The sequence below is a fragment of the Folsomia candida genome, unplaced genomic scaffold (assembly GCF_002217175.1).
Source record: "Folsomia candida strain VU population unplaced genomic scaffold, ASM221717v1 Fcan01_Sc055, whole genome shotgun sequence".
NCBI lineage: Eukaryota > Metazoa > Arthropoda > Collembola > Entomobryomorpha > Isotomidae > Folsomia > Folsomia candida.
In genome coordinates, this window is record NW_019091247.1 from 1 (window position 1) to 57,198 (window position 57,198).

Genomic DNA, 57,198 nt, shown 5'->3' on the forward strand with positions numbered 1-57,198 from the left:
CCCCCAAGAGAGATGGAATACACTCGATAGAGGAGTCTGTTCTTGATACGGACCATGGATAAATCTTATTATGATATAGTTGTGGTCTTAAGAAATTTTTACGCGTAAAATTTTGCCGTTGCCGAAGGAATTTTTTTACGTTGCTAAGGAATTTTTTTTATGTTGCTAAGGAAATTTTTTTACGTTGCTAAGGAAATTTTTTTTACGTTGGTAAGGAAATTTTTTAACATTGCTAAGGAAATTTTTTTATGTTGCTAAGGAAATTTTTTTACGTTGCTAAGGAAATTTTTTTATGTTGCGAAGGAATCATAATCATAATCATAATCATAATGGTAATTATAATGATAATGATAATCATAATCATAATGGTAATTATAATCATAATCATAATCATTATCATAATCATAAACATAATCATAATGGTAATCATAATCATAATCATAATGGTAATTATAATGGTAATTACAATCATAATCATGATCATAATCATAATGGTAATCATAATTATAATCATAATCATAATCATAATCATAATCATAATGGTAATCATAATCATAATCATAATCATAATCATAATGGTAATCATAATGGTAATCATAATCATAATCATAATCATAATCATAATCATAATGGTAATTATAGTCATAATCATAGTCATAATCACAATTCGTACCTGCTCCCTGATTGGTGGAGCAGGAAAATCAACAGCCAATCAGAATGCAGGAATGTCACGGAAAATTTCACGGGACGGACTTTTCGAAATTATAATATAGATAGGGTCCTTAAAAAATAGGGTCCTCTTGGACGAATTTTTTAAATTGTGCAAATTTTTGGAGATTTAGTAATGTTTTTTTAATTGTTAAGTGAATTTTTGCAAAATTATGACGATTTTTTGAAATTGTGCAGACTTTGGTATTATGAATTTAACATTTTTCTATGTAATGTACAAATAATTGGGTATTGTGCAAATTGAAGGTTTGAACAAAATTTAGAAACTTGGCTGAAAATCTCAAAATCTAAAACTTTGTTGCTTTGGATGAACTTTGGATGAAAAACGTTTATCAAAGAATTTCGTACCCGACTAGGTAAATGCGTACGTATGTTTGCATTGGGCGCCGAAGCCGTGGGGAAATTATGGACATCAAATAGCCGTGGACACATTGTACCCCCATGATTCCGCGGCGACTGCATGTTTGCACAAAAATATGTATCTCTGAATGGCGTTGTACATCGTGGTGACAAAATACCTAACCACCTCAAAAAACCTAATCACCATGTTCTTAACATCTCAAATTAATTTTCTTCGGAGTACTGAAAGCTGTGTCACCCAACGACAGACGTTATATTTTTCATGGGATACTAAATGTTTATTGCTATGTTTACAAAGTTTTGGCAAAGGCAAAGGCGAGTTAGTCGTCTATAAATCGGCGTTATTTTGATGATGCACGTTCCCAAATCGGCCTTTCACACAAACGTTTACCACTCCCCTCAGCGTGACATAATTTAAAGACATTCTCTATGATGAAAAATTTCTCTTGAATACCCCGTATTTACGTCAATGAGAACAATTATTATTCATGTGCACTTTGGAATTTATTTTGCATTTGTTTATTTGCTAAATATGTTTTCTCTCACTAAAAGTTCAATATTCCTAAAGAATTGACATACGTGTAGGTACATATATGTTTGCAAGTACATAGGAATTTCTTTTAATAGAGAAGAAAGTTACATATGTAATTCCTAATTTCCTAATTCCTAAGACCTAACACATTCGAAATATTGATTATTGCGTATCCCACTAGAATCTGACCTGGATATTGATTACTGTCACCAGTTATAATTGCTATCTACTTCCGTAACCGGGCAGACGTCCTGGACGACCGAAGCCACCTCCTTGTTGGCCGGACACACTAGGCTGTGCTCCACCATAGCTTCCACCATGGCCACCACTTAAACCGTTAAGCACACCAGAGCTTAAAGCGCTGTCGACGATATTTCCGACATTGGTATTCTGCCGTGGTGAGTTTCCGCTAAATCCGTACTGCTGCGTGATGATGAAGTAGCTGAGTAAGAATTTGTCCATTTGGTCGTGCCAAGGGTCCCTTAGCGGGTATGCACCTACCCGTCGCCATGATGACGACGGTTCTTGCGACGGTGTCCACGGTTCTGGAAACGGCAGCTGGAACTGCCGCTCTCCACGGCCCCCCGTCTTTGCCACTGTGCACATAAATGTTTTATAAAAGTTTGACAATTAGTTCTTTTTCCAGTATGCAATAATTATCAAAAGGTGGATGTAAATAATAGTTATGCTTCAAATCGTAAAAATATCCGATTTTCAATTCCTAACCACTAACTGTGCAGTGCCGCGACAAGTCAATGGAGGGCCTGGATTTTTGAAGAATTGTACGGCCTTTTTATAAAATTCAAAATTTAATACCAGTCCGGCCAAAATCAGGGTTTCGACTAGTAGAAACTCAAATTACCAGGAAGAAGTACATACATTTTGGCCATTGGCCTTGTTCAAAACTTAATAAAAATCGCTAAGTTAAAAAAATCTTAAGCAAAATCGATAAATGGCAAAGAAATCGAATTATATGTTATTAACTTGGGGCTATAGAGCAGAGATGTAAGTTGATTATCTCCTATTTCGGCCGGGCTAATTTTTGTTGTTGAAGCATCAAAATAAACGGACCAATATTTTTGCGGTTTCTAGAATGTGTGTTGTATTTTCGTCTGTGGCGGAATTATTAAGTTTATTATATACACTTTTCGGATTTTGACCCGATTTCAAAAATTAAGCACAAGTCTTGCTCAGAATTATCTACTCCCTTCTAGTTATTAAAATTCATTTCTAAAAACTTCTAAGAATTGAAATTTTCGTGCTATGTCTGCATCATTAATAAATTATTTTCGCAAAAAAACACTCTTAGGTGAGCCGATGTGGCGCGAATAAAAAAATAAAACAAGAAATTGATTAGTTCTTTAGCATTTCAAGGATTGGATGACATGTGGATAATTTACATGTACAATAATAATTGTGGTATTTACATTATTCACACTTCCCCACCGTGGGCCCAACATTACAAAATTATATATCAAATTAAAGTACTTATTCGATTCGATGAGTTTTGAGACGTGCGAATTGTTTGAACATTATTTTACGAATCTAATGTACATATTCAATGGAATGTGTAGAGATTTTTTGCATTCACTCTGTCATTCGCAGGTCGTAATGATCCAATTCCTCCCAATACATATAACTTGTCATTTCGGATAAACTTTAGTATTCGTGATATGCTACCAAATCCGCACTAAATGATCACTATTTTTAATAACCGTATTCCCGTAATTTTTAGGGTAAAGTAACCAGAAATTTGTCTAGCTTTATGGGCCCACGGTGAGGAAATGTGAATAATGTAAATACCACAATTATTATTGTACATGTAAATTATCCACATGTCATCCAATCCTTGACATGCTAAAGAACTAATCAATTTCTTGTTTTATTTTTTTATTCGCGCCACATCGGCTCACCTAAGAGTGTTTTTTTGCGAAAATAATTTATTTTGTAGTTTTTAAATGCTAATATTTTACATGAATATGTGTACCAAATTGAATTTATTTGATGAAAAGTTTGTGGGTAACTCCATAAGGTCGTTTCAATGTAAAATTTTCAAATTTCAATTAGGAAATAGTTGCAACCTCAATATCAAATTATTGCTCGATTTTGTGTTTAAAAAAATCAGTATTGTAGTAGAGTAACATTTATTTGTTACAAACTGATTTTTATACTAAAATTAAAAATCCTTGTTTGATAAGTATTGTTCAAAGCGGCCCTGCAAGTTGCCAAATTGTAACGTCTGACTGCATAAGTATGTATTTTGCAGATCTATACCAGTATGCCAAATTTCAGCTTCCTATTAATATTGTGTCGGTTAATTGTGATTTTTAGATCATAAATAAAATTCCGAAATGAATATTGAAACTCAAGGAATATTAATCAGAGGACTTAATTCGAGTTAAGTAAAAACCTACAAATTGATTATATCGATTTATCTAATTGAATTTGAGATCAAACCAAGTAAACCCCGAGTAAAAACCCATAACATAGTAAAACCCGTTGGGTTTTATTAATTTACGACCCAGTAAAACCCAGTAAAACCCTGGGTCGGAATACCTGAACGGACGACCCTCCTTTCAGTTAAAATTTCTTGCAGTTTTAGTTCTTAATTTTTCATTAGAAGCAGTCGGGGACTATTTCAGATTGCGGGTTGCAATTTTTTAATTTTTGTACATTATTATACCCCTGTCCGTGGAAAATCTGTTAAAATTGACATGTCTGACGTGTTTTCGAAATTCGGCCATAGTGCTTCTCACGGGTCGGGTTCTTGCAAATCCGAAACCCTAACCCGAACCCGGTACCACTGATCCGAAACCCGAGGGCAACCCGAACCCGAAGAACCCGTACCCGTTTGCAGGGACCCGAACCCGAACCCGAACTGGCGGTTCAAATCCGAAACCCGAACCCGAAAACCCGAAAATATTTTTAATTTTAAGGCATGGGCTGAATTTGTACTTAAAAATTATTTAAAAGCTTAAAAATCAACAATATTTATAATATTTCAAAAACTGCCCCAGAGTGGCTTTCCGAGACCTTTAGAAATTTGAAAGTCAGTCCGAAATTGGATAATTGTTTCCAGTTTGACGTTTCCAATATTATTACTTATGTAATTAGGTATAATTCAGGTAATTGCATAGCAAAATTAGGATAAAAATTCGATTTCTTTTATAGTTCGCACCATAACACTAATTGAATCAGACTCTTGTAAATCGTTTACCTTTTTGGAAACCATTGAAATTAAACGAATTTAAGACAACTAGAAACTGGAATTACTTACTTTAGTATTGCAACCGCTGAAGCACATGTAGTTCAACAATTTTTCTAATATCTTTTTGTGATATCGATCCAAAAAAGTTTGATTCGGGTTTCGGGTTCTTAATCCGTACCCGAACCCGACCCGAACCCGAAATTTTGACATGACATTTTTCGGACCCGATCCCGAACCCGAAAGTTTCGGGTTCTTAAATTTCGTATCCGAAGCAGAACCCGAACCCGAAACCCGAAGTAAGGACCCGAACCCGAAACCCGAAGTAAGGACCCGAACCCGTGAGAAACACTATTCGGCCATTAACGTGTTATGTGTTCAAAATTTGTTAAAATTGGCACGTTGAACATATTTAAGTCATATAAGACCTTTTACCTCGTTGGTGAAATAACTTATTCCATTGGATCGTTCTTTGGAAACACTGGCGATTTGAGTCCTAACAGGATGTTCTAATTTAATCAGGGCCTGTGACCTTGTGATCTACATGGCCCAGTTTTTAATCAGATCCACCCATTCACCTAAGGAACCTACGTCCAAAGTTTCAAGTCTATTTGTTTTTGCGTTCACGAATTATCGGACCAATAGGCAGAGGGACGGACACGAAGAAGTGTAAAAGGTAAATGAGGCGTTGCAGGTAAAAACGGGAATCAACTTCGTATTCAGCTTTAAAAATCTATTCAAATTGATACGCTAGAAGTGTTTTCTCATTTTGCCCCAAATCCACACCCCCATGGCGGGAAGTGGGTGTGGCTCTTAAGTTATATTGACCTATAGCTTAATATTCCCGCAAGCAGATTTCAAAAATATTTAGCCATTCTAAATTTAGGTTAGTGTAAGCATTTTATCTTTGGCCACACCCCCTGGCCACACCCCTTGAGATAAGTCACTTCTGAACGGATTGCCTGTCATACATTACCCATGCGAACAAAGTACTAAGAAGAAAAAGTTAATTTGAATATTGGTCACAACCCCGGTCGCGGCGAGGGGGTGTGGATATCAAATCACAATCACGTCCCTTAATGTAAGTGACTTACATCATAAACAATGGGTAAGAATCAAATAAAATACTGCAAAAAGTTACAAACTGAGGAGAATCGAACCCACGTCGCCTCGATCCACAAGCCCATCCCCATAACCCCTAGACCCCTGGTCTTGCACTTAGTGTGATATCTTTACACCTTGTATTTGTTTAGCACTCAATAATTATACAACATTTAAAATTACTATTTTAATCAGTCAATTAGCTTCTTACGCAAATAAGTGTAATATAAAAAAGCAAGATCTCAATATGAGCAATACAAAAAACTCCTATGTCTAATAAGAAAGTTTAAATTTTACGTTGACTTCAGCCCTCTGAAGTTTTCAAACTTCGATTTGTAATGGAAAAACCAAAAAATTTCAAATTTCGAAATTTTGTGACCTTGGGTTTCGGAATTCTCTAACTATTTTGCCTCTTTTTATTTTTCGCTCCGATGCATCGTTTCTGAGTGAGATTTATGGGACCTTTTCAGTGGTCAGTGGATTCGCATACTCAGGCTTCGCCGGGCCCCAATCGAGTATATTCATTTTTGCTTTTTGCGTGGGGCCCAGCTTTCCGGCTTTCGCCTCACCTAAGAAAAATGCAAAAAAACATTGAAAGCTAAAACTATTTTGAAACGACTAGAAAAGTTCGAGCCTCTTGAAAACTGCTGATTTTGGCTGAAATTTTATTTAAAATTCCCCCACAAGCGAAAACTCGCATTCTGGAAAACGCAAAAATGTAGTTCCGCTTATTTCTGAGCGTGAACAATTTAAAATTAGTCAGGTCAAAATCCGAGATAACTACCTCAGGCCGATCAATTTTTAATACTTTTTTTTCTGCTAGGAATTTGCTTCACTAAAAGAATACCGGCTTGAGTTTGACATTTTAAACATCTTCAAAAATTAACATTTCTAAAAATCGAAGTTCATACTTGATTTAGTATACATAAGTAACAAAATAGTAAAAACACGCTAAAATTAAGATATCAGGTTAAACTAGGCGGAATTCACCAAGATCCAAATTTGAGGTAGGAAAATATGGATTCTTCAAGGACTAAATACATTGGCCTAAACAGTGATGGGAAGCCTCGGGTTTTTGTGGCCTGAGGCCTCGGCCTTTTTAAACATTTTGACGTCGAGGTAAGTGAGGTCTGAGGCCTATATTTTGAAACTAGAGAAGCCGAAACCGGCCTAGCTAAGGCGTAAGATTTCGGATGTGAGGCCGTGTGAGGTCGTTGGCCTCACTTCTAAACGGAGAGGCTGATCGAACTTAGGCCCATAGCTTCCGAGGCCTATGCTTAAATTGTGAGGTCAAGACCTTCAGCTTTCAGGGAATGCGAGGTCTTAGGCCTCACTTTATTCTTCGAGAGGCATGTGAGGTTGCACATCACTTGGCCTTTTTTCCCACCTTCATCACTGTTTCCCTCCTTTTCTGGTAAAATGAGTTTTGAATGGAAAAACAAACCCTACGTAAAACGACTTAAATGTCTAAGAAAAAGTTTGAATTTGTAATAACTAGAGGGTTAGAATGGATTCAGATCAACTCACTATGCAATTGAAAGTAGCATAAATTAAGTAGCTTAACAATTTCATCAAAACTTAATGATTTCAACAGTTTTATCATAAAACCCCATTTTATCTAGCGTATGGTTAGGCCCAGTACGGCCCTTCGGGCCGTACGGCCTGGAAACCATTATCCAGTCAAATCCACCTTTGTCGCGGCACTGAAACTGTGCAAAATCCAGAATAAACTATGCTCGTTGTTAAGTTAACGTTACCCTGCATTTTGTAAAGTATATTTAGTATACTTAGAATTCAGAGTGAATTTACTTTGCAAATGAGATAACATTTATTTTTAAGAGTGTAGAGATTCAGACAAACGTCTGCTGTTTTTAAGGTCTAGCTAAGTATTGTGAGACCGGTTTTAGTACAATTTATAAGCACTCAACGAGCTTAATATGATTAAATCGGTCGATTGGTATTTGTTCTATAAACTCGTCAGCATTGACAATTAAACTTAATTACACACTTGTCAATTCGGATGGGTGCAGCCTTAATATAACGACATTTATTGAGGACATTATTATTATTACTATTACATACACTATAGAAACCCAATCTTTATAAAGTTCTTTGGCCAGCCGGCGCACAGGGCAATTGCCCTGTTTGCCAACCCTTAGGTAGCTTCGGGCCTGCTCCCAACGTATGCTCACAGATTTAGACCAAACCGGTGTCAATCAATCACAAATATAATTATTATGAAATATGCAAACGACGCTATCTGCCAATCCGCAGGTTTGGCAAAGATATTTGAATATAAAGGAGGAAAAAACACGGCTAGAAAAGGCTGGCAAATTTTGCTTTTCCAAATTTACTGTGCATTTTCCCCCCCTCGGGTGCACAAATTTAGTAAATTTTTGTCGGGCAGCGAAATGATGCTCAAGTCTAGTCCCAATCAGACCTGGCCAAATTAGTAATTGACAATTACAATTACAATTACAAATTACAAATTTGTAATTTGTAATTTGTAATTTCAATTACTTAATTCAAAAAATGTACATAATTGTAATTGTAATTTGTAATTGAACTAAATGTAATTGATAATTTGTAATTTGTAATTGCACATTTCAACATGGTGTAATTGTAATTCAATTACTTCTTCAATTACAATTACTAAATCACCATCTATCATGAGTTGAACAAATCAAAATTCAACGTTTTTCTTAAATTTGCCGTACTTTCATACGTGAACATTTCCCTGCCTTTCACTTTTTGAATTAAAATAAACATTCTTTCGCATTCGCAAATTTTTTATTTACATCAGAATTCATTATAGGGTGTATTTTCATGCATAAGGGCCTTATGCATGAAAATTAAGTGTGTAAATGCTACTAATTACGCAATTGAGTTATAAGACAAATTACTAATTAAAATTGAGATTTTTTAAAATGAACATTCATCATGCAATATTCAAATAATTTCAATACTTGTTCACTTTGAACAATGTACATACTGATAAATGGTCGTACTTGCAAAATTTGCTGTTGAAAATTATTTTTTCTAGGTGGAAATTTTGTTGTAAATGCATTTACCTTGTTTTGTTAATAGTAGACAAGTATTGAAATTATTTGACTATTAAATGATGAATATTCATTAAAAAATCTCAAATGTAATTGTAATTTGTAATGTAATTCAATTACGTAATTTGTAATTTGTAATTGTTATTGAAGCGAAATTTTTTTAGAGAAGTAATTGTAATTTGTAATTAGTAATTGAGTTTGCCTGAGTAATTGTAATTTGTAATTGTAATTGAAGAAATGTTGTGATTGTAATTGTAATTTGTAATTTGACTTCCAAGTAATTTGGCCAGCTCTGGTCCCAATCAATGGATTTAATCACATCAGCCTAGTTTACTATGTATTTGAGGTACCTTACAAACCAGTCTTAGAATAATCAGACCCTCACAAAAAAGTTTATGTTTGTCTGCACACGCTTAGAAATCCAATAATAAAATAATACCTAGCCGTATTCATATATGTATACATATGCGTGACTCATTTTAAATGGTATGTATGTAGTACCACTTAATAATAGCTTAAAGTTTAATCATTTCCGGGGAGATTCGTACGTACCGGTATAATTTTAATATCAAGCGGTAACAACTCTAATATCAAGAAATCAACGTCTGCCTTGCTATACCAGATTTCTAACGGTGTATCTCTACCTCTGTCAAGTACATACATTATGTCACATACGTATTTACATATTTGTTTGCTACGTATTCGCATACTTATGGCCTACAAATTGTGGGTCACCAAATTTTTGCTCGAATTTAATACGCCCATTAGCTTTTTTTCCTTCGGAAGAGTGAAATTTCCTCCCTGACGACGGTATCTGAGAGTAAATGTTTTGATTATCAAATTTTGTTTAGAAAATGTACATATTACCGTACAGAATGTTGGTACGGTAATACATACGCTTAAAATTATGTACAAAAAAATGAAAATTTTTTGTCCATGTAGATAATTATATAATTGAGTTTAAATTGTTTCAGATCGCTAAAACAATTTTAGCAGCAATATTTGGCATCGGTTTGTCTCATCCCACTCCCATGCTGCAAATGAGGATAAATGGGAACCAGCCATTTCTAAAATTTTTGAAAACTTGAGAAATATGCTAAATGTCCAATCAGTCATAAAATATGAAAATTCACGTAAAAACCCTATGCACAGATTTTATCTTTGGGAAAAAATTAATTAAACAAGCTACAGTCACGCCGCATTTTATAAGAACGCATTGTACTGTGCATATTTTAAGCTGTTAAAATTACCCTCCAGGCCGAAGGATTAGTATAGAATTGAATTTGCCATATTTTACGCCAATGTATGTATATTTCAAGACAGGATAGTAAATCTACATAAAATCGTTACACATTTTGACACACAGTGCTCCTCATGAAGAAGGCAATATTGCTGTGTCGCATAAAAAATACAAGATATAAAGGCCCTCATCACACACGCGACACAAATTTTGAAAATCCCAACTAAAATTTGTAACTATTTGATGGAGGTCTCGCCATATACATATGCTCTTTAAAGAGCATGAGATTGAAATATTAAGGTAGTGTTAATCGGTCATAAATTAAATTTGTATGCCATGCTCAACAGAAAATATCTCAAAATCCTAAGGTGAAAGAGATGCATGTTTGCATGCGTAGAGGAAACAACAATATGCCCCAAAATTAAAAAATTAAAGAATTAAATTCCCCTAATTTACGAAGCGTTTTCTTTCTCAGCCCCCTCTACAAGTACGCACTTAAAGAATGAACTTTTTTTATTTAGCAATCAAATATTTTAAATTTGCAATTATTTATTTTAAAAAAATGCAGTGAGCACACAACTTTTGATAATTTTAGTATACTTAATAAGTATTACTTATAAAACTGGCCCAACAAAGTGGTATGCAAGACGGGCCAAAGAATTGGGTGACCCTGATCTTCACGACATTATTAAAAAAAGTGCAACTCGATGTTTTTCCTACAACCTGAACACTATATTAATTCGGAAGATGACGGTAAATTAAAACTAATCCCGATCACCTACATATGTAAATAAAATACCTGTATGTACTGATACAGTACATATGTCTGCGCTAAAAATTTTATACGTACAAGTCAACTTTTTAGCAAATATGTATGTATAAAAGGAATGAGCAGCTACCAATATTTCATCACTCGTTAGTTACTCGTTAGCGAGAACGAAATCAAGTGCTACATATTTATCAAGGAATTATTATGCAGAGCAAAAAAGGAAATCTTGCCCTGGTGAGCACATATTTGCTATTTTTATGTAAATTGTTTCGCAGCGTTCAAATTAATCACACCTATTACAAAATAATAATAATTACAAATGGAATAATCAGGGTTCGGAAAAACCCAGGGTTTTAATCAAAAATTATAAAACCCATGGGTTTTAATGGGTTTTACCATGTTAATTGGGTTTTATTTGGGTTTTAATGGGTTTTAATGGGTTTTATTGGGTTTAAATGGGTTTTATTAGTTTTAAGTAATAACTTAACAAAAATAATTAGGAATTTGTATCTATTCGGACATTATTTTTGTTTTATAACACTTGAAATCTGTGATGCTAAAGGATGGAGTCAATTATTGTTCCGAATTTTCATATATTAGAATAGTAATGAAATAAACTGCTTTAGAATGAATTGAGATAACGTCTTCTAACGTATAGGAGATGTATTTAACTTTTAGAATGTAGTTTTAAGGTAAAACTCAATTAAAACCCAATAAAACCCAACCCATTAAAACCCAGGTCGGAATACCCTGGGAATAATGTCATAATTTTTCCCAGTTTACTTACTAAAAGGTGTATGTATTTACATACATATATATTTGTAATAAATTATCTGTTTGGGGGCGGTTAATAAATTGTTTAACGCTAAAGAGGGGGGGAGGGTCCTTAGATCAGATTTGATGGGGGGCTCAAGGTCCTGCATTACGTCACTCAAACGAACGTAGGTAGGCTAAAATCAGTAATTAAGTATTAAAAAATAATTTCTGGCATTAGAAAATTTTAGAAAATTAAACTCAGCCGTCTTGTCCAAATTTGTAATTTAAAAAACTCAGAAATTATAGCAAAAAACTCCGCAGGTTAGGATTACTGCATACATAACCCTACTGTGACACGCGAAGGGTCTGAAAAAAAGTCTATCTTTGCGTTACATAATTAATGAACTGCCCATGTGTAATTTGTCATGAAAATGGAAAACTCATTTAAACTTGATTTTTGAAAATTTTCAGCTGATTTTAGCCGCGGGATTCTTGTAAAATTGCACCTCAACTCATCTACACCTTGCCAGCAGGGGGCCGACAACGAGGTGCTAGTGGTACGTTGGGGTGGTTATAAGAAGACGGATATGTCTTTATTAAATAAATGAGTGGCCTCCTTGCTACTTAATTACTTAATATATTTCTAAGCTTTCCGACATATAAATAAATTTAGACTATTTGAATATTTCTGTCAGTATTTAAAAAAAAGAACGTAAATATCATGGATACGGTTTTTAAAAGTATTTTTGTGGGCCCTTTTAGTCCCAGTCTATGTCAAAAGCGAGCGGGACGAATCGGGCCCCTCGCCAACAGAATTGGCCCTTTATTATTTACGGCGGATGGTAAGTACAATTGTCGTCTAGTTACATAGATACTTAATATGCACAGTTAAAAAAAACTTGGAACAAGTGTTACCCTGGGGTGTGAATTAATTTGAGATTAATATCCGTGCTAAAACATTGTTCCAAAGTACCCTTATGTACTCATAATAAGTTCCACTTCCAGTTAATTAAATAATTATTTTAGTTCTCCATTGTCCACATCGATGGCGACACCTCCATTATTCCCATATTGGCAGAATCGCGCCGTTCCACCAGGTGAAAATTATAGATATCTTATAACCGATTAATAATTCCGCTGCATGTAGGTACATTCAATATTTGGTAAGGTCTCTTATACACTTAATAAAAAACGGTGGTAAAGTGAATACTGTCATTTCATCAAACATCAACCTTTTGAATTGGAAATTTTGTCGACTAAAGTATGTATGTAAACTGGTGAGGATTTTAGCTTGGAAATGTGTGGGTCAACAACTTTGCTCTATTTTTTATCGGTAGCCATTCAGGCAGGGTTTGTACATATCATTTAAAGGATTTCGAGTACGAAAACTTTTAATAGATAATAATTAATGTTACCCCCTTTGAGACAATGGCCATCTGAATTTTATGATAAGCACACTACACATAAATACTAAAAGATTTCGTACTAAATAATCTAGAGTAAGGGTAATTATAGACGTAATTAGTATGCATCGTTTACTTAAGGTGGCATAGCATGCTGGCTTTGAGGTTGAATTGTTGTGGCTCAACTTTCCCTACTTCCATATATGTATTCACTGGAAATAAAGTTGAGTAAAATTTCCACTAGCACAACTATTGCGTAAAACTTACCCTGACAAAGGTAAAATTTACTCAATGTTGAGCAAAAATCTTTCAAAGTTGGATAAATTTGAACTTTCATGGGGTAACTTTTCCACAATAGTTGTACTTCGCCCCTATAACTACTATGTGGCGTATTTGACCTTTACACCGAATACGACCATGTGGCGTAAGTTCCCTTGGCACCGGAATACGACGATGTGTCGTATTGACCCTTGACAACGGATACGACTATGTGGCGTATTTTCCGTTCACACCGGCCTACGACTATGTGTCGTATCCGGAAAAAAATTAGGTCATTGCCTCTCCAAGCAAAGCAAAGCAAGAGTTATGAGTCAACAACCCGCCCTTTAGGTGGGAAGATAAATTGTCTCTTAGGAAATAATATTAGAAATGGATGCAAAATAAATTTATAGCCAAGTGGCTATATCTAGCCAAGACGCCGAGTTGTGAAAACTGTTTTTTGCAAGGAAATTTCGACACCGATTTATTTCAACAACGCTTTACGATAAGATTAGAGAAATTGTTTTGCTCGCATGTAGCACAAATGGGCGTTTTGGGCGAGAAAACTAAAAGTTTGATGAATTGCATCATTGCATGGATTTAATTATATACCACAAATAATCTTGCCGGTAGGGTAAACTACGTCAAAATTAATGATTACGTACCGGGTGCCGCTGAAATATCTTTTGGGCGGGAAAATTAAAAATTGAGAGATTGCCAGGAATTAGTAGAATTTAATTTTCCCGCTTAAAATTGATTTCTATTCACCAGATGCGCCATAGTCTATGTTCGAGCAATTTCCTCTCACGGGATAATTATTCATTGTCATTGCTGTCTATTTAAAGTCATTGTAAGGATTTTTGGTTTTCCCGCCCAAAATCGGCTCCTAAGGCGCTTTATGCGCTATAATCAATATTTGCGAGTTTACGTACTATTATGCAAGTATTACTCTATGCTTGTTTAACTTTTCATGCAATTACAATCATTTTTAAAATTCGGCGTGTTGGCTATTTTCGGCTATAAACATTGGTGGTTCGCCACAACTCAAAAATGCAAACTACAACTCAAAATACCTTCTTGAAAGGTTATTCATACCAATTTCCACAAAAAAGTGTCCAGAATAATTCCGGTGGGAACACCATTTTTTAATTCATGGCCCAGGAATTAACGTCATGCAGTAGATAAAAATTTCAGGGTCAAGGGAGGTAAAAATTCCCGGTTACTAGGGGTGAAAGGTATGAAAAAACTCGTCTCCTAGGGTTGAAGTGGTTAATGGCGGTTTTACTCAAGATCGAGTAAATTTTAATCAAATTTATTTAAAGTGTTCAAATACCGATTTTTAAACCTATGTATTCATCGCCGCGGTTTTTTTAAATGATGTGCAGATTTTATTGATTGATAATCAATCGATCGATTGATATTGATCGATTGATAATCAATAAATTTATTGATCGATAAAATCGATAATTTTTAGGTTTCCACAATTATTCAGGAGGTTAGAACTTCGAATCTTATCTCCTATCAGAAAATATTTAAACTTACTGATTATGTTTATTCAATTTTATACTTATTTTCTCATGGAAGACAAAAATCGAAGTTCTAACCTCCTAACTTTGTAAATCTAAGAATTATCGATTTTTTTAACTACATTAAAATTTTCATATTGCAAAAAACGCACGGCGAGATGAACATTTTTCAAGAGTGCAACTGGAATATATTGATATGTACACAAAAAGGGAACGTTGCTAGTCACAATATAAAATCAAAACACACATGTTACGCCACGTAAATACAAAATTTGTCATGCATCTACATACTCTTCATATATTAAATATTTTTAAGAATGTATGTACCTAAAATTCGATTTGTGTGGGACTATCCTAGGTTTCTGCGAGCAGATGAATAATATTTGCAGAGAATCGAATGGACTTGTAATTACATGCAAGTTTGGACAATTTTTGACTCGGGCCGGATGCGTGAATCAATATCCCACTCCGAAATTCGAGAATGCCTGCAAGTCTTCGGGATGTACCTGACGATTTCCATCAGCTATCGCCGGTAAAAAAGATCATATTTTATTTTCTGCTGTTTTAGCTCAAAAACCTGCTCAGCGGGTCCGAACTATTCGATTTAGACAGTTTTTAAAATTTCCACGTCCCCCTCCGTCTAATGGTATGGGGGAAAGCACTACCTTTTTTGACAAAACTTGCCAACTTTCTCCCTCGATTGTGAAGCAACCAGTAGGCCCACGGCGGTCAAACTTCGCATGGACAATCCCCGGGGTATGCTTTTGGGTCATCCTGAAGCGCTAGGCCCTACCCGTACTCCTTGACCTCAAAATGACATGAGGTCAAGTTACAAAGTTGGCTCATCCATCACCATTTTTTAAATAGCTCGCATTTCAACAATAACCGATAGATTTTCTTCATATTTGATAAAAACTGATCAGACTGACTTGTACTATCAGATTCGTTAAGGATTTTTAAATTTTTCCAAGGTCAACAAGTTTTTCGCGCAAACGAAAAAGGTCACCAGGCAAAGTCTCATATAACCCCATAAGTGGGGTATCGTTGGAAAGGTCTTGGTGGGAGGATTCAGAATATATATACTTTATGAGGTCTGGGATCACCCCCAGATTTTATAGCGAGCGAGGAATTTTATTGAGTTTTCCTCAATCCACTGCTGTGTTAGCTCTCAATCTGCTCCTGTGTAAACGTCTGCATGCACGGAAAACCAAAACTCAATGATACTCATCGGTCTCTATAAAATCTGGGGGTGGTCCCAGACCCCATAAAGTATATATATTCTGAATCCTCCCACCAAGACCTTTCCAACGATACCCCACTTGTGGGGTTATGTGAGACTTTGCCTGGTGACCTTTTTCGTTTGTGCGAAAAACTTGTTGACCTTGGAAAAATTTAAAAATCCTTAACGAATCTGATAGTACAAGTCAGTCTGATCAGTTTTTATCAAATATGAAGACAATCTATCGGGGATTGTTGAAATGCGAGCTATTTAAAAAATGGTGATGGATGAGCCAACTTTGTAACTTGACCTCATGTCATTTTGAGGTCAAGGAGTACGGGTAGGGCCTAGCGCTTCAGGATGACCCAAAAGCATACCCCGGGGATTGTCCATGCGAAGTTTGACCGCCGTGGGCCTACTGGTTGCTTCACAATCGAGGGAGAAAGTTGGCAAGTTTTGTCAAAAAAGGTAGTGCTTTCCCCCATACCATTAGACGGAGGAGGACGTGGAAATTTTAAAAACTGTCTTAATCGAATAGTTCGGACCTGCTGAGCAGGTTTTTGAGCTAAAACAGCAGAAAATAAAATATGACCTTTTTTACCGGCGATAGCTGATGGAAATCGTCACCTATTCTAAAAGTGGGGAAACTCTAAACTGCTTTTGCAGGGCCTGAAAGTGCTCTTACGTTTTTTATGTACAAACTTGTGTGTTAAACTTGTGTGTTAAATGAGTAAAAAATAAACCAGACTTCGTAAAAAAAATCTTCATCAAACTTTACACATATTGCATAAGCCCCTGTTTAAGGTACTCGAAACCGAAAAAAACCTTCTGACTTATAGCTTAGTACTCACGATGGACTTTACGCGCGGAAAACGACTTTTGCAGAAATTCTGCTCAATTTAAGCCCGAGTGGTACTCAGGTCTTCGCGTGAAACTTGTGCGGAATTTTCCGCGCGAACAGTTTACGCTCAATGTAAGCTCAAAGTTTCCTTTAAATCGAGGCAATTCTTTCACGTGAAATGTGAGCGGAAAGTGACTCGCGGCCCTCTGAGTTCAAAATAAGAGGGCGGAGCAACCTCAAAATCTCAGTTTCAACTCAATGGCAAGGCGGTTAATTTAAAATGGGGCAAAATGAAACCTGTTTTTCAGCTCAAATGACCTGAGTACCTATTGTGAAAATTGAGCGAAATATACGTGGAATAGTGGTATTTTCTGCCCGCTTACGAATTTCTCTCCAGCGAAAAATTTAACAGAATTTAAGCACGATGAAATTCCGCGTGAACATTCGTCCTGAGTACTAGGCTTATGTCGAGGACGTAACTGGCATTTGTTCACTTGGCAAAATTATGAATTGGTGTGTCATCCTTATTTCCGCTGAAAAGCTGGTCATTTTGTAGGGCATATACGAGGAAGCTTTGGCATGATGAATCGCAACCTTCTATACATAAATAGGTGGAACATGAATGTTCACTGATGGCTTTAAAACTTTGTTCATATACTAGCCTGAGTTGGAAGTGACCTTTTTTTTGAATTCGGAGCAACGATATGACCCCACGACCGGAGATTGTCCCCACTACCACGTGCTTGTACAAAAAGTTGTCCTTGTGACCTGCCCAATCTTCCCAACTATTTTGGCCTCTCTTTGTATAACAAACTGTTACATTGAGGTGAGGTTTTATACATAAATCATCCCTTCATCCAAACCTGCAATAAAGTTTGACTTTTGACCTACTATATATTTTTTACGATTTTTTTAAAATTCCTTTCCCCATTTGATTTACGTTGAGGATCCCTTTTGATGGGGATTTCCAAGCCTTTGATCGTGCAGAACGTCCATTTTCAATACAATGAGCATTGTTTACTATTGTTGTTTGCCTTATGATGATTTTTTTCAGCAAAAAAAATTCTGATTCAGTGGGAGGAGTATTTAAGTCCGGAAACCGTGAAAACGGGGTTTTCTACTCAAGTGGAAGTTTCTTTGGCATGGCTACTCTGACAAATCTGAAAATTTTACACACTATTCTCATGTATGTTAGCAAACAATTTATACAACAATATTGTTCGAATTTGTTCCCAAACTCTTGGAACGGTGGTAATAAAAATGCATACTCGTTTGTTACCGAACGGTTTGTAAACATAGATTTTCCAGTAGCAGTAAAAGTGTTTACCAAAATTCATTACAAGGAAGTTAGAATATTAGTTAGTATATTTTTATTTGTATTTTTATATACAAATTCATATTGCACTTGCCTCCAAAACTACTGTATTCTTAATTTACAAAATTCTGAGCACTACAAGAGTACGAGCAAATTGACATATAAATAGCAAAAGAAATTGACTTGATTTATCCGAGATTATAGAACCGCATAACAAATACATACTCTAAATTCTCAGTAATAGGCCCTTGGCTTATGCCACGTACATAATTGCGGCAGATAAACACATAATAAAGGAAATCGCTTATCGCTTCAAACTGGTCGGTCAAACCTTTTTGCTAATAATTAAAATCAATTAAATTAAATTTTAACATGTTTATGATGGAATACAAAATGTTCACCGATGTTTCATGTGACGTTCACAGGTTTTTGGAGCAATTGGAAAGTGGTTTGGTGGCCCAGTTTGATGCGACCAATTTCCTTTTGTATGCTATCTGCCGCAATTACGTGACGTTATTCGGCTATATATTTTGCAACCGTTTAAGCTTGTGGGACTGTTATGTCGGTACGTCCGGAATCACGACAGAGTCAGAACAGTTGAACAGAGTTCTTTCAAATTGACTCGGGCCGTGCAAAGTCTTTACTACGAGGGTTTTTATCTGTTACTCAGAGGATGTCCAGAAACAAGGACAAATTATACGATCAGTTATTTTAATAGACCTTATCGACATACTGAAAAATGACGAAAATTGAAAAACGATTGACGCATTAAAAACCTTATCATTTTGTATATAAAGCAGTTTAAACGTTTAGTTTGTACAATACTAGTTTGAGAAATTTTTCTGATAATAGCCTTAACTAACTCTCTTAAAATGGGGTTCTTTTCGAGTTTTGTTGTAGTGACATTAGTCACCATACAGGCAGCAATACCGTCGGGTAATATACTTTCAACCAAAAAAACATAAAATTATAACTTATTTGTACTAAAATCCAATTTTCTAATTTAAAAAAATAGATGCCGTGGAATGTGGGGACGCGACCTGGACGCAATTTGAAGACAGCAAATGTCTGCAACTAGTCGATGAATTATTAACCCGAGAAAATGCAGCGATAACATGCGCTAATCTCGCCGTTGGATCTTACAACATTCCACAAATCGTGTCCATCAAATCCCCAACTGAACAGGAATTCATTACAAACTGGATATTTAACGAGAGCGACATTTTCGACAGCGTATGGCTCAACGGAGATCGCTACAATGAGACGACCTTCGTCTGGAGGGATGGAGACCACATGTCCATGACCAATTGGGATGTGGGATACCCAACAAACGACTCTGCAAATGGTTGCATGCAAATAAGTCCCAAAGCTCAGAGAGTAATTACCGCAACGGATGATGGACTTTGGAGAGATGTTCCTTGCACGAAACGCAATGTAGTGGTTTGCGAAAAGAAGCCGATGTTAACCGTCCCAGAATTGCAAGATATTGTCTTCAACTTGCGAGATAATCCGGGTAATATGTTACAGTTATGTAGCTGGTCAAAAATTTATTTTTCATTCAAAATTCATTTCCGATTTATGACTGAAGATTTTCATTTACATTCAGTCATACTCTTTTCAATTCATTGCATTTCACTTCAACGGGCTTCGCATCTCATTGAGCATGGAGTGAAAAATGAAATGAGTAAAAAATCTGGTCGTTCACATCATTCAACTGGAATGACAGAATCCTTCTATCATTTTTACTCAAATAAATGATAAGTAATTCATTTTCATTCACTAATCATTCCAATGAATGAAGGTGAACAGGTATGCTTACAGTTTTATTGAACTTGTGACGAAACTTTCCCTATGCATAGTTCCAATTGGATTTTTATACTTTTATATTTTTATATTTTTATTGGTAGTTGAACGTGTTCAACTACCGGACCGCCCTTCACCTCAGGAGCTGTGGCCAAACTTGATTTGGAGAAATGTTACCGGGGAATTTGCAGGACTCTTTTTCCGAGCGGAAGGAGGAACTTCTGATAGTTTTGGCACCGTTCAAGAACAAAGTGATAACCATTTGGTCCAAGTAGAATTATCCTATCACCCGGGTAATGGGTTTAATCCCCCTGATGTAATTACTGTTCCAGCCAGTGGCTACTCGGATTATGTAGAAGCAGGTGCAATTGCTCCTACTTGGACTTCTCGTGAGGCTTTGCGATTTCGAAACTCTGGAGCGGAAAGTCGACCAAGAAATACCGCCGTCAGGATTTGGGAACGAGCTTAATAAAATAATCCTAAGCGCGTACTCTATTACATATAATTAACGATGACACGCACAAGAATGAATGATAAATATTAATAAACAAGGTCCAAGTGGTGTCTATTATTCTGTGTGTTGCTAACATTATTTACTGGCAACATTAAAAATTACTTAGATCACTTTGCTCCCTTCAATCGGTCGAATATAATTTCATTAGAATAGAATACGAATATATCCAAATGATAAATTTTCAACAATTGTAAATTTCAGAAATTCCTAATGATACCCTTACCTTGTATGAAAATATGTGGACTTAATCTGAAAAGATGGACCCAATTTTGTTCAAAGTTAGAAACAGAGCTATGTATGTATTTGTGTTGGAATTATTTGTGCTAGTCACCTCATTTCCATATTTTGATGCATTCACGAGAGACATATTTATATATAGTCTATTCAGAATTGAAAGCCATATCGCCGAAAATAGGCGTAGTGAGATTTATGCAAATAAGGTGCGAATACATGGTACTATAGTGTTATGTACCATACGGTAGAATTGCATAGTACATACTTCCATCGGTAACAATCGTATCACAACTATGTATGTATGTAGATCTATATTTCAGGATAATAGTCAAAGGGGTATTCATATTAATCAACTGGTTCATTTTTTTTTGCTTTTTTCCCATTTTTTCATTCATTTTCATAAATATTTATTTACATAGGTATGTATATCGTACATAAATTTCTAACAAAAATATTAAATATGACACGTTCAGCTTGTTCAAACTTCGATCATAAAATTTGCACAATATTTGGATTTTATTATTTCCATACAAAATTTTAGCTCAGGTAACACCCTTGTAAATTTCTGAATTACAAATAATCAGTTATGAACGTTTGTTTTCTGGACACGAGTTCTGGCTTGGGTAGAGTTACTAACATATACCATTAATTTTCTAACAGTTACGTTTTCACGTGCTCAAGTTAAACTCCAATAAAACCGAATAAGTTTCTGCCCAAAAAAGCAGAGTTTGTTCCAAAAAAATTAAAAACATGACAACTAATTCAAACATTCATTATTCACCTCCTCATTTGCATCTTCATCTGGAGCTGGTACTCCGAAAACGACCCTGTGCTCGTGCATATTTCTTCTGCACTCGATCATGGTCACTGTTGTATCCTCCGCAGATAAAGTTGGATGCATCATAACCTCCGGTAAATGTTTTAAAAACCCAAATTCCATACCGTGAGGATCCCAGGCCAAAACTGTAACAAAAAATGACCGTGTTATTTGTGAAGGTATGGAGGTCAAGATTTTTCAAAAAGTTTAAGGTCCCAATGCATGCAGGTTTTGAATTTAAATTTGTTTCAGTTTTCCTTTCTTCTAAATGCAGATTCAAATTTTGATAATTTTGAAACCTGTTCACCTCAGTGCGTTTTTTTGCTAAACGAGGGTTTAATTACATCAAAAATTTTTAGACTTAAAAAGTTAGGATCTTAGAGTTTCGAATTTTATCTTCCATAAGAAACTAAATATAAAATAGATCAAAAATAATGAGTAAATATTACATACTTTCTCATTGAATAAATAAATCAAAATTCTAGCCTCCTAGCATTGTGACTCTAAAAATTCTTGATTTTTTGATGCAATAAATCCTTAATTTTGAAAACATCCAACATTATGAACAGTTTAAAAAACTTAATTTAAATATATATGGAAGAAGGGAAGTTGAGATACAATACTTCAAACTATGTAAGAGCCCGCAAGCATACATGAAGCATTTTTATGGGATTTTATGAAATTTTAGTATTTTCTAAAAAGTAAACTTACGACAAATATCCGACTTGTCCCCGCATTTGTGCAAATTTGTAATCCAAGTCCATATTGTAGATGAGGAAGTTGTAGCGCATTTTCCGCAAGGTGAAGTACAAGTTTAGTCGCTCTCCGAGTTTGTGTAACATCACGCCGCGGGTATTTGGATGATTGAGCGGGAGTGTTTGAAAATCTGGGGCGTCTTTCACTTCCTGGACTTGGTTGATAAGGATTTGACGAACGATGTCTACGTCCGTTAGCCTGGAATTTAGTACAAAAGGGTAAAACTTATACAGTTTATCATGCGGAAAATTTACATATCTTCGCACTCATAATACAAAATTTTAGGTGTGGTCAATTATTAGCTCACCCTGCGTAGCACGGGAGCTATAGAATTCCTCTTGTCCGTCTGTCTGTCCGTCTGTCCGTCTGTCCGTTTGTTAACGAGTTTTCTGCATCAATTGATGCTATTTAAAAACCCCCTTGGCCATTATTAATAAGTTAGGCGCACCATTGGTATTGAACAAACCGAATCGAATTTTTTAATAAATTAATAGCACCGTTGATATCTAACAATCGGTAACACAAAATGATGCGAAATAATTGGGAGAGGGGATGCAAAACGCACCAATAGTGCAAAATATCCGGGATAAATGGTCACACAATTTATGTAAATATATCATACTAGGAAACTGGAATCGCGAATAAAATGTGGACCCCATTTAGTTACAGGTTTTTGAACCCACCCCGCTTTGGGTTCATACTCGGAACAAAAAGGGCACCTTTAATGCATTAAATGTGCCCTTTGGTAAAAAATATGGTACCATTAAATCAAATTTGCCACGCTTTTTGCAGTTTCCCAACTATCCAAAACTGCCAGATTCTGAAAAACTGATTATTAATTTTATCCGAATAGGTTATCAGTTTTCTAGTTGGTTTTAGAAATTTTCCTAACCGATTTATGGGATTCCCAAAAACTTGTGTTCGACCTGTTTCACTCCAAGTTTAGAAAATTTTGTTAATATATTCTTGTAAAATTTGAAGTTTAAGAAGTAAGGATTGAGTTGAAAAAAATCAGTACATACAATTATTTTTAACATGAAAACCAAGATGCGGTAAATTTATGTATGTAACTCCGCAACAATTTTTATAAACACCGATAACCGGTTGTCAAGTATAATAAAACCCGTTTTTTACCATACCTACATATTCCTGGGTAAAATATTAAACCGGTTTTCTAGAAAATCGGAAACCTTTCTCAACTGCGGAATTCCAAATATACATAAGTTTCTTGGAATAGGGCTGTATTTTTAGCACGGTGTGGGCATACACATACTTAATTGTGACTCACTTTTCATATATTTACTCTTTTTAGACAGACTTGTGTCACTTACATATAAAGCAAATTCATATTTTCATGGGCAGGTTTAAATTTGGTTAAAACCAAATATGGAGAGCGATAATATTTTCATTGATATGTCTTTTATGTAAGAAAGACGCGACTTATGCACATGACACCTAATTCTTGCAACAAGGTTGATGTATAAATATCTGACACCATCACCCGTCGAGCTGACACCATCACCCGTCGCGTTGGAGCCAGGGGTGGCCTCCACAACTGTTTTGAGGGTATCCAGTGGGTGGATGCACCTCCACCTTCACCTCAACAACAACAACAACGCGACGATTGGGGAGAAATTCTCGCCCGCCTCAAGACCACCACGCCCACTTTGCGAAGAGTCCCCCGCGGCGCAAGAAGGTCTGTGGCGCAGTGCCTCGCCACAATTCTGCAGCAAGTGACGGAATCGGACGACGAAGAAAGCTGGGGAAAGTTGCTCCTCTTTCCCTATGCAACACTCCCAGTCCCACAGAAGTCAGATCGCATCAAGAACTTGACAACCTGGGTCAAGGATCATACTACGGGGTGGGTGGGTGGCTTCTCAATCCCTCGGCCCCTCCCACCACGCCCACCCTCTAAAAAACCCCCACTCGACATGACGGCGAAAAAGGTGGAGGCCAAGCTGGCAGATGGTGACATTCGGGGAGCAATCCGCCTCGCATGCTCCGACGACACCATTGCTCCGTCCGACGACCACACCCTTTCTGCCCTTCTCACAAAACACCCAGCCCACCCACAACCAGTCAACTTTCCTCCACCACTTGAGGCTCCTGCCATTGCCCCGGTTTTGGATGAAGAGCTGCTCCGGGCTATTTCCTCTTTTCCGCCAGGGTCCGCGGGGGGACTGGACGGGATGAGACCCCAGATCTTGAAGGATCTCCTGGGGTGCAGTCAAGGAGAGGGGGGCGACCAACTCGCCGAAGCAATGCGGACCTTCCTCTACAAGGTCCTTTCCGGGGGAGTCCCGCCAACTTTTTGCCCGCTTTTTTACGGAGCCTCCCTCACGGCGTTAAAAAAGAAGTCGGGCGGGATCCGTCCCATCGCCGTGGGGAATGCGTGGCGGCGCTTGGCCGCGAAGATCGTCGTGGGGAGAATTACTCCCCAATTAATCAAACATTTTTTCCCCCACCAATTGGGGGTGGGGATCAAGGGAGGAGCGGAAATCGGCGCCCACGCCGCCAGAATCTACTACGGCCACACCCACACTTCCCCCAAAGCGTTCCTGAAAATTGACTTCAGGAACGCCTTCAACGAAATACGGCGGGACACGCTACTCCACGCCGTCCGCGACCTCTTCCCCTCAATCTTCCCATTTGTAGCGCAATGCTACGAAAACCCATCGTCGCTTTTTTATGGGACAATTCCCATCCCCTCCCTCCTTGGGTGCCATCAGGGCGACCCCTTAGGCCCCGCCCTCTTCTCCCTCGTAATCCACCCCATCGTCGAAGCAATGGAAATGGAGTTAAACTTATGGTACCTCGACGATGGGGCCATCGGGGACACACCGGAGAAGGTCCTGACGGCCCTGGCAACCATTGCTAGGATGAGTGGTGAGGTGGGCCTGCATCTCAACCACGACAAGTGTGAAGTGGGGATCCTGGGGGCGGAGCGAGACACCGCCATCGACATTCTCCTCCAATTCCAACAAGTTGCCCCCGGAATCCAGCTGATGTCCCCTGAATCCGCGATGCTGCTGGGCGCCCCCCTAACCAACGAAGCTTTGGGAGTGGTCTTGGCCACGAAGACGCAGCAATTGACCACCTTCTCCCATCGACTCCTCAACCTTTCGGCTCATTCGGCCTTCTTCCTCCTGCGGGCGTCGATTTCCATCCCTCGTCTGATTTACTTTCTCCGCTGCGCCCCATCTTGGAGAAAGCTGGACGCCTCGTCCACTACGACGCCACGCTAAAGGACGCCCTGGAAGGGTTCCTCAACTGTACCCTCTCGGAGGCTGCATGGATACAGTCCTCCCTCCCCGTGAAGGAAGGCGGCCTGGGGGTCGGGCACGCTGTGGATGTGGCGATACCGTGCTTTTTAGCGTCGGTCCACAGCGTCCTGCCCCACGTAGAACGTCTCCTTCCGGACCACCTCCATGGCACCGACATCGCCATGGCAGAGGGGGTGCAGCGGTGGACCGACCTGGGCCTCACCGACCTCCCACCTGAGACCGTGAGGGGGATCCAGGCAGCTTGGGAACGCCCCATATTGGACAACACTTTGTCCAAACTCGCCGATTTGGCAGTTATCCCGGAGGATACTGCCCGCCTACGCTCCCTCCGTGACAAATTTGCGGGGGTGTGGCTCAACGCCCTCCCCTCTCCACAACTGGGCACTCTTCTCCCAAATGAGACCTTTCGTGTCGCCATCGCACTCCGCTGCGATATCTGCGAGCCCCACAAGTGCCCGTGCGGGGCGCAGGTCACCTCCCGAGGCTACCACGGCCTCTCCTGCCGCCGAAGTAGGGGTCGTTGGTCCCGCCATGAGGCCGCCAACGACGTCATCGCCAGAGCCCTCCGGTCTGCCGAAGTACCCTGCATCAGGGAGCCCGCGGGGTGCTCCACCACGGACGGCAAGCGCCCCGACGGGTTGACCCTTGTCCCTTGGTCTCGGGGGAGGTCCCTTGTCTGGGACTTCACCTGCGCGGACACATTCGCCCCCAGCTACCTCCACGACACCGTGCGCCATCAGGGCGCTGCCGCCAGCAAGGCAGAGGACCGGAAGAGGAAGAGGTACGCTTTCCTCATGGACCGATACATCTTTGTCCCCGTTGCCATGGAGACCACAGGAGTATGGGGGCAGGAAGGACTTGCCTTCATCCTCCAAGTTGGTCAGCGGATCGCCGCCACAACTGGGCAGGCCAACGCCGTGAACTTTTTGCGCCAGCGGGTTTCCCTCGCCGCGCAACGTGGGAACGTTGCTTCGATTCTGGGTACTCTTCCTCCAGGAAAGGAACTGGAGGAAGTGTACTATTTGTAGTCCGCTCTCTCTCTCCCATTCTTACGGACTTTTTCTGCGATTTTCTGCGTTTTTTTATTTACTTATTTTTTATTTACTTATTTTTTATTTACTTATTTGTGCGACTGCTGAGTAGTCAGATTTTTCGATACTTTTTGTGATACATATTTTTTTTACACATACTCTGCGATACACCTTATACTAAGATTTAATAAAGAAAACTTAATATTTGCTCGATTTTTCTCCAATATATAAATATTCGTATAATAATTCCATGAGATTTTTATTCGAAAACCTTCGAAATTATTGTTTCACGCCAATTTCTGTGCTTGCCAGTATTTTCGAATTATGATTAAAATCTCTTAAAGGAGTTACCCTATGTAAGTACCCTAATACAAATTATTATTTACAATATCTCAAACTTGGACAATTATACCTTACATAATGTAATACATATGTATATATATTATAATTGTCCAAGAATTACACTATAGTGTAATTCTTCCTCTTAATAATATTAAAGTCATATTCTATCGCTTACTGATTCGAACATTGCAGTTGCACAATGTATCAGTATCTATCAGCATTTGTATCTAAATATGTACATTATTATGTGCGAAGATTTCCAAAATCCTCATCATTTCAATTTTACCATTTCTATTTGAGGCACTTTAAATTAAAATGGTAAAATTATTATTATCTACTTATTAAGTATTGTCTACTTATTGTTGATTTAAAATGACACAACAATTGGCTAACACTTATGAAACGTTGGATAAATTTTAGTCAATTGCTCAGCCTCTTTTTTACCTCAACTTTGAGTACATTTTGCACATTTTTTTAATTTAGGGTGGGGTTGTCAATTGAACAAGTTCAAGATACACATAGATCTTTTAAAGTCCAGGATTGGATTGTTTTCGAGAGGGTCACAAGAGAGGGGCAAAATTTCGACGTAACAATCATCTTGGTCATAACATCCCAATTTTTCTTGACTCAACCCTTGGCTTTCTTTTCTGTCTAATACTTTATTTCATTTGCTTATGCTTACAAAATCAAGGTATATTTACATCATCACATTAGTTACTTACAACCACAAGCATAATTATAATTTAAAAAGTCAGATTTGTGCAAATCAAGTTTTATATTATATCCCCTCAAACACCGGATATCTTGACGGTCGGCTTTCTCGTTGTGGGGGGAGGAACGACTGGTCGATCATCGATTTGTAGAATTTCTTCCACTTGCAACACCTCCTAAGTTAAATTGGTACAAAAATATTCAACATGATGTGTCATTTTAAAAAGCGATGGGATTGTGCATAAAGGGAAGTGGTAAATTTGTCACGTTTGGATATATGTACTTGTCGAAATTCTAAGTTCTTAAAAAAATAATTAAATAAGTAAATTGAATTAAATCATTCATAATTCTTATAATTTTGAGGGCGCTGACAATTATTTGACAATTACATATATAAATTTTCTTGATTTTTGTACCGTCCTTTAACCATAACACTCAAATCTATTTATGTATGTATGCATTACCTCTCTTGTATTGAGCCCAGAAATTTCTTGGACATCCATCACGGTAGATTTTCTAGTTGTGGGACGTGGCACGACGGGTCGTTTATCGCCAATCTGTCCATTAGTCTCCTAAAAAAAATTACAATAAAGATCCTTAAATAATTTACTCTATTCTGCATATTACAATTTATTTATTTTCTCTCAAATGTTAACCAACCTGTGTTAAAACACAGACCAGAAACAGTCCGAAGAGGAATACGGCCTTCATAATTGTCGAATTTATGAAAATCTCTTTGTCTTGCACGTATGTATGTATGAATTTACGTGATCTCAAATGCGAATGACACTCATGAACGATATCATGATGTATTATATACGCTACGTGAAACGTTTCGTGTTGTTATCAGAATTAAATTAATAAATGCGACTCAATTAGTGTAATCTGTCATGATCATAATGTAATTAAGTGACCTGGCATAAAGGATGTGGTCCATTTGCCGAATACAGACGCGAACAACAAATACGTTACACAATTGCCATGGATGAATGAACAACGTAAATAAACCTTTAAATTTGCAGAATGATTTATGCCCTGCCCCATCGTTTGTATGATCGAGACCAGGTACATGAATCCCATCTCAATTGCGTCAGCAAAAATATGTATGTACTTTCCACTTCCACGCTGGAGCTTACTGCACACTTGAGATTTGAGATTGATTGACCTACCGGCTAATTCTGCCCTTCTTGTGTTTACATACATATACAGATGGATACAATAAATTGATTAACGTTTTTAATCATTACTTAAATCATGGTGAAACTGGGAGTTGATCTTTTTATTGCTAAATGTGTTAATGAGAACTTGATAGAATCCAATTAACCTCCTTGCTCCCAGTTATTTTTCGGGAATATTCCGTTGCGTACCAATTACACACATTTGTGTAACGATTTTTTATCACTTGACTACCAATCTACTTTTCGAAATATTACTTTGCCTACCAATTACACATATTTGTGTAGCACAATTATTTCTATTGGCTACCAATTACACACGAGATCGTTTTCCATTGCGTACCAATTATAATTACCACAAATGTGTGTAATTATATCGGGGCTATAATTCAATAGCTCTCATGCTACGCAGGGTGAGCTAATAAAATTAGTTTTACCGGAAAATGTGGCAGACCCCATTAAAGTTCCGAAACGACTAATCACTACAGTTCGATCCACGTGTCGGGAGGGTATCTACTATACATACATACATTAAGTATGCAAATGGTATAAACATGCAGGTTTACCTTGCATGTGTTCGTTATTAGCTCACCCTGCGTAGCATGAGAGCTATTGAATTCCTCTTGTCCGTCTGTCTGTCTGTGTGTTAACGACTTTTTTGCATCAATTGATGCTAATTAATAATCCCCTTTACCATTATGGAATAAATTAGGCGCACCATTGGTATCGAACAATCCGTAGCGCAAATGGTGCGAATTAATTGTGCAAATGGATCGAGAAAGGACTACAATTTTGGAATAGGTAGCACCGTTCGTATTGAACAGTTGGTTATCCAAGCTGATGCGAAACAATTGGATCATCAACTTATACTCACTAGAATGGATCAGGTCCATTTTTTTAATAAATTAATAGCACCGTTGGTATCTAACAATCGGTAACACAAAATGATGCGAAACAATTGGGTTAATTCATGCAAAACGCACCAATGGTACAGAATAGCCGGGAGAAATTAATATATAATTTTGACACAAATTTTTTGAAATTTTATTTGACTCACCACGGTTAATCTCCAACAGTGGTACAGAATACTTTGCCATCTTCCTCGTTTTTCTGCACCATTGATGCATAATTACATAATAATTATTTATCTATTTTATGCTTGGTTTTTATGTACCACTGGTGCATAATTGCTTAAAAATTATTGATCTATTTTGCTGAACTACTATAATTTTGCACCCAAGGTGCAAAGGTGCCAGGTAATTATACATTACAGGGTGAGCTACTTATAACGTTACTACGGTTTATTAACCATAATTCGTTTCTGGCATTAGGTTAATATAAAAGATTACACATGATATACTTACATCCTCATCCTACATATGTAAGCTATGCGAATACCACATACATACATTATTTTCATGATTATGAATTATATGTTCTGGCACCTATGCAATTCTATTTGCATAATGCACTAAATATTACTAATGTTTCGAGAAAGTGTGGATCTTCTAAGGACTAAAGGAAAGTAAAGTCTAGACTTTTTTAAATCAAGATGTGTCACCACCACAGAAATAAGGTTAACTACTCCAGAACGTGATAACATATTCCCTTAAATCTCTTTTAGAATATCGAAAATTAGCTGTATCGTGCGTTGGTGCGTACGCACGAATTATTTAATAAATATGCAAATCACTTGAGAGATCCATTTCATTTGACACATCGGAAAATGGTCAGTTCTCGAGAAAGGAGTCCGAGGTGCAGCGCTGTTATTACAATGTCAATAAATACGTATGTTAATAAATTAAGTAGCCGATAGCTTTTCGCTATATATTTCCAGCTACATGACAACATTTTGATACGCTACCGGTTACCGGCAAGTAATACATCTCTCCGAAAACGAATTTCTGAAACATACACCCCACCGGCTATTGTTAAGCCGCATCCCAACAGACTTAAAATCCCCACGAAATTCTTCAAGCTCAACTTTCTCGGCGCTTTAGCTACGTCTCTCGATCCAAAAAAGGCCAATCTTAACCTCAATCTCTCATACTTTTCCGCCATATCCTCAAAACTATCCTCCTCATCCTGGTCTAGCTCCTCTTTGACGAACACCTTGGCCAAAATAACTTGCAACGAGTGCTGCAATAAAACCCGTTCAATCAGTTCTTGCTGCTTCTTGAAATGGTCGAATATCCCAGTTTGCCCCAAATCCCTAAGTGTCTTCAAAATCTCACGAAACTTTGGCGCATGATACCCCACCGCCCAAAACTCCTCGACAACCCGACTAACCCGCCCCACGGCGAAGATGTTGATCCCGTAACGTTTTTCCATAATTCCAAAAGCAGGTTCGATCAGAGCCGCGTCGTCAAGGTAATTGTATTTCCCTATCAAAATATCCAGAGCGGCAGGTTCAATCTTTTCCTTTCGATACTTTTTCTCCAGTTTCTTAAAGGTTTCCCGCTCTTCAAATGAAATAGAATGATCCGCGGCCAGAATGGCTCGAACATTTGAACTTTGTCCAGGCCTACCACTACGTCCCACGCCTGCAATTGTTTTGTTACAGGCTACCAGGTCTTGAAAGTTTTCAATATTTTGCACAGATCCTGGCTTACTTAGAGAGTTAGTAAGGTTGGATCGGTAAGTTGCAGTGATGAGGAGACAATATGACAGCCAGATAGCGTAAATATGGCGAATCTCCCGCCTAGGCTCGCCTGCTTGTTCAAGAAAGGCACGAAGTAGAAAGATGAGCATGTCAAAGACTGATTGAGACTGAATTTTTCGACGATTCTGACAGATTTTGGACTCTACTTGGTCATGAAGCAAGATTAAAGTTCCGATAACACAGCCAAGCAAGAGCGAGGCGACAAGAACACTCCAACCTACTGGGGAAACTAGAGAAACAAAGTAACCCACAAATAACTCTTTCTTAACGGTGGCAAATTTGATCTGAAACTGTTCTCTGGCGTGAATCAATTCGGCTATTCCTGCCTTTTCGTTTTGCTGGGTTAAGGAGGACACCCCAAACTCGATATGTCGCAAGGATCGTTCAAGTGGAAAACGTCGAGTATAACATGCATCCGCGGATAGGTTTACGTTTTCAAGGATAGTTTTGATAACCATTCGATGCCGATTTTTGACCTGTCTGGCTCTCACGTAGTTGTTACTGGATAATTTGTAGTAGTCGAGAACGATTCCTTGTGAAGACCGAAAGTATGCGTCTAACTTAAAGAAGAATGGGATTCGACGATATGTCGCAAAAATCTCGTGCGTAAAGAGAAGACACGAGTCTTCATTAGTCTGCTTCACGACCAGCTGGTCGTTCTTGCCTGGTTCCAGTTCCACTAACCAAGATAGCGACATTAATTTGGAAACCTGTCTAAAAAATGCAAGACGCAATTGTGGTGTGTACCCGAAGAAGATGGACAAAGTGGATGATCCAGCTTTTGTTGTGAGTTCACCTTTGCTAGGATTTTTATATTTTGATGCAACTATGACGATGGCACACAGGTTGGAGTTAATGTTGGTTAAGGGTGTAAAGAAGGTTATCCCATGTAGAAGTTGGGAGTTTGGTGTGTACGTTTTCAAGCCAGGATATAAACTTATCCCGCTTTCGGAATTGGATAAAATTCCACAAACGATGGATACTAGTAAGGTATATTTTTCAGCCATGTTTAATCTTGTAAAATGCAGACTAAAGAGCATCCACTAAGGTTTTTGACTGACGCAATAAAATGCTCAGAACTTTTTGCACAGTTAATGTAATTTCAAAAAAGTTGCATATGTTTACTACCAAATGGTTTGGATTGCCATACGGTTCAAATTTTAATGATTCAATACCGCTGTCTGCTACAGATTGCATTTTCTTCTTCCGATTTCGAGTCAAATTCCTCCCATAGACTGCACCTACTTTCAAGCTTATTTTCTTCCATCTGTTCTTAAATTTTGGTAAGGTGTCTGGCGTTTCTGAAAGCTTAGAATATTTGGACTTAGTCAGCGTTCAGAATTTCTCAATTGGTCGCAGTTGAGGAAAATTTGGCGGGTTTCTATTTTTTTGGCACAAATTCAATTTTTTTCAGATGTCGGTACTGAGTGACCTTTTTGGCGTCATGGGACCTTGCGAGGTCAGGCCAAAACAAAACTTGATTTTTTTATGATCTTTGGTAATAAACGATTCCAATCCCCCTTTAATTCATGATTTAAGATTAACCTCCTTGTTTACAGTACCCTCCAAAATGACGGGATCAGAAACATGACCAGTCTCGATATGCATTACCAAATTCTTCATTTTTTTGGGAATTGGTCTTTCTTGTGGACTTTCTCTTCATATTTTACTTCACAGGGGTTGGAACTATGGAAAAAATGCCTTCCTGGAAGATTTGAAGTGTCAGCTGTGACGTGGGGCTCATCATCCATGATGACCACTTTTCCCCGAATCTTCTTCAACAATTTCTTCCAGCACGCATGAATCTTTTCCTGTTGTGTTGGTTTGTAATTTGGTGCTGGTTTTTTTGCCCTTGCTATAATCCCTAGTTTATGGACTTTGATTTTGCACAGATAGCTTTTTGAAATCTCGACCTTACTTGCGGCGCCAGCCGTTGTCGTTGATGGATGATTTTTGAAGATTTTTTTTATCCGATTTTTGACTTTTGTCGCGCTAGCTTTGCAGGTCGACCAGTGGGGACTTTGAATTTGAGTTCATTGGATTCCTCGTACTTTTTTATGTAAGAGTTGACATTTGAATGAGGAATACCTTCTTGCTTGAAAAAGTGCCAAACGATTTTAGAATCATAGGTTGTTCGATCTTTGTGAAACACAATCACTCTTTTTTTCAACTCTTGCCTTTCAACTCAAGTTTTTCTAGTCTTAGCCATGACTCAATAATTGGTGACATATATCAATGGAAAGCTTATAACTTGGTCTATTCAAAAATATTTTTTTCGAAATTTCATTTCGCTGTGTTCCCGCCTAGCGCGCCTTTTACGGGGCAGTCAAAAACCTTAGTGGATGCTCTTTAAATCAAATACTTATATTTTCCGTCTGTACTTCTGATTTGTGGAATTTACATATGATCATAATGTAGGAAATGCTTTCAGAGTGTTATAAAAATGGAGTATACATATGTATGTAAGTCTGAGCAGTCTAAACCAAATACAGACTTAAATGTCATTTTTAGTAATATTTGGATACATATATGCTTTAACAAGGCTTTTATTTAAGGCAATTTCACGTAATTTATTTACTTAAACATTTACTAACTTAACGTAATTTTCGTTCAAGCACATTACGCAGAAATTTAAACTACGTCGCTAGCAAAGTTTATGTAATTACGTAGTTAGTGATGATTACTTTTTAAGGGGTGAAGTTGATTATATATGAACTTATGCTTTAGCTAAACCATTTACAACATATTCAGCATATTATGAACGTAAATATGTACATATGTATGTACTGTACATAATGTACATGAGATGGGTTAAAATAATCACATGCTTCCTTCCTGGAGCAAAATTTCAGTTAAACAAGCGCATTATGTACATGTGTTTATGTAAGTATGAATTGCAAATATTATCAAGTGTATATGTAGTAAGATAGTGTCCGCTTTTAAGGTTCCTACATAAGCATAATGAGGAGCCAAAAACTACTCTTGTGTCAACTTCACCAGTTGAACAGTATCAAACGATGGTTATGAGATGTCCGCTGCTAATTCTTGGTAATTGCAATGTCCCTTTTACGCTTTAAAATACAATAAGTATGTCAGCAAGAATGATAACAAGTTTTATTAAATTATTTTAACATATATTTTTATCATAATGTGCATAACTTCAATTAAGGAAGTAACAATTCTACTCTTATGTACGTAATAACTAATCTTGAATTACATAATTAGCTTATACAAATCTACAGAAGTGTGCACAATTAGCTAACTGAATTCAATACTAGTATGAACATATGTATGATTGAAGTCTCCCAGCCGGACAAGAGCTGGATAAAAATTCTTAAAAAACAGCTATTTTAAAACTTTTAATATGGGCGAGACGACGACCATGGATTAAGTTTTTTTTAATTTTCTATAAGGATAATTATGTAAATATGTATGCATGTATGACGCTAGGTATCTTGTTTTTCCAGAGTGAAGATATAATTATAGCACCAATTAATTTTTTCTCTGCTAATACTTCAAGCAATTCTTACAAATTTCAAACAATTCGCCAGAATAATGACCTTAAAATGTAATTGTGTGATCCCAATTTTTAGCGTATTTATATAATGCATTACATAAGAATGAGATAATTATTTCATATCGGAATGAAATAAATAATAATTATATAATTACCTAAAATTTACGCGAATAAAGAATGTTGATCAAATTGTAATGATAAGTAATATGTTTTTATCACCTTATCTACACAAATTTAACACATGCATAACCCGAAGCCATACAGTGGTCAAACCTGCCATTCATTTGACAGAATGAGGCTGATTGATCACGAATTCCACTTATGCACAATAATGCTCTGTTTAATTTATCACGGCTAATCTTACTTGACAACTAAAAATAAACTGATCCGATCCAGTTTTTGCATAATTCACACCTCCATCGCAACAGTTGGCCCAGTCAATTCCACAATTTTGCCAAGCCCACAGGTCTATTTAAATTTGCAAAAGCTTTACAAGAATGAAACAATTTTTTGTGATCGCTGCCTTAATTACGGTCACGGCGGCGGGGTCGCCATGGATTCCTGAACCGCAAGAGCAGCAGGACTGGATGCCTTGGCTGTGGTTGGATCGACATCAAGAATTCGTTAACAATAGTCAGCTCCATGGGGCTAATTTGACCGTAATTTTCTTCGGAGACTCGATCACAGAGGCGTGGGACTATACCGGGAGGGCCGTTTGGGATGCGAGGTATTGGTCGAATAAGAGCTACATATAAAATAAATATGAAGAACAATTAATAATTAAGGACGTAATTACTAATTGTGTTTATGTACAATTTATGAGGTTTAATTACTGATTAAATAAGATATGCCCCCTTGGGTGCGGCAAACTATGGGATTGGGGCCGACCGAGTGGAGCACGTCCTCTGGAGAATTATTAATGGAGAGGTCGACAATGTATCGCCGAAACTTTGCGTCGTTAAAATTGGTGAGTTTTCTTAACTTGTTTTTATTTGGATTTAGTCAATTTAGTGCTGTTTTAAATAGATATGTTGGAATAAAGTTGTGATACTATTGTTTAAATTCATTTTTGTTAGATCGGTTCGATACATTTTACGATTTGCAACTTATGAGTTTTACTTATATACAAATTGTTTTTGTACGTAACATGCAATTTTTCTTGCATTTTTCTTCACTTTTGGTTCAATTTTTGAAACTATTATTTATGTAGTTATGGTTTCCATTGTAATGCATTAAACTGATTACAGGTAACGGAGGGGATTTTTAACAAAATATATAATTTCAAAATACACGTGATCATACATACCTGTTCAAAAAATACTTCTGTATTATCTTAAAAAATTACAAAAAAATATTTATTCTTTATTAATTCGTTTTGATAATTATTTATGCCTTCATTCATTCAATGAATGAAAGTGAAACATGTATGCACGTGACATGTAATATCTCAAAGTAGTTTTAACTCTCAAAAATGTTTGCATGAATATTATAATTTGTGTATGTTTGCAGGTCCAATGTATGTACATATTTATTAGTATTTATAAAATTACATATTTAATTATCTACATAATTACAAAATTTTATCTCAGGGACGAACAACATTTGGGGCAATACGGAGTTCGACATCGCCCGAGGCGTTGCCGCTATCGTGAACGAGCTGAGAAGTCGCCTCCCCACGACGAAGATCCTTCTCCTCGGCGTCCTCCCACGCCACAACGTGCAAACAATGGTCCTAGTCGATAAGGTTAACGAGTACATCTCCATCCTCGATAATGGCGGCATGGTTCGATTTTTCAACATGCGGGACACGTATTATGTCGGTGATGGCGTCTTCAACAACAATTTGTTCGACCCTGATATGATTCATTTGTCCGGAGAGGGGTACTCCGCCTGGAATATGTCGATGGATGCGCTTTTCACAGAAATGTGGAATTCTAAGTGAAAAGACAAAAAGTTGAGCAACATCTTCAAATTAAAACATCTAATTATGGTTTAAAATTTGTATTCGGTGTAAAAAAAAAGCTAGAATAAATTTGATTTAAAACATTTGTCGTAATTATTTCTTGATTAATTTATCTGACAATTGACAAAACTTAGCCCTTTCTTTTTTTCACAGCAAACTTGTTAGAATTTGGGTCTCAAATAAATTAGCAGACTAAATTATTGATTAAAAATTCCACTCACCGATTTCAGCAGACTGTGGAGTGCACACAAATCTGCAAGCAAAAAATGTGTGATATTTACATGCATAAAAATTATTATCAATCTTACACTGTTAAAAATCTGGTAGAGTTGTGTGGTAATAATTTTCTAGCAGATTGGTAGTAGTTTGTTTCTAAGTGGTAAGATTTTCATTGCAGTAGCATCCGTGGGGCCCTCAATTACAGGTATTAGATCCACACATACTCGCGAAAGTTTCAAGATTTCACAAAAATTTTGCAGGATTGTTGTTAAAAATTCACATAAATATGCATTTTATTAATTCTTTGTAGAATTTTTATTAGATCATACTGTATTTTATCATTAAAATGAAGCATGCATTTTTATTTTATGAATACATACATGACATTAAATTAATTATAATGCAACTATATGATCAAAAACACCACATTTGACAAATGGAATTTTTCTGTATGTACTTTCGTCGTGATCAACATGTCAATACCAATCCACGAAGTCCACCTTAAGTTCGTTTTCCCGAATAAAGTCCAACATCCGAGACAATGCGGCAACTTGGAACTGAAATAAACAACCACCTACATACATATTTATAACGATGCAAGACAGATATCTACAGATATTACAAATTTCACTAACCTCAAAGCCAAGAAACGACAAATTGGGCTGCCAGATTTTAAACGCTGTCTCATATTTTTTACACCGCGGATCGTTCGACCGCAACGAGGATGACTATCATCTAACCACTTGGATGTGTTTCAGTGACCCTAATTACGCATAAAATGGGACACACTGTTACAAAGCTGTGTCTATTGTCATTATGTATGTACATGGTAACCCATATGCATACATTATGTATCTGTCTTATGCATAACTTACTCGACATGACCAAATGGAACAAGATATTCTGCATAAAGTATATGCATAAACTTTCTTGAATAAAAACCTGTCAATTCTTGCCCTAATTCAGGCATAATTATGCAAGCAAATTATGCATAAAAATACATGAAATTTTCACCCAGGCATGTATTGATTTTTCGATATTAAATTTGCTTCCATTTGGTAATATCTGTAAAATTATAGTTTCACGCTTCCGACGACATTGATCCTTAAGGTTATGTAGTAAATTATGAAATTGCGTGAATGAACTCACCTTTTGGAAAATGGTATCCGTCCTCGTCACCCTTGCGACCACACCCCATGCCGTCCATCAACTCGGAAAAACTGCACTTCGTGCAGATCAGGATCGTCAGGTAGGACAAAGTGTCCACACATTGGCGCAAATTTTTAAAAAACTCTTTCATCTTGTCGTCTCGCTCCTTTGGTTCACAAATTTTTACCGTTAAACGTTCCAAATTGGGGAAGGTTTGCCAAATTTTGAACGAAATGAGGTCCGATGTGGGGCAATCTATATCAACTACTTCCAACCGAAGTTCCTCCACGCTGGACAAGGGAAATTTCGGGGATAAATTCATCAAGAAATTGGTTAAACATCCGCTAAATTGGTAATCCCCTTCCTCTAATTTTAAATCGACCCGCTTTAAAGAAGGTAGGTCAACCTGGGTCAAGTTTGTGAATCCGAGGTCAAACTGGTTCACAGTGGGGAGACATAAACTAGCGAGCTTCTTCATGGTGGGAAATTTGAAATGTGCAGGGTCGATCTGTAGAAATCGATTTTTTTAAATTAATCTCGACAAGATCTTGATAATATCCCGGTAATATTATCAGGAGGCGGATATCTATTTCTGAAAGTTCTGAAATATGTATTTGAGGTTTAGCAAATATTTAGGAAAAAGAATTACAAAATTTGTATTTTGAATTTAATGCTCTGGACTGGATTTCTTGTGATTAAATTTCATTAGTCTCGCATTACTGAAAATATGTATATATATTGACTCGAAATATTCATAAAACACGTATTTTTCAAAAAATATTTATATGGTTTTTTTTAAAGAATATGAAATAATTATTTTGCAAATGTTTGTGATCTATGTATGTATGAGTTAGTGAACGCAACCATAGAGCTTGACAGTCGGTAGTCATCAGATGAAAAAAATTAAAAATAAATACATACATATCCGCCCCCTGCTTATTATTACATATCATTGACCTACCGTAACCTTTGGTGGGTTCCGGCACACTTTTAACACACCGGCTTGGAAATATTGTAACGTTTCGGAAACCTGGGTGAGCATGTCGAGGATTTTTTGAATGGTGAAGTTGTCACAAAATTCGCTGAAATGTTTAAACAAAATTGCAGCTAGAATTTTTTACATTGTTAAAAATCAGGTATTGTCAGAAGCAGGTGTTAATTTTTCTGTATTTAAATTGGTATACCGCTTGGTATTAAAATTATACCGGTCCGTAAAAATTTGACACCGATATGGCAAGCCTTTAATACCGAGCTGCTACTACACGGTATTAGTTTTCAATACTATTTACATTGTTAGAGTCATTCATATGTACATATGTACTTGCATGAATACCGCTTGGTAATATTTTAATACTGGATTTTTAACAGTGTACAAAATATTTTTCTTAACTTTCGAACTTACAAAGGTTACCCGAGCGGTTTTATTTTATAAGGGTGAAATTCCCACGTGAAATATTTCAGCTTCTGGCAAGATGACAAATCCGGGAAAAAATTGGATTCATCAGTTATCTCCAAGTTTTCCAAATTTACTGCTTGTTTCAAAATTTGGGTCGCGATTGCCTGAAAATTCGTCGAGGTGTTCAATCGATTTAAATTCTGAAGACTTAATCCCTTCAAATTTGGCATGTCACATTTCACTGGTGACTCGATAATTTCGATAGACAGTGGATCGTCAGGCCTCTCGTAGACCTTAATTTTCAGAAATTTCCAATTTTGAAATGGCACATTCTCAAGGAGTCGAACCATCGCAGTATAACAACTTTGGGGCATGTAGAGACAAATTTCCTGAATGTGATCTTGATATCTTGAAACGAAAGACGTGAAATCCAGGATGAATGTAGGATCGCGCAAGTAAACTGTACACTCTTAGAAAAATCAATACCAGATCAATACCAGGCGGTATTCATATGTGACTGAGACCAGGTAAACGTGGTATAAAATCAGTACCAGTCAGTATTGATGTTTTACCAACTCGGTATTACAAGTTAATACTCTCCACGTACAAGCTCGTGGTATTGATTTTTCGAAATATTTTAATACCGATTCGTGACTGCGTGATTATACCAGCACGACGGTATTAAAATTTTACACAGACCAATACCCAGTTTCTAAGAGTGTAGGGGAATATGGGCTCAGTGAAATGGCGCGAAAGAGGGCAACGTTACAGGAAGGATTTGAATTTCCCGCGAGAACAGAGTTGTAGTAGGGCACGTAGGAGAATACCGTTTTATTCTGGAAGATCATGGTTACCACGTTTTCCCAGATTTTGGACACCTTTCGAGCCTCCTTCAACTCACGGATGGTCATGTGCGAGAAGATTCCGCGAAGAATCTATGCATATTGAGGGCAAATTACTGGTTTATATATTAAATAAAGAAATTGATTTGATGGACAAGAAAAATTTATAGCGCGTGATTGCTTAATGCTGATAAATTTTTAGGATCAGTCATAAAACAATTTCCGAATCATGTACAGTACGAATCGCAATCTGAGGAATTTGTTTCCAAATTTTAACATGAATAATAGGGAAACTTATATTTTATAGCTACTAAATATATGTATCAACTTACCAATAAATTTGCCATAGCGGTAGAAATGGAGATTGAATTAGTTGCCTTAATTGAAGACATGGCTGCTCGGAATACTTGTGTAATTATAAAGTAGAGATTAATTAGCACTCACTCGTTACCGAAAAAACTAATATTCAAGCTTCCTTTTAATACGAAGTGAGATGGAGCCTGTATTCAACACGTTAAATTACATTAGGGACTGCACGAAAAGTATGGGATCGTTTTGAGGGACATCTTATTCTTCTGGTGTTAATTATAACAGGGGGCAAATAGGTCAAACGGGGTCAAAATTCTCCGGAAATCGGTCATATGATTTATGTACGGCCCCACACCTAAATTCTTCAACAGCTTTTTCTATATGTAATCTTTTTCTATAATAACGATGCTCTTTTTGAAGTAAACCTTTCTAAAATGTTCCTCGTTACTTACTGCCCACTTTTGGACCCTTCCGAGGTGATTGGGTTAGTTACAAAAGATCTTTCTACGGATCAAGTTTAAATGGTTTGAATTTTGACCCTTCTTTCAAGTATATGAAAACTTCACAACCTGTGGGCTTGTGTGTACAGTGAGTCGAAATTCCAGGTGGGAAAATGCCGAAATGCTTATTTATGCAATAATGCTAGATAAATGCTTATTTTCAAAATACATATATATACATACATATTTGAGTGAATCAGAATATGTCATATGCATATGATACAGTGATACACTGGAATTTTCTGTGCTAGTCACCCATACCTGTGCAGCTTCACTCAATTTCCGTAAATTGAAGCTTCATTCACGATGAGAGAGTGAAGGAGAGTGAAGGTGAGTGAGGGAGCCCCAAATGAGAAATGAGTGGAATGAAGGGTGAAGGAAGGCTTCATCTCATTCATCTCCCTCACTCCTTCTCCTCCGGGGAAGAAGGGTGAAGGAATATGGGGTAGATAATTATTTTACATACTCAAATAAGCGTCGCAAATAAACATAGTATCGTCTCATATTACCCCAAGCAATTTCTACCGTGCCGCAGTCCAATCTCACGTTGCCGCAACCCAGTCTCACGATGCCCCAACCCAGTCTCACATTGCCCCAGCCCAGTCTCACATTGCCCCAGTCGAATCTCACATTGCCCCAGTTCAGTCTCACGTTACCCCACTAGATGGCGCAAAAATATTTTAACTAGGGTTGCCGCGGGTAATAATATGTAGATACTTATCGACAATCTTGCAAGTACTTGTGGGTCACGAAATTTTTACTCGAATTTAATAAGTTCAGTAACTTTTTTCCTTCGCAGAGGTGAAGACGGACGCTTGGAGTAATAACAAATCGACGCGTTCCGAGAATAAAATTTTGTTTAAGATATACAATGCAGCCGAGATTTTTGGTACGTTGATACGCTTACGATTATGTAAAAATCTAAATATTTTTTTGTCCATGTACAGGGTGATTTAAATGTCAGGTTATAATGGAAAATTTTGCAATGAAAAAAATTCGAAAATCTCCACTAGTTACGGAAATTTTACCTCTGAAATTCAATATTTTAAGAATTTGTCATCATGCAGTGTTCCATAACTTTTGTGTTAAATTAATAAAAATCTCAAAAAGTTCCTCTTTGACTTCCTCCATGTGCACACGTATCTCTCTCTCGCTCTGCATCTGGCTGGATCCTCTTCCATCTGGGTCGCGGGTGTGCCAGGGCAAGTGAAGTGTGTCCAAAGGCCTTAACGCCACGTGAGCCTCGTCCACTCACTCCCCCACCTGCGTGCCTGGTGACACCCCCTGCCACACCCGTCCCAGCAACGACAAGCTGGCCATCAGGCGAAGAAGGATTTCGCCGGACTCTGTGCACTGGAGGATGTACGTCTTGGAGGGACTCCCCAGGTAGGTTTTTTTGTTTGGCATATCGGGGTGGTGACCGTGGGGAGTGGTTGTTTGAAGAGTGGGGGATGGGGTCGTGCATGACGGAGGGCGGCATGGTCGGGTCTACGGGGGTCCCATGACCTGATTATGTTGTGATGGGAGAAGGGGCAAGTGGGGGTGTCGTCGGCCCCGGCTACGGCTTCCATGGGGGACGTGGGCAAGATCCTGCGGTCCGTGGACAGCCCCCGCCCAACAACCTTCATTGTCTACTTCCGCATGCAGACGCCACTCTCATTTGGATATCACCACCACCCCACGGAATCCGCCTATGTATCCCTGCCATTCATTTTCCTACCTGGTGTCCAGCAGTAATGGGCCGAATGGTGTATTGGGCCATATTCCCAATACATGTAGAGGTTTTCCGAGACCATCTCCGGTTTTCCCTCTACACCCTTACTGCTTCATACATTTTATCATTTGATTATGAGCTTGTCATGTATTTGCCATAGTGTGTAGTTAGCCTGTATTGGGATGCCGGGTGCTACTTGTGGATAATGCCCACAACTAAATACATACTATACCAGATTAGTTGATTTGTGTATTATAGGATGAAATTATGTATGTATAAATGTCATTTTGTATGAAATGAATGTCTAAGATGATTGTAAAGGCAATGGCCATATCAATCTTGAAATAAATACATACCTACCTACTACCTAATAAAAATCTCAAATCCGTAACCAATGGAAATTTACGAATTTTCCCCATTGAAAAATTTTGAATTGTAACTTGTAACCTGACATTTAAACCACCCTGTAAATATGTAGATAATTATGTTTAATTGGGTATAAATTACTACAGGTTGCTAGCATAATTATAGTAGTAATATTTAGGGTTGCCGCGGGTAGCGAAAATGCTACCCGTTACCCGACCCGCTACCCGCAGCACAACTACCCGTACCCGCACGGGTACCCGTGCGGGTACCCGTTGCCCGCTACCCGTTATGAGAATTGGGTTAAAAACTAACCAAGCATGAGAATAAGTTTGATTTGATCAATTATTTTTTCATTTGGGTTGATATATTTTGAGATAATACTATGCAAGTAAGGCATGCTTTTTGGTGTACAATTGGATCGTTTTTCAAGCTATGTATGTGGGTATTCTTAGAGATTTATGATTCATCAAAAAATTAAACCAAAAAATAGGAATTACATCGAACTAATTTTCCCATTGAATGAACAGTTTAAAGGAAACTATGGCGGGGGCAGAGTTCAAAGTCGACCATGGACTTCGGAAAAACCACGACAGCAGGAAACCAGGAAAAAGATACAGAACATTTACTTAAAAATTAAACTTTACCGCCAATATTATTCGTCGAAGGGGCCATTCAAAGGAAAGATACATAAGTATCACGCGATTCCTAATTTTTGGCGTGACTTTTTGATATATGCTCGCTGGGTAATCTTGGTTTAGCTTTAAAAAGGTTCAATTTTTGTTTCTATTTTTTCAAATTTTGATTTAAATGAAGTTTTCATTCAAAAAAATTGTCTACAAATAAATTTTTTGTCTTCAATCGGATTAAGATTTTTTATCTTCAAAGCACAAATTAAAATCTCGGCAGTCTTACATAAATAAATACACACAAATACAAGTAAAATTATTACTGATATTTTGAGCGGGCAAACCATGCTTGAGAAACAATATGTAATTGCTCCGCATTTTCTGGACGTGAAAAATATTTGAGGCCGGCATAGGCCTCTGTGCCTTCCGTAAAGACACGCACGTTATAAACGTTTTTTGCTGGCAAATGAAAAATTTTGAAATGGAAAAATAATAAATTGACGCTTTTGTTGGTAAATGGACTAACTAGCTGCTAACTTTCTTTGTGAACTGATTTATGTTGAAAATTAAATAAAAACTGAACTACCCGTTACCCGTGCGGGTAGTTCTCGCTACCCGCAGATAACGGGTACCCGCAAGAATCGTGCGGGTATGCGGGTAACGGGTACCCGACCCGTTACCCGCGGCAACCCTAGTAATATTTGAGGTCGAGCTGTCGCATCCGTTTCCGACACGACCGATGACGATACATGGGAACAAGTTATTTCCACAATTTGGGAAAAGTTGGGATCTTGGAAAATATGTGAAGCCATCAATCCGATTGGGGGACCGGAACCTAGAACGGCGAGAATTGATAATGCCGGACGTCCAGGCTATCATAAAATATGGCAATTCTCGTAATAATTTGATAGATTTGATGTTTTGGAAAGCATTTGTTTATGCATATACAGATCCTTCCGGTGGACGTACTTACAATGAGGAGGTGTGAGGTGGTTATCCCCGATATCCACTGGACTAATTTTAAATTGTTCACTTTCAAAAATAAGTGGACCCGTATTTTTTCGTTTTCCTGAATGGTGAATGGGCATGTTTACGCCCTTGGCGGAATTTTCAAAAAAAATTTCAGCCAAAATTCGGATTTTTAAAAACGCTGTAACTTTTCGGATTTTAACCCGATTTAAAAAAATAAACCCAATTTGTGTTCAGAATTGCATCCCTGAAAACATAAAAATTCATTTTAAAAAATTTTTAAAATTTGATATTTTCATGCAATTTCTGAATTTTTATAAACCCAAAAAACGATAATTTTTTTAAAATTAAAAAATTTTTTTTAATGAATTTTTATATTTTCAGGGATGTAATTCTGAACAAAAAATGGGTTTATTTTTTGAAATCGGGTTAAAATTCGAAAAGTTACAGCGTTTTTAAAAATCCGAATTTTAACTGAATTTTTTTTGAAGGGCGTAAACATGCCCATTCAGGAAAACGAAAAAATACGGGTCCACTTATTTTTGAGCATGAACAATTTAAAATTAGTCCGGTGGATATCGGCGATAACCACCTCACACCTCCTCATTGTCGTAAAATATGTATCTTACGAAGAAAAAAGATGGGGTTAAGCTTGGTAAAAATCGTAACCTTAGTAACGCAATTTTCCATGACAGAATGTTACCACGTTTGCAAAATCTAGTAACCGTCATAGCTTATTTTAAGACCAAGCAGAGTACTAGGGATTATATATATAAATAATTTTTAGGAAGGGATAGTGAATACCCTTAATGCTTACCATAAAAAGCGTCTTTTTTTAAGTCTTTTCTTAAAATGATTTTGCCGGAGGAAATATTTCCCACAAGGCGCCATCTAGCAAGAAATCCTGATAAAGTTCAAAACCTTGTTCCCAAAATATTTTTGGTTCTTTCTTGTTCTCTATTTTGTCGTGTGTATATGTATGTATTATTACAATCCTTAATCGCTAAAAACTTACTACACTTTACAGTGAAAACGAGGAAACGTACCGGGAAGCAGTTTGGTCGGTGTCGAAGGGATCCTTGGCATGACGAAGTGGACCAATTCTTACTCAACTACTTCATCACCACACAGAAGTACGGCGTTTCGGGAGGTGGCTGGAACGCACCTCGAGCCGGCGTTGGTTATACCCTATCTCCAGCTCTAGGTCCTAATCTTGATCTAGCGCAGACGCTTTTGGGGACTGTTCAGGGTTTGGTAGGGGGGATCCCAGCGACATTTGACCCTAGTCAAATAACCTCTGGGTTATCCTAGGCTAAGATCGGTAAGGCCTGTGGAATTTCTAAAGGTCCGGCTGGTGTGTTAGATAACACGCCGGCCTAAAATTTCGACCTAATAGATCGAAATTTTATACATTAATTTTATGTTATATATTTACACTGTTAGAAATTTTTGTTATTTTTAGTTTAATTAGATTTGTTATTATTTGGAATTGCATACTTTTCTTATATGTTTAATGAAGTATAGAATAGTAAGAAATCTAGTGGATATGTACCATAAAAAATGTTTACATACATACCTGTTCGCATTCATTCATTTGACTGATTATGATACTAAATAAAAATGAAATTCCTGTCATTTGAATGAAAATTACTGCAGGATTTCGGGTGAATGAAAGGATTTTTCACTCTTTCCAGTTTTCATCGTATGCTTAATATGTACATGAGGCGAAGTAAGAAATGAGGTCCAATGAAGGGAAATGATATGAATTTGATGGAAAATGACTAAATGTGATTGAAAATCTGATATCAAAAATAGAGATAACGGACTTTTTTGCATGAAAACTAAATTTTTGAACAGATATGTATGTATGTGCACATTACTGAACCCACATTTTGTAACAACATCAGTTAAATAAGTAAATATATGTACAAGGAAATATAATTGTGTAATAATTTGGTTACAGAAATTTAATACCAGACATGTCACATTCGCATAACGATTTTTCATTACGAGTTGTTCGCAAATTAATTTTGAACTTAAAATTTGTTCAAACTTTATTTTTTGCATAGATTCTAACCATTCCTACATGTAATTAACACATTTATTGTTTAAGAAAGATATAACTGAAAAAAAACCCACTGTAGCAGAAATACTGAATCGTGTCACCATATTTACATGTATGTACGCATGGTGAATCTCAAATTTCTCAAATTTTCACAAATCACAAATGTTCGCATACTTCGCCAATGCAAAAAAAAACTTGCGAAGCTTTGACAGATTTCAGGAAGTTTTTAGGATTTGAGTAAAAAATGATTAAATGAGTTGCGACGCATGTTATGTCGCCCAATATTAGGTTTTCCTACTTATATATGCCCTAATTTTTAATCGTTCCCATGCACCTTCCTCACATGGCTTGTGAGCACGTGTCTCTGCGTATACGCCTTCTCACAGAATTTACACTTGAACGGTCTCTCCCCCGTGTGGGTGACCATGTGACACTCTAAAATCTTCCGACACGTGAACCCCCTCCCGCAAACCTCGCAAATGATGTCCTTCACCCCGTTATGAATCTTCATATGATCCCGATAAGATTGCGGCGTGGTTAACTCCTTCCCACAAATTTCACACATTTTGTGCCCAATCCGCATATGCAGCTTGCGCACGTGCCTTCCCAACGCGGCCCGAGTCGTAAACACTTTCCCACACGCGTCCCACTCGCAGGGAAAGGATTCGAGGCCGGCGTCCTTGTGGGCGCTTTGGGCATGCGCAATTCTCGCGGATAAAGTGACGAACTTTTCGGCGCACGAGGTACACGGAAAGACGGCCTCGTTGTGCGCGGATCCCATGTGTTGTAGCTTGCTAGGCACGTTCGGGAAGAGGGCGGGACAGCCTGGGACGCCACAGGGGATGGTTGCTTCGCCGGTGTGATTCTTTGAGAGGTGCAGACTCAGGTGGTCTTTTGTGTTGAAGATGCCCCTTTTACAGACGAGGCAACCATACGAATCTAAATCAAAGGGGGTATTCATTATTTTCCGTTATTCGTAGTAATGTACATAAAATAGGTTACGAAGAAGAGGTAAAAATCGTTGGCTCATAATAGGGGGCGCAAACCATTGTAATTCAGAGCGTTATGTTAGTCTCAAGGTAGCGAAAACGCTCGGTTCTCGCAGCGGAATCTGCGCAAGCGTGGCAAAAAAATTAGTTTATAAAGCGTTGGTCTTTCAAACTGAGAAAGCAAAAAAAGTATATAATTTACGCCCCCATTGCTAGTAATTCTATTTTCGATGAGAAATCCTACACCACAAGACCTCGTCGTAACCTTCTTGACGTATTTTTAAGTATGAAAGGAATCAATACCGGAATTTTCGTGAAGGAGGGAATGTGTCGCGAGATGAGACTCCGTCAAATGAAGAGAGCCGCACGTGGCGCAAATCCACGTTAAGAGCTCGGGATGTCGTGATCTTTGATGAATCGCCAGTTTAATCGGTTGCAAAAATTTGGCATCGCAGTTAGAACACGGAAACGTTTTTTGTTCCTTGCTCGTCGTCTCAAGGAGGGGACATGATCCCATGGTGTGACGTTTTAATTGACCTTCTCGTTTAAATCGGGTGTCGCAAATGGGACAGAAAAATGGAAACATGTCAAGTTTCGCATGATTTTCTAAGTGGCGCTTGTGCAGCTGCGAAATGGCGAACTTTTTTGGGCATGTGGGGCACGACAAGGATTTTTCGGGGGTTAGGATCTCATGTTTTTGGAGGAGGTGACGAAGCCAGAGTTGTTTCGTGGTAAAAGCGAGATTATTGGGGCAGTAGGGACACGCAAATTTTCGAACGTTTCCGTGCACGTGCTCGATATGGAGGCGAAGGCGTTGTTTGGCATGGCCTCCGCGGAATAGTTTGTTACACGTGGGGCAAACTCGTGGTCCGGGGGGAGATTTTGGACGGCGGCTGGTGTTGGAGGAAGCTGGGAGTGAATTTACAATTTTGAATTTATTTGGAACAATCGAGTATTTGTAATTAATTTAAGTTGTTAATTATTGCGTACTTGTTGCCTCTCCGGCAGGAGTTCGGGATGATAGGGGGTCAAAAGGAAGGGAGTCCTCGTCGGGACTTCCCGATTCTTCGGAACCTGCAAATATGATTTGGAATTTATTAGCAAAAAATTGGCGTTTTTATCAATGGGGGTATGAATTCCATGTACGAGTTCGTATCGTCACCAAAGTTGCCAGAAAAATTTTGACGGAAATTCATTTGTGAAATTACTTATCTCCACGGCTAGTGTTCTTTGATAATTTTTTGTTTCAAAATCATGTTGCAAATCGCAACGTGTGACGTGCGAAGGAAACTCGCGAACTCGAAATGAATAGTTATAATTTGTAGGTTAATTAATAATTATTTTGTACTTGTGGCCCCAGTGGGTGTTGGAGGGTCAAAAGTTTGTATAGTAAATGTGTCCTCCTCCTCGTCGTTGTCGTGACTTATCGATTCATCGGGGTCAGGATCCACTTCAATTTTGCAAAAAAATTCGGATGATTCGAATTCAGTCTCGGATTTGTATTCCTCCTCCTCCTCCTCCTTGATATCAGGTGTTTCGAATAAATTACTGGTTTTCGTCTTCCCTTCTAAATAAATAATAAGAAAATTACGTCATTAATTTTGACTCAAAATGCAAAATGTTTATCGTTTCGTTTATCATATAAAAGTTATCTTCACGTTTTTGTGAGATGATTTCAAAACCGGATTACGAGGTCATTAATTATTGAGGGTGCACAAGAGTCGTGAGTGAGGGCGACAAAATTATCTTGATTAGATTAATTAATTTGTACTTAATTAATGTATTTCCAATGAATTAAAATTGTACATTAATCAATTTAAAAAATTCTAACATAAAATTGCACGCAGTTCTCAGCTCACCTTTCGCAATCTTTTTCTTAATCCGTTCCACGATTTCGCATTGCATGGTTATTAAGAGATTTAATTCAGAAATTAATTTTAAACAGTGATCACAATTATTCCAACTCGAAATTTGTGAATTTTGTAGAAAAATGTCACTCTTTCGCAATAATTCACATATCTGGTGAGAATATTGAAGTTTAAGGGGGGCAATGGGCTTATCTGAAACACCGCAAATGCAGCAATTAACGAAATTTTGAGAATTATCCATTTTTGTTTATTTTTTAAAGAACAGATGAGTTGAGTTTTACGAGTTTACATTCTGTATTTGGTTCCCGCTTGCCCAGAATCTCACGAACAAAGGATTTTTATGAATGTTTATATGTTTTTGCATGTTTTTTTTTGTTTTTGAATATTTGCATCCAAAGAGAAGAAAATGTACCCTAAATCCGGCAAAGTTTCAAAGGTATTTCCCGTTTTATCCTCTTCTCGGACGCAAATTTGTATGTAATTCAATTAATTAATAATTAAATTTGTAATCCATTGACACAAATTTGGTCAAAATTTGGAGAGCCTTTAAAAGTTGTAAACTGCAACTGTGCATGCAAAATTTTAATGAAGAAATGCACAAACATATATATGTATGTACATACAAAATAATTTACATATGTACTTATACTGCATATACTGTATGCTGTATGCTGCATATACAAAGTTAATACGGTTATTAAACCGCTATTAAACCTGAAATTATGTAATATAATGTTGGTAGTTTAATAATCTTAACTTCCTTAATTCCTTAATTTCTGACGAATATGGAGGATGTAAACCCAGAAACAGGGTAGTAATTCCTTGTAGCTTGTATTTATGTACATATGTAATTCTTGGACGCGGTTTCATACATATAGTCAGTTTCATACATATGTATGTGCTTGATTTTAACCACAAACATTATACTGCTTTCCTGTGGTCAGAAAAGTGAATATAAATTTACTTACATATGTATGCTTGAAAAAGTAACATTTTCATTAATTAATTGGATACTAAAACTATAGGATCACTAATTATAACGTAAAAATAAATAAACAATTAACGAAAATACTACAGTTTAATGCGAGCAAAATATTTACAATGTGTTGGTCATAACTGTACATACATAAATTAATTAATTAATAAATCAAAATGCCAAAAGTGATTGAAGACCAACCCGTCGCACTAAACATAGCAAATCCTGAAGAAACTGAGATCACTTCCGAACTAAGAAATGAGCAAAGTCCGAAATTAATCCGGGGAAAAATTTCACCTTACGACCTCGGAGTTTGGTTACTTATTGCAATCATCTTTTGTCCACCGTTGGCCGTTCTGTATGTCACGAGGAGTTGTACGGACACGGTTTTTACGTTGGGCGCCACTTTACTAGGCTGGTGGCCCGGAATGTGCGTCGCGTATTACAAAATTGTCGATGTTTCTGAAAATAATCAGGAAGGAAATGAGGTGAGGATGAGGGTTAAATAAATGATGTCTTTCGAATTATACGCAGAAAATTGTAGATCAGAGACGCCACCTTCAACGCAGGGCTGTTTGATTAACCACTTCGCCCCTATAACGACTATGTGGCGTATTTGATCTTTACACCGGATACGACTATGTGGCGTAAGTTCCCTTGGCTCCGGAGTACGACGATGTGTCGTATTGACCCTTGACAACGGATACGACTATGTGGCGTATTTTCCGTTCACGCCGGCATACGACTATGTGTCGTATCCAGAAAAAAATTAGGTCATTGCCCTTCCAAGTATAGCAAAGTATAGTTTTGAGTCAACAAAACGCCCTTTGGGCGGGAAGATGAATTGCCTCTTCGCAATCAATGTTATAAAGGGAGGTGAAAACAATTTATAGCCAAGTGGCTATTTCTAGCCAACACGCCCAGTTTTGAAAACTGCTGTTGGATGGAATTTTTGTCACCTATTTCAACAGTGCTTTCAGATAAGATTAGAGAAATTGTTTTTCTCGGATTTAGAACGGGCGTTTTTGGCGGGAAAATTAAACCTTGGATGAATTGCATGAAATTAATATTATAGGCTACAAATAATATTGCCACTACGACAAAATTCGTCAAAATTAATTATTACATATCTGGAGCTGGTGAAATCTCTTTGGGCGGGAAAATTAAGAGATTGCCTGGAATTAATAGCAATTAATTTTCCTTAGAATTGAGTTATATACACCAAATGCGCTAAAGTCGATTTCGAACAGTTGATGCTATAATTATAGCCTGTATATTGTATGTCAAGAATTGAGAGCAATATTTGCGGAGTTTAATTTTCCCGCCCAAATCTACTTCTGGGGCGCTTGAGGCGCGATAATCGATTTTTGCGAATTTATGTACTATTATGCAAGTGTTACTCCATGTCTGTCTAACTATCCATGGGATTACAATCATTTTCAAAATTCGGCGGGTTGGCTATTTTCGGCTATAAATATTAGTGGGTCACAAAAACGCAAAGATGCAAATTACGGCTCAATATCCGTGCCAAAATGGTTATTCGCATCAACTTTCATAAAAAAGTGTCCAGAATAATTCAGGTGGGAACACCATTTTTAAATTGATCTCCCAGTAATTAACGTCATGCAGTAGGTGAAAATTGCGGGGTCAAGGGAAGTAAAAATTCGTGGTTGCTAGGGGTGAAAGGTATGAAAATATGCGTCTCTCAGGGGTGAAGTGGTTAATGGATAAATTAATCATACGATTCCTTGATTAATCAAAATTTACTAAAAAGTTAATTTATTACTAATTAATGACTAATCAAAATTTTTTAGAAAGTGAATTGATTAATAATTAATCAAAGCTTCAAAACTTATCTAATTGATTAATGATTAGCCTCTACAATTAATCAAAATTTTATTGGTGATTATGTACGTATCATAAATTTAAATCTGCTAATGATTAGTTAATTGGTTCACGAAATTGTTTAATTAAGCGGCCATAAATAACTTCGAAATTGAGAATGATTTGCATTACAGTAAAAATTTGGAGCTGAAAATTTGATTTTTTTAAAATTTGTATATGTTTTAAAGGTTTTCGGTAGGGTGATACATATTTAACTGCATTTAATTAAATTTCTATAGGTTACGTCCTTTGTAATTGACTTTTATGCCAATTAGGCGATACAACTCAAAAATGGAAATAATCTGACGTTTGGTTGCATTTAATAGGTTTCCTATTGCTGCGAAAGTGGTCACTGTGATCCTGATCCTTGGCTCTGCTGTTGCTGTTGTTGCGACAGTTTGGACTGCGACTGCTCGGGATGCGATTTAAATTGTGATTGATGTTACATACATACATAATGAAAATATAAAATGCATAAATAAATAAATTGGGGAACAAGTTATGCATCACTTTTTGTATTGATTTTTACATTGATTCATTTACCAGGGTTAAAGTGGTATGTGTACATATATCTTTAAAGTATGGTACATATACATGGTAACTATCGGTACATACAGTGTATCAAACAATTGAGTCCACGGTACAACGGCGCTTCATTCAGCATTGAATAAATTCTTGGTTGTTAAAAGTTTGACACTGAAATTTGCATATGTAACTCAGAATATAATACGGAATCTAATTTTCGTTGCAAATTTCTTGCAAACCAGTTATTTCAGAGTGAACTTAAGCATACGTCCGAGAAAAACAAAACTTTGCACCAAAAAATTGAGTATACGTTAGAAGTTTAGTTTAAACATTTTCATTTTCTTGACGTCCAGTCTTCGGTAAGCTAAAAATTATAACTAACTATAGTCTATTGTTGACGAAAAAGAACTTTCATTAAGAATTTCAATAAGGTAGATGACAGGGCTTAGTGAAAATGGCGAGACGTGAGGTTTGTCGTGATGAACAAATAAAATTATTCCTCTTCACCAGGAAAGACTGAACTACGACAATATTAATGAAAAAAACTAAACATCATAAGTCAATAATTGCTAAAATTATCAGCAAATGGATAGCCACTGGCTCAGTGGTAAATCGGAAAGGAAAAGATCGAAAAATGAAAAAAACTTCGCTCATTTGGACAAAAAGAATTGTCATAAAGAGATGTCAAGTAGAGGGATATCTGCGACCAAAATGTCTCCGGAAGTTAACCAAGGGTTAGATCTTTCCATTAATCCACAAACAGTGAGGAACAGACTGCAGGAACATTTGTTAAATACCCTAGGGACAAGGGGAAACCATTCATTTCAAACCGTAATCAAGGCCTGGGCCCGAAATGGGCTAGGGATCACAGCGCTTGGACAATTAACGATCGGAAACATATCCTGCGGACAGACGAGATCAAGGTCAAGTTCTTTGGGGCACATTGATTTGTTCGTGTGTGGAGAAAGACTAATGGAACACTAAATCAGTAATGCATCCATAAGATACTAAAGCATGGAGGTGGTTCCGTAACGGTTTAGGGTGCATATTGTGGGAAAGGGTTGCCAAATTACATTGCATCGGCCGAATTATGACTAAGGAATTCAATCTGATCATTTTGAAGTAAAAATTGACCCCAACCTTTCGAAACCTGAGAATTCGGGGCGATTACTATTTTCAACAAAACTCGGACCCCTAACATATGTGAACATAATGTCCAGGTGGTTTGAAGACAAGAAGGTTAAAACACTTCCCTGGGCACTCAAATCACCGGACTTAAGTTCCAATGAACATTTATGGTCAGAACAGCAAAACAAAATTTCCAACAGGTCTCCATCTGGCAAGGATAACTTGAAGACCATTATTGCGGTTGCATTGGAGGATGTAGACCCAGATTTAAAAAAAATTGTTGGAATCCATTCCCAAACGAATTCAGGTTGTTATTATTGGTAAAAGTACGCTATTAGATTAAATTTGTTAAATATAAAAACACATCATTATCGTACCGTGTACTCATTTTTTGACTTCATATTTACAAATTTTAGTGCTGTCAATCTATTTCTGGACAAACGGACTGATATATCGAAAAACGCTTTTCAGAATTGGATTCAGCATTAAATTTACTATTCTATAGTAAACTTTTTGGATATTATTAATTGCCCTGGAATAATTTGTTAGCAGGGAAATGAAGAGCCGTTGTGCCGTGGACTCAATTGTTTGATACACTGTATATACCACCTTCCTTCAAAGTGCAAAAATTATACATATTTACAGATATATTATGTATCCTACTTATCTAATTATAAATATAATGACGTATGTAATTTTAATTAACAAGTCAATTACAAAGATACATACATTTTTTTGGCTCGTGTGCAAATACCAAACAATTTGTAACATATCCTTATACACACTGGCGTAAATAGGGGTAGGTGGGGGAGGTCCCACATATCGGCCCCCAAGATGAGACGGCCCCCGGCCGTCGGACGCTTGTGTGTATATATTATTGGATTTTTTTCATTGACGATTAAAATGTTTAAAGACAGGAATAATTAGTCGAAGTAATTTATGTACTGGCAAATCTAAATATGTTAGCATCTCTTGCACTAGTGCAGGTTGTTTTTAGTTTACAAAAAAACCATTTTTAGACAGGCTGTAGGATATATACTCGGACTATATTTCCCGCAAATGAATTTCTGTTGATAATTAACACATTATTAGATCTATTTCTTTGAAACTTTTAGGGCTGAATGAGGCACTAATATTATTTCGAAATAATAACTTCGTTTTCAAGATTTCGTGCACGGTCTTGAAAGCAAGACTTAAGTGCTCAATTGCGGCACGAGCGTTTTTTCATGAGAAACGTGTTCAGACTTTTCACCGTTGGAGAGAAATTAAATGAAAAAAATCGACAGATTATTTCTCTATATTTAGGTGCCTGACATCCATTTAAGTATGCGGAAGTTAATGAGGTTACCACCATGTATGTACTTAGCATTAAAGTAGCATTAAAGTCTAATTGCCGGCTCCCCAAATACACGTGCTAGTATGGCTAGCCTGCATATGTCCTCACTGCTATACGACTACCCCATCATGCACAGTCTCGTGGAGCAAGGGCATCCCCACGGTTCACTCATGGTGGTGGTAAATGAGCAGTCAGGATCTGCAGGTATTTAACAGGTGATGGTTAGAGAACGGGGCGGACCCCCTATCCTGACGTCTCCTGCAATCCTTGCCTGCCAGGAAGGGAAGAAGAACAAAGTCCACGCCATGGAGAGTGATGAAAAGTATGTCGTAGTACGCCTTCTCCATCGAAGACAGGATTCGCCACAACCTGTTGAAGTGGGTCACAGCGGCCGCTACGGCGTCCCGACGTGGTCACTGATTCCCAACGACGAATGACCCCCAGGCGTCCCTTGGGTGGACACGAATGATGATGGCTGGAAGAGCGTCCTCTTTCCCGGCCCCCATCATTTGGCGAAAAACGTAGCAAGATGTGGCGACGAAGTAACAATGACGTACCCGGTCCTCCTCGTGGATGATAATGCAGTTCGGTTTTAACAAGACGCACACACAGCATTCTGCCCCCCACAAAATTATGAGATGATTGTCCCGTAGTGTTGACAAGTGTCAGAAAGATATACTTTCAGTAGCCGGGGTAGTTTATTGCAGTATTTCCAGTGCACAATTTAACAGTTTACACTTTCATGCGCAAAGCGCAAGGAAAGAGCTGAGTAAAGTGTGTAGTCGTTACGTGGAGCCGATTGAAATGCAGAGAGAGAGAGACTCGACCACTCTCCTCCGTGTCTCAAACCGAACTATTGGTCCGTCTATAGAACCAAAGCAACCACCTCACCAACGCTGGCATAGGTTATCACCATAGGGTGAATTGGATCGAGTTGGCAGGAGAAGGCAAATCTCTGTTTTTGCCGCAAAGTGTAAAATTTGTAGCCAAAAATTATTCGCAAAAAGTCCAAGGGCCAATCTTTAAACCAACGAATTCTCCGATAACCAACATAGGCCCTTTGTACTAAATTCTGCCCCTGCAAATGGCGGACAATTGCCCTTTCTTTTCCAATTTGAGTTTGAGCAAGATTTTTTCGCCTTGTAAGGGCGTCGATTTTTCCAAAACGGTATGCGAAAACTTTTTGGGAGGCTGGAAGTTTATTGGGGATGCCAG

General features: G+C 37.6%; 5 protein-coding genes and 1 long non-coding RNA gene across 8 annotated transcripts; 4 read left to right on the plus strand and 2 right to left on the minus strand.

Annotated features, from left to right (window-relative positions):
- Window positions 1-11,147: 11,147 nt before the first annotated feature.
- LOC110862399 lies at window positions 11,148-16,929 on the plus strand. 2 transcript variants are annotated; one of them, XR_004833407.1, is made up of 6 exons: window positions 11,148-11,229; window positions 12,223-12,308; window positions 12,514-12,593; window positions 12,778-12,848; window positions 15,297-15,470; window positions 16,768-16,929. It is a non-coding gene; the product is annotated as an uncharacterized LOC110862399 (long non-coding RNA). The 2 variants fall into 2 exon arrangements; XR_004833406.1 differs by having other exon boundaries at window positions 16,797-16,929.
- A 1,993-nt stretch (window positions 16,930-18,922) lies between these two features.
- Window positions 18,923-20,920, plus strand: LOC110862373 (macrophage mannose receptor 1). The gene is made up of 3 exons (XM_022111569.2): window positions 18,923-19,249; window positions 19,329-19,826; window positions 20,221-20,920. The coding sequence occupies exons 1-3, from the start codon at window positions 19,186-19,188 to the stop codon at window positions 20,583-20,585; spliced, it is 927 nt and encodes a 308-aa protein (XP_021967261.1). The 5' UTR covers window positions 18,923-19,185; the 3' UTR covers window positions 20,586-20,920.
- A 14,658-nt stretch (window positions 20,921-35,578) lies between these two features.
- On the plus strand, window positions 35,579-37,207 carry LOC110862378 (platelet-activating factor acetylhydrolase IB subunit beta). The gene is made up of 3 exons (XM_022111573.2): window positions 35,579-35,886; window positions 36,005-36,126; window positions 36,749-37,207. The coding sequence occupies exons 1-3, from the start codon at window positions 35,657-35,659 to the stop codon at window positions 37,099-37,101; spliced, it is 705 nt and encodes a 234-aa protein (XP_021967265.1). The 5' UTR covers window positions 35,579-35,656; the 3' UTR covers window positions 37,102-37,207.
- Window positions 37,208-37,317: 110 nt separating this feature from the next.
- LOC118433497 lies at window positions 37,318-41,725 on the minus strand. 2 transcript variants are annotated; one of them, XR_004833410.1, is made up of 6 exons: window positions 41,061-41,725; window positions 40,714-40,821; window positions 39,452-39,572; window positions 38,491-38,998; window positions 37,977-38,104; window positions 37,318-37,915 (listed from the first exon to the last, which is right to left on the minus strand). XR_004833410.1 is itself a non-coding variant. In XM_035845469.1 (5 exons), the coding sequence occupies exons 2-4, from the start codon at window positions 39,530-39,532 to the stop codon at window positions 38,073-38,075; spliced, it is 621 nt and encodes a 206-aa protein (XP_035701362.1). In that variant the 5' UTR covers window positions 39,533-39,572; window positions 39,893-40,503; the 3' UTR covers window positions 37,318-37,898; window positions 37,977-38,072. The 2 variants fall into 2 exon arrangements, 1 of the variants encoding a protein (XP_035701362.1); XM_035845469.1 differs by lacking the exons at window positions 40,714-40,821; window positions 41,061-41,725 and adding an exon at window positions 39,893-40,503 and having other exon boundaries at window positions 37,318-37,898.
- Window positions 41,726-47,017: 5,292 nt separating this feature from the next.
- Window positions 47,018-50,434, minus strand: LOC110862376 (zinc finger protein 287). The gene is made up of 5 exons (XM_022111572.2): window positions 50,126-50,434; window positions 49,615-49,833; window positions 49,257-49,340; window positions 48,570-49,175; window positions 47,018-48,216 (listed from the first exon to the last, which is right to left on the minus strand). Exons 1-5 carry the CDS (start codon window positions 50,373-50,375, stop codon window positions 47,594-47,596), a joined length of 1,782 nt encoding a protein of 593 aa, XP_021967264.2. The 5' UTR covers window positions 50,376-50,434; the 3' UTR covers window positions 47,018-47,593.
- A 720-nt stretch (window positions 50,435-51,154) lies between these two features.
- On the plus strand, window positions 51,155-53,489 carry LOC110862348. Its single transcript, XM_022111541.2, has 2 exons — window positions 51,155-51,598; window positions 53,321-53,489. The coding sequence occupies exons 1-2, from the start codon at window positions 51,287-51,289 to the stop codon at window positions 53,432-53,434; spliced, it is 426 nt and encodes a 141-aa protein (XP_021967233.1). The 5' UTR covers window positions 51,155-51,286; the 3' UTR covers window positions 53,435-53,489.
- The last annotated feature ends 3,709 nt before the right edge of the window (window positions 53,490-57,198 follow it).

Excerpts from the sequence above, each read along its gene's own strand:
- LOC110862373 (XM_022111569.2), top strand. The coding sequence starts at position 19,186 with ATGGGGTTCTTTTCGAGTTTTGTTGTAGTGACATTAGTCACCATACAG. Across the intron at positions 19,250-19,328 it reads ACAGGCAGCAATACCGTCGG|ATGCCGTGGAATGTGGGGAC; the intron begins GTAATATACTTT and ends TTAAAAAAATAG. Across the intron at positions 19,827-20,220 it reads CAACTTGCGAGATAATCCGG|TTGAACGTGTTCAACTACCG; the intron begins GTAATATGTTAC and ends TTTTATTGGTAG.
- LOC110862378 (XM_022111573.2), top strand. The coding sequence starts at position 35,657 with ATGAAACAATTTTTTGTGATCGCTGCCTTAATTACGGTCACGGCGGCG. Across the intron at positions 35,887-36,004 it reads AGGGCCGTTTGGGATGCGAG|ATATGCCCCCTTGGGTGCGG; the intron begins GTATTGGTCGAA and ends TGATTAAATAAG. Across the intron at positions 36,127-36,748 it reads ACTTTGCGTCGTTAAAATTG|GGACGAACAACATTTGGGGC; the intron begins GTGAGTTTTCTT and ends ATTTTATCTCAG.
- LOC110862376 (XM_022111572.2), bottom strand. The coding sequence starts at position 50,375 with ATGGATAATTCTCAAAATTTCGTTAATTGCTGCATTTGCGGTGTTTCA. Across the intron at positions 49,834-50,125 it reads TAAGAAAAAGATTGCGAAAG|AAGGGAAGACGAAAACCAGT; the intron begins GTGAGCTGAGAA and ends TTATTTATTTAG. Across the intron at positions 49,176-49,256 it reads TCCTGCCGGAGAGGCAACAA|CTTCCTCCAACACCAGCCGC; the intron begins GTACGCAATAAT and ends ATTCACTCCCAG.
- LOC118433497 (XM_035845469.1), bottom strand. The coding sequence starts at position 39,532 with ATGCTCACCCAGGTTTCCGAAACGTTACAATATTTCCAAGCCGGTGTG. Across the intron at positions 38,999-39,451 it reads GGAACCCACCAAAGGTTACG|ATCGACCCTGCACATTTCAA; the intron begins GTAGGTCAATGA and ends CGATTTCTACAG. Across the intron at positions 38,105-38,490 it reads CGGATACCATTTTCCAAAAG|GGTCACTGAAACACATCCAA; the intron begins GTGAGTTCATTC and ends ATGCGTAATTAG.
- LOC110862348 (XM_022111541.2), top strand. The coding sequence starts at position 51,287 with ATGCCAAAAGTGATTGAAGACCAACCCGTCGCACTAAACATAGCAAAT. Across the intron at positions 51,599-53,320 it reads ATAATCAGGAAGGAAATGAG|GTTTCCTATTGCTGCGAAAG; the intron begins GTGAGGATGAGG and ends TGCATTTAATAG.